Source organism: Antechinus flavipes, chromosome 1, assembly GCF_016432865.1.
Source record: "Antechinus flavipes isolate AdamAnt ecotype Samford, QLD, Australia chromosome 1, AdamAnt_v2, whole genome shotgun sequence".
In the NCBI taxonomy this organism is placed as follows: domain Eukaryota; kingdom Metazoa; phylum Chordata; class Mammalia; order Dasyuromorphia; family Dasyuridae; genus Antechinus; species Antechinus flavipes.
Window position 1 is genome coordinate 257,810,127 of NC_067398.1, and position 72,089 is coordinate 257,882,215.

Genomic DNA, 72,089 nt, shown 5'->3' on the forward strand with positions numbered 1-72,089 from the left:
ATTTAACAGTTTCCTTTTTTGTAAAATGACTGGGTTAGACTTAATGGACTTTAAGGGTCCCTTCTTGCTCTAAATTTATAATCTATATATGTATGTAAAATATATATAATATATATAGCATGTAATATAATATATAAAACCCCATTATTTCGTTTCTCATGATAATTCAATTCAACTCAATAAATATTTTAAAAATGCATACTGTGTGTAAAGTACTATGATAGAACCCAGAAATACAAAGACAAAAGTCAATCAATCAATAATAATAATAAAAAAAACAATATAAGCAAACAGTCTTTGCTCATAAGGGTCTTAAATTTTGTTGGGGGAAGAGCAGAAGGCAGAGGTGTTACTGGCTCATTTTATGGATTGACTAAGAAGAGCATTTTCTTATTTGTCCTTTTTACATTTCTACTTCAGTGGTGAATTCACAATATTTCTCTGATGAAAGAACTTGAAAGACTTCATTTTAACATTCAATTGATCATGGAATAGCCTACAGCTACTATTACTGGCATTGACACCTTTATAGCTGGAATAGCCCAGATAAGTTTTTGTTTTTTTAATTAGGCATAAAGCTCCTGGATTTTCTGAGCATTTCTTATTTCTAGGGTTCAAAGAGGCAAATCTGGCTAAAAATAGCTACTCTCCATTTCATAAGAATTGAACTCTGAGTCAACTAGGAGATATTGTTGCCAAAGTCAGGAAGATATGAGTTCAGATATTTATTAGCTGTGTGATGTTTTGGGGCAAATCTCTTAAGTTCTGTTGTCTTCTGTTTATCCACCTGCAAAAGGGGAATAATAATGAACCTACCTTATGAGGATTAAATAAGATAGTATCTGTAAACTGCTTAGGATGCACACAGTAGGTGCTTAAAAATGCTCATTCTCTTTCCCCTTCAAGTTCATTTGTTATATATTTAATATAGATATTGTTTTATTATTAATGATGCCTTTTAGCATTTATTTATTTGTGTGAATGTGGCAGTTGGGGTTAAGTGATTTGCAGTGTCTTTAATCAAATTTGAACTCAGGTCCTCCTGATTTCAGTGCACCATTTAGCTATCCTTTCAAGTTTAGATAATAACTGAGGAAATTGAAGATTACTGAATTCAATAATAGTGTACCATTACTCTATAAAATAAATAAATGTCTAGGAGAATGTCATAACTCAAGCCAGATTTTACATCACAAGTTACAACTGTCCTTGTGAAATAACATTAAGAAAGCAGTAATAAATAGAATCAGGAAGTGTCCCATTTTCCTTGCCATGACTCATTCTTGTGTTATATCAGGAACAGCCAGCATCACTGGACCATGAGCAGACAGGAACATTTTGCTCAAGGTCTTCTGGCTAACCTTCTTATTTTACAGATAAAGAAAATGGGGATTGGGGAAGGACAATGACTTGCCTACAGTCAACAAGTAACGTCGGAGAATCAAATCCAGATGGCCAGATTCCAGATCTGTTGGTTTTCTATATTATCAAACTGCCCCTTATGCATTTTAAAATTAAAGCCACTGAAAAATTATTCTTCTCAACACATAGACATATAAACCTACATACATACAGATATACAAAAAGATATGTACACACACATCTGGTGACTCACCTGATGGATCTTTAAAAAACATTCGGTTTTCTCACCAAGGTATGTTGCATGGGAAACCTAGCAATCATATTTTTAAAAAAATCTTTAATCTCCTCCCCAATTACATGTAAAAATAATTTTTTACATTTGTCTATTAACATTTTGATGTCCAAATTCTCTTCTTCCCTTATTCCCATTCTGCCTCTGTGAAAAGAGAAGCAATTTGATGTGGGATATATATTTAGTAGCCACATTTTGAAAAGAAAAATAATTTCTTGTAAAATGGAAAAGAAACATAATATAGTCAGTATTATACTTAGAATCAGGAAAACTTAGGGTTTGAATCTTGTTTCAGATGCTAGCTGTGTGACCCTGTGCAAGTCATATTTTTATCTCTTTAATTTTTAATTTCTTCATCTGTAAAATGAGGGGACTGTTTACCCCTAAAGGTGCCTTTGAACTCAAAAGTGATGACTGAATAAAATAAAATGCAGTTGTTGTCTGCCACTTTTTATGAATTATTCACAAGCAGAGGAGATAGTTCCTATTGCCTTGGAGCCACTATCCCTAGATAGCTTCCTTGACCCTGATACAGTAAGTGTTGAACTTGTAGTGAAAAAGAACTGAGTTCAAATACTTTTTTATGCACTTAATACTAATTATGTGATTGGGGACAAGTAACTTTAACCTCTGTATGCCTCAATTTCTCCCTTTATAAAATGGGAATAATAATAGTATCTATGTTTTTTGTGAGGATAAAATGAGTTAATATATGTAAAAAACTTTACAAAATTTCTATTACTATATACATCCTAATTATTATTATTGTTGTTGTTGTTATTATTATAATTAATAGTAGTAAAAGGAAACTAGCATCCAGGGGCCTCCCCCTTTCATTTTTTTTAAAACAAGTATTCTATGATTCCCTGTTTTGATGTGTTCTTTTTATCTTTCCAATATGTACTTTTTCTTTTTGAGGTAATTTGGGTTGTGACTTGCTCAAATTCCCACAGCTAGTAAATATCTGATATTAGATTTGAACTCAGATCTTCCTGACTCCAGGTTTAGTGCTCTATCCACTGCACCACTGCACCACTGCACCACCTAGCTGCCTACTCCCTCAACATATACTTATTATTTTTTCCTACACCTTATACTTGTTCTACATCAATAGTGTAATGACTGAGTCCACATTTTCTTGAGGGACTCCATATGATTAATAATAATAATGCTAATAATAGCTAACATTTATAGCATTTTAAGATTTGCAAAGCATGTTACATATATTTTTAAATTTTATCCTCACAGCAACTCTGGGAGACAGGTGATATTATTATCCCCATTTTACAGATGAAAAAAAAAAGGCTGATGTGTCTGAGGCTGCATTGGAATCCAGGTTTTCCTGACTTTAGATCCAATAGTCTAACTACTATGATACTAGAAAAATCTTGGTAGTGATGGAAAGCATATACTAGAAAGAGAAGATTAAGATTAGGATTAAAGGAATTAGGGTTATTTAGGCTATAGGAGATATTTGGGTGACTCAGTGGATAGAGTACTGAGCCTACTATCAAGAAAACTTGAGTTCAAATCTCACCTCAGACACTTGCTAGCTCCATGGCCTTGGGTAAGTCATTTAGACTTGGAGAAGGAAATAGCAAACCACTTGACTATCTTGGCCAAGAAAACCCCATGGACAGGTATAGTTCAGAGTCACAAAGACTGAATGACAAGGCTATAGGAGGCAGAGTTAGCACTGAAAATTTTTGGTGAATTAATTGAATTTTGGACTAAGACTTCAGTGACTCTCTAGTTTTGTTTCTGAATGATAATCTCCTCTACAACACTTTCTCCCAACCTTTGCTTGCTTGAAGACCTCTCTAGTAGAGAAAGGCCGACTTCCCAAGAAATCCCAGTTTGTACAGGATGCTTTATTTTATAATGATTTAACATCTACTTCTGTAACTTCTACTCTTTGTATTCTATTGTACTTTATGAGACCATGAAGAATAAATTTAATCTCTTTCCTACTTGAAAGTTTTCATATGTTTAAGTATAGACATTTTATTTCCCATTAAATGTTTTTCACTCTCCATGTTCTACAATCAGTCTTTCTATGGCAACTGCACAGCCTTTTATCATCATATTTGCCCTATTTTGGAGGATCTCCAGCTTATCAATATTCTTCTGCAGAGTGGGACCCCAAGTTATACATGAGGAGATTTTTTTGTTTTTGTTTTTTGCTGAGGCAATTGGGGTTAAGTGGGTTAAGCCCAGGGTCACACAGCTAGAAAGTGTTATAAGTGTCTGAGGCCAAATTTGAACTCAGGTCCTTCTGACTTCAGGGCTGGTGCTCTATCTACTGTGCTACCAAGCTGCCCCTGTGAGGCGATTTTTATAAGGAAGATGCTATTTATCACAGGGGTCCTCAAACTTTTTAAATAGGGGACCAGTTCACTGTCCCTCAGACTGTTGGAGAGCCGGACTATAGTAAAAACAAAAACTTTGTTTTGTGGGTCTTTAAATAAAGAAACTTCATAGCCCTGGGTGAAGGGGATAAACATCCTCAGCTGCTGCATTTGGCCCGTGGGCCTTAGTGTGAGGACCCCTGAATATGAAGAAATTAAAAAAAAATCAGTTAAAATTAAAATTGAATGGAGCTCCAATATAATGATGGACTCTGAACTGGTGGAGTATAGAAAAGAAATGAAACACAGGAGTAAGAAAAACAGAGAGATTTTGGAAATGCTGTATTGGAAGATCTTCAAGAAGAGAACCTCCACAATTTGTCCTGCATTTGCTCATTTGCCATGAGGCAGGGGGTTGGACAGATGACCTCTTGGGGTTCCCTCTAGTTATGATACTACAAATGTGCTAGAAACCATATGGAACTGCATGGGCAGCTTCAAGGATAAACATATGGCTGTGTATGTTGATATGAAACTCACTCAACCAGAGCAAATTTTTTCATCACCTTTCTTTTAACCCATGGAATGGTATTCCCTCCCAATACTTGTTCAGGGCAAAAGGGGTCCTGTGGCTTCTGAATCCACATTTTAGGTTTAGCTGCTCCTTGGGTGTCATTGAAAACAGTAGGGCCATGGTGAAATGACATAGCTCTGGGAGTGCCTCCAACACCATAATTAGAATGTGCTACCAAATGCTTGCAGGTTGTTAAGTCTCCAAAATAACAGTCACCCTGATGCCCCTCATTCTGTTGTGAAAGAGGAAACATTTAGCTCCTAAGGAGAGAAATAGAGAGCAAATGATAGAAGCTAAGAATAAGCCTGTGGATTATGTCCTCCAAGAATTTAATTTTATTACACAATATAGTAAAAGGCCATAGAGAAGCACAAATGGTCACAAGCTGAGGAGCAGTGAGTTACAAAGCAGAAATAATACCTGTGAGGTATTGTAAAAGATATTGTTAAAGATATATAGATATATATATCTATATATCCAAAAAAGATGCTCTGTTTATGGGGGGAGACCAAGAAATGGCAGATGTATGCATGGACAGTACATGTCAGGGCCAGACCTGTTCCATTTTCCCTTTTACTTTCACAAGCACTGTGATATTTTAAGGGTATCTTTCTTCTCTATTATCAGTTTGAGCTGCTATCAGCTATGTTCTTCCTTTGTGACTAGTACTCTAGTTCCACTTAATATCAGATTATCTTTTAATAATATTTATTTCATATGTTTAGAAGAATTGTACACGTTTAAACCTATACTGGATTACTTGCTGTTTAGAGAAGAGGAGTAGGGGTAAGGAAGGGAGAAAAATTTGGAACACAAGGTTTTGCAGTGGTAAATATTGAAAACTATCTTTGCATGTATTTTGAAAATAAAAAGCTATTATTAAAATTTTTAAAAAATATGTATTTCAAAGCTATAGCAAAAACAAATATATAAACCTTTCTTTCAACTATCTAAATGGCAACTAGGTGACATAAGAGATGAAATGCTAAGCCTGGAGTCAAGAAAACCTGAGTTCAAATTTGGCCTCAGATACTTACTAGTTATATGATCTTGGGCAAGTCACTTAACCTTGTTTGCCTTAGTAATGAACTGGAGAAGGAAATGGCAAACCATTCCCATGTCTTTGCCAAGAAAACCCCAAGTGGGATCATAAAGTCTCAGACATGACTGGACAATAGCAACAAAATCTAGGTCTGCATTGGAAGAGAAGATTAGATTCAAAATTTAGTCGGATTCCTATATAATATTGGTCTAGCCAAGTTTAAGTCCAAAGCTAGTATCAGTGCTGGCTTTTGTTAGGTTGGAGGTCTGGCACTTAAGGCATTACTGCTGGACTAGCTACAATATCCAGCCTGGATTCCTGGATTCCCTAATGCCTTTGGTTATTGTTCCTGGGCCAGACTGCATTTTCTGCATTACAATGGAGACAAATGAACAAAAAGGGCAAAGACCCAGGCCCATTTATGTGGAGGCAAATGGTCTCTGAGGGAGCAGAAGGAAGCTCTAAGGCCCTTTCCCCTTACAACTTGGTATGAGTAAAGACATTGCAGCCTCCTTCAGATGCTAATGGCAGAAAAGCTAAGGCTGTTGCTGAATCTGAAGAGGTAAACAGTTCTAGCTTAATAACAAAGGAGAAAGGTTCTCCACAACCTTGTCAGGAAAAATGGTCAACCCCAAATGTCCATGTGTTCCAGTTTCCTGGAAGCAGCTACCAGTTTTTGCACATGGAAAGATGCCATCTCAGGTGGTTTGGGCATATGACAGAGCCTCATGACATTTGTAATATCAAGAAAATTTGAGGAAGACCACTTACAGTTTGGGTGTACCCTTTATGGTTAGTTTTTGAGAACATGGTCAAGATTTATACAGGATGACCAGGCAAAGGGTGGATTTCAGGGGAGCCATTATTGGAAATAATACCCCTACTGATGTGATGACTAATCGGTGGTGTTTTGGAAGTACCTAGGAAAAAGAACTAGAGCTCTAATCAGAAAAACAGCATTTGGATTTATGCTTAAAGGATTCACTTAAGCTTGAGTTTTCTCATCTGTAAAATGGTGACAGCAATACTTACACCACTAACTTCATAAGATTATTCCAGATAAAATACTTTGAAAACTTTAAAGTACAATAGAAATATGAACTATTAAGTTTAAGAAAAATTTTTTAAAATTTCTGGATACAGTTAAAATGAGGATTTTCAAGAAGAGAGTATCAATTATGGCCTGGTACATAGCTGTCAAATTAGGGCACTCAGGAGAAACTGAATCATAAAGAGTAAACATGTTGTACTAGGTGCTAGGGGAGAAAATAGTAAATTATAAAAGAGGGGTCTTAAAGAGCAGTTAGAAAAAAGATAAAAGAAAAGCAAATATCTATTTTATAAATTTGCTCAATTGTGGCTCTCTTCAACAAGGAGGTGATTCTGGTCAATTCCAATAGATTTGTGATGGAGAGAGCCTCCTGCATCCAGAGAGAGGACTATGGAAATGGAATGTAGATCACAACATAGTACTTTCACCTTTCTTTGTTGTTTCCTTGCTTTTTTTTTTTTCTTTCTCTCTCTTTTTTTTTTTTTTTTTTTGGGTGCAGCATGGTAAATGGAGAAATGTATATATAGGAATTGCACATGTTTAACCTATATTGGATTACTTGCCATCTAGAGGAGGGAGGGAGGAGGAAGAGAGGGAGAAAAAAATCTGGAACACAAAGTTTTCCCTTTCCTCCCTCCACTTCTTCTCCTAGGTGGCAGGCAGTCTTATACATGTTAAATATGTTATAGTGTATCCTAGATACAATATATGTGTGCAGAACTGAACAGTTCTCTTGTTGCACAGGAAGAATTGGATTCAGAAGGTAAAAATAACTTGGGAAGAAAAACAAAAATGCAAACAGTTTACATTCATTTCCCAGTGGAACACAAAGTTTTTCAACAGTGAATTTGAAAACTATCTTTGCATATATTTTGAAAATAAAAAGCCTTTATTAAGTAAATAAATAAATTTTGCCCAGAATCAGGCCTTGCTTTGATCACACAATTTTTCCCATATATCCCACTCTATGAGAATCAGTGGATGTTAATCAACATTTATGAGGTGCCTGCCAAGTGTCAGGCAATGTGTTAAGTAAGCACAGAGAATACAAGTATGCAAAAAAGATAGTCTCTACCCTCAGGGTGTTTACAATCAAAAAGTGATTACAACACATAAAGAATCTGGAAAAGGGAGGGTGGTGGTCAGTGGAAAGGGAAAGTACCCAGCAAGAGAGGGAGGTTGGAGAAAGGAGTTTTGAAGAAGTCCAGAGGAATGTGGTTGAGTGGGAAAAGAAGAGAGAGCTAATATGGATAGATGTAGGTTGTAGGAGAATCACAATAAGGGTATTTTATAATGGGTTGGTAAAATGGCGGCAAAAGTCCCTTCTAACTCTTAAATTCTGTGATTCCTCACATGATAGACTTTGATAGACTTGAAACAAACAATCTTGAAGATATTTAAGGATGAAAATGTCAGTTAATATGCATTTATTAAGTATTAAGTATTGTATTAAATATTAGAGATAAAGGCAAATAAATAGTTCCTATCTTCCAGGAGTTTACATTCTAATGAGAGATTCAAGACATTAATAACTTAGGATATACAAGTTACATATAAAGGCAATTTGAGAGAAGAAGGGAGGAAGATGGTGGGAAAAACAAGGAAAATCCCTTGGCAGTAGGTGAGATTTGAGCTGAATTTTGAAGGTAGTCGGGTAGAAGTTAGAGAATTCTGATCATGGGGGATAGCCATAGCAGAGACATGGGTAAGGGAGAAGGAGTACAAGCACCATGTTTGAGTAAGTATAAGTAGGTCAGTACTGTTCGATAATAGACTGCATGTGGGGAGGGGTGGGAAGGAAACAGGAAAGAGAACAAAAAGATAAAAAACAAAAAACATAACAGGAGTAAGCACTTTCTTTATCAATGATAATGGAGTCACTACATTTGAACACAGACATTGCAATCCCCAAAGTGCTGAATAGGTAAATAGAAACAGCACCAAAGAAAACAAAATTGGGAAAAAATAGCTGGAATTTACTAAGGACACAGAAGAGAAATTTTTGCTTGGAGCAATAAAATTTTGAAAGTATTAAGAAATAGTTTTTCAATGTATTTAAAAGAAGAAAAGTTTCCAAAGACTTGGGAGTAGGGGAAAGAAATCAGATCTTACTCTTTAAGATTAAGTTAATTTAAGAATTACTAAATATCAACAATTATTGACCCACATTCCTATTTTTCTATCTCATCTAAGTCTTTGTGAGACTAATCTATTCATTCTGATGTTTCTCTCATAAGGATATGAGAAAGGAATAAGCAGACATTTTCAAAATGTGTTTCATAGTACCTTCTTTTGGATCATGTAAGATTGAATTTTGTAGTAAATATAATATGTCATTGTGATTATTGTGATTATTTAAAAATATTTGATTAGGTAGAACAAAATGCTGCCTTAAAATCCTCCTCCAATAATATGTTTCCATATGCCCTTAACAGAATTTAGAAGATTACTTTAAAGATGTAACAACAGAGATAACTGTGTTCATTAATTCTGGTTATTAATATCAAACAAGACATCAGACAGGGATACATATGCTCACCAAAGATGTTTACTATCGCTGTGTCCATCATTGGATGCGAATGGAATAGGGTTTCTTCAAGATGATTGAGGTCCTCCAGATGCTTCTCTTTGTTAATGACAATGTGTTGATTTCAACAAGATGTGGAACACTGCACATTCTTATTAAATGAGAAATATAATGATTCAAAAGAGTTTAATTTAGCTCTTCCTACAAGAAAAAGAATCAAATGTGAAGAATGCTCATAGTTCAGAACTAGGAAATATAGTTTAATGGGAAAGTTGTATAATTGATTCAGTGGTATGGATATAGCTAGGTCTGATTAATGCAGAGAATGAATCTGTCTAAAGATGATCGCATTACTCAGATTCACATTGTGTACTTCCATTAAGCTGGAACCAATTATCTCATTTTATATAGTAATAAATTCAAATAGTGTGAATTTAAATGCATGTGAACACTCCAGGATATTCATTATTCAGGCTAATAAAAACTTGACTGTATCTGGGATAGACATCAAACATGGATAATGAAATAGATCCAGAATTGAACAAGAGGAGAATGGGCTGGACTATCTTTAGGAAATCATTCTATATTTTATTTTGGTTTGGGTTTGGTCTTTAGCACACCAAGTTTCTCCCTGAAATAAAGACCCAGCTTCTTTTTTTTAAGGTGATAATATCATGTAGTGATACACATTCAATCCCCACAGTCCTCTTTCTGAGTGCAGATGGCTCTGTCCATCACAAATCAACTGGAATTGGACTGATCACCTCATTGTTAAAGAGATCATGCCCATTAGAATTGATCATTGCATAATCTTGTTGTTGCTGTGTATGATATTTTCTTGGTTCTACTCACTTCATTTAACACTAGTTCATGTAAGTCTCTCCAAAGCTTTCTAAAATCATCCTGCTAATTGTTTCTTATAGAACAATTATATTTCATAACCTTCATATACCATAAATTAGTCAGCCATTCCTTAACTGATGGGCATCCACTCAATTTCTTGTTCCTTGCCACTACAAAAAGGACTGCTACAAACATTTTTGTAGATGTGGTTCCTTTTCCTTTTTTATGATTTCTTTGGGACACAGATCCAGTAGACACACTGCTGGATCAAAGAATATGCACAGTTTGATAGCCTTTTGGGCATAGTTCCAAATTCCTCTCCAGAATGGTTTGGTCAGTTCATAACTCCATCAACAATTAATGTCCTATTTTCCCACATCTCCTCCAACATTTATCAAGATGTATCTTCTTAATGAAATCTCCGTCCTTCCCCCCTACCCTGGATGATGGTACATGCCTATAAATTATGGGATATCTTGGAATTCAAATTCAAAAATATTAACATTCAAAACTATATACAGGACACTGCCTGTGTGATCTTGGGAACTTAAACTTCCCAGGAATTGGTTTCTTTATCTAAAAATGAGGGGGGTTTATTTAATAGCCTTTGAGGTCTTTTCTAACTATGTATGACACTATAATTGTACAATTATTTGGCTTAATGTGTGTATATGTCTTGTCTTACCAACTACCTGGTAAGTTTCTTGGTGAAAACTCAGGTTTCATAATTCATTTAAATTTAGCAAATATTAGCATATATAGAGCTAGATTATGGGGATGGAATGAACAATATGATGACTCTATGCTTAAGATGCTTACATTGTATTGTAGGCATCCAATCCTATGTATGGTTATATGGAGATCAAAGAGAAAAACAAATAAGTCTGGGAATGTTTGAGGAGAGAATCATCACTTTCAGCTATGGGAATTGGGGAAGGTACATGCAAGAGGTAGTGGTCTTGTTTTAGTCTTACAGCATTTTTATATGGAACTTTAAAGTTTAAAAAACTCTCCTATCAATTCTCTCTGTGTCTCTGTCTCTCTCTATCTCTCTGTCTGTCTTTCTCTCTCTTTGCCTCTGTCCCTCTGTCTCTGTCTATCTCTAGCTCTCTCTGCCTCTCTCTCATTTGATCCTCAGTAACCCTGTGAGGTGTTGGTGGGGGCAAATATTATTAATGACTTTTATAAAATGCGAACTTAAGACTCAGAGAGAGAATGATTTGCTTGCCTCAGGTCATCCAATGAAATACAAGACTTGACTCAAACTCATGTTCTCTGACTCCAAGCCCTAATGCCTTTTTTATTCATTATATCCTGAGGTGTCCACCTCAGAAATGATTATGACATTTTATATGGATATGATACAAGAAATATTTGTTGTTTAATTTGAAACAAAGGTTACTGAGTAACCACTGAAGCCATATATGAAAAATGAACCATTATTCTATTCCTCATGTATAAAATGAGATAGAGAAGGAAATGGCAATCCACTCTAGTACCTTTGCTAAGAAAACCCCACATGGAGTCATAAAAAATTAGACATGAACAGTAGCAACTATTCCCACTAGCCATATATACATACATTAATATATACATACATATATATATATATTCACATACACTTCCCATTTCCTCTTTTTTCCTCATCTTCATCTCCAACTTCTTTCCTTTCTCTCCATTACTTCTCCTACCCTTTTCCCTTCTCCCCTTGTTAGGTCTATATTAGTAATAATTCCTGGAGGAACTGATTATCCTGCTGAGGTTCAGGCAAAAATTATCTATGGATCCTTTCACAAATTAGTTGCAAAATTCAAACCAGACTCATCCATCTTACCCTCTATCACAGAACCATCACTCTGGCTTCTATATCCTTTACCACCTTTAAAAAAAAAAAAGCAAACAAAATTTTTTTTAATCATTCTGTGTTGTTTTCTATCTTTTTTTTTATAGTAGATTTTTTCCTGAAATACTTCTTCCCACACATGCATACACATGCACATACATTGAAATCTTCTTTGTAAAAGACACAATTGATGAAATACTCACATCTAATAGTGTATGCAACATTGTGTACTCAACCTTCTCCCCACAAAACACATATGCTATTTTTCTACTAAAAAAAAAAAAAAAGGAATGAATTTTATCATTTTTTTTCTCTGGAACCAAGATTAGTCATTGAAATTAATTTTAATCTGGTCCCTTTCATTTACACTATTGTAATTATTATGTATTTCATTATCCTAATCCTACTTAGTCCATTCTATATCAGATTAGTCATTTTCCTAGGTATCTCTGAATTCCTTTATGATGTCATATTTTACAGTTTTTTTTACATTCCTACGTCATGATTTGTTCCATTATTTCTCAAATCAACATTTATTTTTTTCTCATTTTTTTTCTTATCACAAAAGTTCTTCTATGAGTGAAACATGAATGCCTTATGTAGGATTTCTCTTTCTGTGTTTGAATTTTTTAATGTATATGCCATATAGTAGTATTGCTGGGTCAAAGGTTGTGAACAAAAGTTGTGTTTATATAATTCTAAATCATCTTCCAGAAGCTCTATTTCAGAACTCCACCAATACTACATTCATGCACTTTTTTCCCCCTGTAGCCCTTCCAACATTGACTATTTCTTAAATTTACCCTTAAAGTTAGTCTGAGTGACTCCTCTATGGTTCAATGCATTTTCAGTGAAAGTTCTGGGACAGAAAAAGAGGTCATATTTTTTTCTTTTTTTCATTAAAAAGTTCCAGTTTGCAGGCATATGTACAGGAGCTTAAAATATTAGCTGACGTACTTTATCATCACAGTTCCAAACACTTTGTCCAAATTTAATCTGTTCAGTGCAAACATTAATATAAAAAAAATGCCCTTCTCAAAGAGGGAATGTTTTTTTTTCTTTTCAATCTTTGGGCTTTGTTCCTTTTATCTTGAAACTCCAGGTAAAGCAGGCTCAGGTGTCCTGCGTTTGAAGTTTACACTGAGAGTTTTCTGGAATCATTTGGAACATATTTGGGAGGTTCAACTTTGATAAGAGCCAGAAACCAGTCCTGCTTGCAAGTTTTGCTTACAAGTATCTTTACACAGCAGGAGCATGACAGGATTTAAAGGATGAGATCTAATAGCAAATGTAAGTTTATCTAGAAAGAAATTCCCCTCTCTTCCTCCCCAATAATCTTACTCCAGAACTATATAACTTTCTAATTGTGTGTGTGTGTGTGTGTGTGTGTGTGTGTGTGTGTATAAATACCATATGTATTTCACTGTGTTTCTTGAGGCTCAGAACATAGCAGAAAATGAATTCAAATGGAGGTCATATCTTTGTGGTAGTAGCCATTCTATAGGATTTATTTTGGAAACAGAATGACATTGCTCTACATTGACATTGGCTTTGGGGAGTTACCCTTATTTTTGTTTTTGGTGGAACATCTTAGCAAGGCCCCACCAATTCTTTCTCAATACAGTGTTTTGTTCCAGAGTAGGCGTGGACCACATGCATTTCCTGTGTGTGTCATCCACATGGAGCAATCTTTGAATAGTTAGCAATTTTTATTTGAATAGTTAGCAATTTTTCAGTTGTCTAAGGAGTTGACTTTAGGGAAAATTCTTAATGGAGCAGATTTTCTTATTGGTCTTTCATAGAGAGAGAAATCATTGACATTTTACTCACTATTTAAAGTCAGTGCTTGTTCTTCAAGCTTGAGATTCATGATAATTTTTTAAAAAGCCCTGGGATTAAAGAAATTAAGATTAATCCTTTCAATGATATTTTAAGCTTAAACAACAACAACAAAACCAACATAAACCCTCCATTACAGTTTTCTCTGCAGTGGAGCAAATTTCATCTGCTTTACTTACTGAAGAGAAGCAATATTTAAAAAAAAAAAAAATCCAGAACATACCTATGGGCACATAAATATGTACATACTGACAGTTTTGATTTGAGTAAAAAATTTGATATAGATTAATATCATTATGAATGGACATGGATGAAAACATCATTGTGCCCTTCCTATAGGATTACTTGTTGACTCCCCTCCAAAAAACCAAAACAAAACATATAATAGAATTTTGCTATTAATCTGGTCCTTACTGCTTCATTTTACAGATGAGGAAACTGAAGCCCAAAGAGGGTAAGTAAGGTGATGGTATTTATAGATATTACTTATAGACTTTCAGCAGCAACAGAAGCCACCATTTCAACATCTTCTCCTTCTGAATCCTGTCTCTTTGGTTATTGTCTCCTAGGCTTTATTCAAAAGGCACTTTTATTTACTGTTGGACATCCCATATGTATGCTATGGCTCTAACTTGAGGTTGCTCTCTGTCCAGGATTCCTCTTCCCCTTCTCAGCCACTATCCAAAGACATAGGTATCCAGGACTGGTTACTGGTCCACTTCCTTGATGAATTCTTCTATGACTTCTCCAATAAGTTTTTTTCCTTATTTTCCTACAGCATGTACTCATTGTTCTACTTTAGACTCATGTACTGTTTCTTGTTGTTCTCTGACTTGTATTCAGATTAATCTTATGTCCCTTCTCAATTGGCGTATTCCTGATATGGAACTGAAAACATAATAGGCACTCAGTGCTTAAATTCATTTTAGAATATAAGCAGGGGTGTTCAGAAGTCAGTTCAAACCAGCTCATATAACCTAATTGCTAAATTTTCATCATGAGAATTTCTGCATCAGAAATGAACAATCATAACAAATTAGGTCTTGATTTATTGTTTTATTGATTGGCAGAGGTGTCAAATTCATAGGCCATGCTACCTATATTTCAAGTGCAACCCAAACCATAATGTAGTTAGGGCATTTTTAACAAAATAAATAAATACACAGTGCAACATAGATAATGACAATCTGTGGTTTTCTAAGTTAATATGTCAGCAGCACAGAACCATTTCTATTTGAGTTGGATACCACTGGTCTCCACCAAGGTAGGCAAACAATTGCTCAAGTGGCCAAATCTAACCTGCAGTTTGTTTTTGTTTGGTACTCTGAGCTAAGAATTTATTATTATTATTATTTTACATTTTAAAATAAAATAAAATCTTACTTTAAAATAAAAAAAATAAAAAAAAAACCACCAAAAAACACAACATTCTTAGCTTACTTGCTTTAGAATAACAGGCACAGGTCAGATTTTGGTCACAGATCATACTTTGCTGACTCCTGCTTTTGACTTAAGAAAATGATGAATAAAATAATAATACAGATCAAATGTTAAAGTGTATTGTGTGTACATTTGGGGGTGGGAAGAGATTTTCTTTCCTTTCTTCCTTTCTCTATCTTTTGTCCTTCTTTCCTTCCTTTCCTTCTTCTTTCCTTCCTTCCTTCCTTCCTTCCTTCCTTCCTTCCTTCCTTCCTTCCTTCCTTCCTTCCTCCTTCCTTCCTTCCTTCCTTCCTTCCTTCCTTCCTTCCTTCCTCTATCTCTCACTGCCTTCCTTCCTTCTTTCCTCCCTTACTCTCTTCTTCTTCTCTTCTTCTTCTTCTTCTTCTTCTTCTTCTTCTTCTTCTTCTTCTTCTTCCTCCTTCTCCTCTTCCTCCTCCTTTTCCTCCCCATCCTCCTCCTCCTCCTCCTCTTCCTTCTCCCCCTCATCCTCCTTCCCCCCATCCTCCTTTTCTTCCTCCTCCTCCTCCTCCTCCTTCTCCTCCTCCTCCTCCTCTTCCTTCTTCTCTTCCTCTTGGTGGTCTTTCAGTCATTCGTTGACCTCACCCTATAATAATAGCTAATATTTATAGAGTGCTTGCTATGTACTTGGTACTTTGCCTAGAACTTTATAAATATTTTCTCATTTGATCCTTACAACAATCCTGGGAGGTATTATTATCCCATTTTACAGATGATGAAGCTGAGCCAAACAGAGGTTAACTGACTTGCCTAGTATCACACAGCTGGTGAGTATCTGAGACCAGATGTGAACTTAAGTTTCCAGGTTTCATGCTCTGTCCACTGTATCATCTTACTGCCAGGCCTTATGGAAGTATTTAGTTTAACCCCTATACTCCACAAAGAGCTAGAAATTCACTACTCCTGCAATTTTTAAAATGAGTTTTTAAAAAGGGCAACTTAGGATTGTAATTATAGTACAAAGTAATTAGAATGATTTTTCACATCTGATAGTTAGATCATTAACTCCTGATTGCCTTTTTTTTTTTTTTAACCATCACCAACTTCTTGGGCATGTAATTATGAATGATCTCCTTGACTGCCATCATCTTGGATTATGGAAAATACCTGTTAGTGTGATAAAGGGCTCATTGCAGAAAATAATGTATATTGATAAATTCTGAAATAAGCTAAGGTAGAGGTGGAAAGAGGAATAGCTACATGGTAATAATACTGTGACAGCTACTGGGGGTGTAATACAGTTAAATTTTTGAAACAGATGAATGTTTATGGAAGCATCCCAGGATGATATTATCAATTTGGTTTTCAGTTGAATACAAATGAGAAATTTTTAGAGTGAGAAATGCAGATATGGTTTAAAAGCATTATGAATTGCAGGTGTGACCCACTTTAAAAAACAATAATATGTGAAAATCTAATTTTTAACTTATTAAGAGTTGACACTTTGAGTTCTTTTTTTTTTTCCCAGTCAACAAACATTTATTAAAGATTACCATGATTTAGATTCCTGCTTACACTCCCACATTAATTGTTGGTTGACAGAATATTGTTTTTTGGTAATGTTCTTTTTAAATTTATTTTATTTTTCCAATTACATATGAAGATAGTTTTTAACATTCATTTTTTTTAAAAATTTGAATTCCAATTTTTTCTCCCTCCTTTCCTTATTATCTGATAATAGGTTATACATATAGAGCAATGATTTTTTTTTCTCACTTTACAGGGCCACTGTAGAAGTAGAATGCTGGAACACTGGTTGATTGTTGCCTTAATCAGAGTTCTGAAAGTCTCTCAAAATTGTCCAATTTGGCAATAATATTATAAGGATTTTCTTTTCTTTTTTCTTATGTGGGAGGAATATAAAAAAAGTTTATTAATTGAAAACCAAATTTCAAAAAAGAAACAATTTAGTCAAATTCTTTACAGATGAACAGAATGAGAGGTGGTGAAATTTATGTCATTTGTCTGAAGATTGAGATCATGAGTGGAATCCATAAGAAAAAAGAAGGTTCTAAACATTCCATTCCCAATGACTTTAAAAAAGACCAGGGCCACTTAATTTCATCCAGCTTCAACTTTCTTATCTGTAAAATGGAGATATTTAGGACTACTGTGACTGAAGGAAGGACATAAAGTACTTTCTAAACCTTAAAGCACTAAAATATTAAATATAATTATTATCATTCCTGCCTTGATGTTTTTGTTACAATTTTCATCCTCACTTAGGCAGGAGTCTCTTATTTAGGAGGTGGGATTTTTGGAGCCTTCTTTTTTTTCCCTTATAGTTTCCACCTCTGATCTCAATCTTCAGGCATTTATTTCTCAAAGAAAAATAAATGGAAGGTTATTTTCACTGGTAACTTCAATGCAAGGCAACTGACATTTAGATAGTTCTTGCTAAAGTCTGACATGAACATGCTTCTTCTAGTTATTTGCTTTTTCCAATTCTAGAAGATGCCTAAAACAATACGATATCTTAATATTTCAAGAGTTTTTGACTTGTAATTGTTGGTCTAGAGATAAAGTCATCAGATATTTCTGTTCCAAATGCTTCATTTTAAATTGGGTGAGAAGAATAAAATCAGAAAAACAAAAGAGAAAAATATGCTTCAAAATGCACTTTCAGCCCATCAGTTCCCTTTCTGGACAATATTTTATATCATGAGATTTTTTGTGGGTTTTTTTGAGTTGTGATAGATCATTGTATTGATTAGAGGTACTAAGTATTTCACAATTGATTACCTTTACATTGCTGTTACTACATTGTTCTGGTTCTGCTCACTTCACTTTGCATCAGTTTGTATAATTTTTCCTATGTTTTTCTGAAGTCTGAGTGTTTTTACATTTATCTATTCATTACATGGTGCACATGTATGCTATCTGCATGCACATACACACACACACATATATACATGTATAGTGTATATACAGATATGTATGTATATATACACACATGTCATTCGTATGTGTATATATACATAAGCATATATTTGCATATTATATCTATCTATATAATTTCTTTCTCATACTTCCCCCAATAAAACAAAATAAAAACCTTCAAAATAAATGAACATAATTTTATAAAGCAAATTTTCACATTGGACATATCTGGAAACATTTGTCTCATTCTACATTTTAAGAATATCATCTATTTGGCAGAAATTGAGTAGTATATTTTTTCTTCAGACCTCCATCCCTAAGTTTATCATACATTATTTAGAGGTCTATAGTCTTTTAAAGCTAGTTCTGTTCATTTTACTCTGAATGAGTTCACAAAGATTTTCATAGTTTCCTTTAAAGCTATCCATTCTTTCATTTCTTATGGCATAATTCTAATCCATTATATTCCTATACCTTAATTTATTTAACCATTTCTTAATAGGTGGGAACATACTTAGTTTCAGTTCGTTGTGACCACAAAAAGAACAGTTAATAGTATTTTGTACACATGGTTCCTTTTCTCCTTTTTCTGATCCCTTTGAGGTCCATAGCAACAATCCCTGTAGGTATCAGACAATAATTTGAAAGCTTTATGACTCAGTGGATGGTCTTGAAGATATTCTGTAATTAAAAAATTCATCTCATTGCAGACAAGCTAGTGATTTTGAATTTAACTTGACTTGTCCCAAAAGAAGATATACATTGTGTCACTATACCTTGGAAACCTTTTCAGATCTCCTAACACAGCTTCTGAGACTGGGAGGCAGCATAATATGGATCATTTTTTTTTTTTTTTTTTGCTTCTTGTACTGATTTTGACCTGACAATCAACACCAAGAAAACAGGTTCTCCACTAGCTAGGACCACACCATCCACACATGGAACCATTGGTTATAGCAGATGAAGAGATTTTGAATGCTGTGGATAAGTTCACTCACTTTGGCATTATATTTTCCAGAGATGTCCACATAGATGATGAGGTTGATGCAGACATAGACAGAACTAGCTCCACATTTGGGAGGCTCTGGGAAAAAATATGATAGAAGAGGTATTAGGCTGCCATTCCAACAGAAGGTCTACAGAGCCATTATGCTGTCCTCATTGTTGTATGCCAGAAAATTGAACTACTTCCATTTGAATTGTCTTAGGTAGATTCTTAAGTTTACTTGACAAGATAAGGAAATGGACATTTAGGTCCTCTCTTGAGTTTATAGCCAAGTATTTGAACTCTACTATAGAGAATACAACCCCAGTGGGTTGACCTCATAGCCCAAGTGCTAAAAGTATTTTAATGTAAAAGATTATTTTATGGTGAACTCACACAAGGCAAGCATTCACATGGAGTTCAGAAGTAATACAAGATAACTTTCAAGGTCACTCTGAAGAACTATAGTTATCTATTGTGAAATAGGGTTCACATTAGCATAGAACTGCCCAGCATCACTCACTCACATCAAAGAAGAAACTATAGCACAAAGGAAACATGAAATCAAGAAATCTAGAAACAACTCCATTCCACGTATTTAGACTATCTTGTGTTTGACCTATCAGAGCTTTGTATTGTTAGTCATAGTCAAACACACTGTATCTGGATCCCAACATCTTGATGCCACTGGTCCTCTTCTAGAATGAAGGACAAACAAAAACAACAGCACAGCCCCTCCCAGAACCTAGGGTTACCTTCACATCATGAATAGGTCTCAGAATAGAATTTGAGTAGAGTTTTTAAAAATACATTACCAGAACAATGATGGTTTTGATTCACCATTATAAATTATTCATGTACAAGTTACTGCTTTTGTTTATGATAGTTTTTGTTGCTGAGTTGTGGAATCTCTCATTACTTTTTTGTACTTGTTATATTTCTTACCATAGGATTAACATAATTTCAAGGAGATGACTATCTAGTTGATAAATCAATCTAAATTATATACAAATAATTATGAGTAACAGCTCATATGTGGAAAATTTTTAAAAATGGATTAAGATTCAGAAAATCCAGCTTTTATTCCCAGTGCTAGCTTTTAATCATTAATATTATTCTGACTCTCAGTTTGCTTATTGGTAAAACTATAAAACTATAATCTATTTAAATGGATGCTGTGAGGTTTAAATGAAATAATGTAGGTAAAAAATAAAATTCTACAAAGATATGAGGCCTAATTATTAGCTTCCAGACCATAAAGTTCATGAAAACAGGAACTTTTCTTATCTAATCTTTGTATCTTTCAGCACCTACCACAATGTTCTATACACAGTAGGCTTGAATAAGTGTTTATGGAATGGCTTTGAATTGAATGTAAAATGGCAAGCAATACAAAAAAGTAATAAAAATCCTCCAGGCATAAACTAGAAATAGTTGAACTTGAGACAGAAATTAGTATAAACACCTTCCTTTTTCTTGGGAGAGCAAGAACAAAGACTGTCCTATACTTTTAACTTTGAACAATAATTGTAGCAGAGAACTCTCACTCAAGCTATTTTTTTTCAAATCATCACACTTTTCTTGGCTTCGGATCTTGTAGTACTTTTATGAGATTATATGCAGCATGTCACAAACAAAACAACAGTCTTTAAAACTTTTGAATATTTTATGAAAATTCTGTCATTTGTGTAGAGCTTTGCTCACCTTAGGACAATATGAAATATTTTATTCAACAACTGTTAACAATGTAAAGCTGTTTATGAAACAAATGTTGCTGATATACAAATAGATAGGTGACAATCCAAAGGTCTCTTGGTGAATGATGAAATGATACACCATCTAAAATTTGCAAGACTCTGGAAAAGTGACATGTATGTATAAAATGTTTTATTTTTGTACATATATACATATGTGTATACATATGTGACCATGCTTTCTATTTGTCATTTTTAAGAAGAGTATTTTTATACATATACATAGACATAATACATTTACAAATGTATTTTAATATAATAATCTCCACCACCTGCCTTTGGGGAAGTATAGATATGCTTTATTCCAGATCATCCTCTGCAAATGGTCCCAATAGCATTTAAACTATCCCCACCCCCACTACACAAGACCAAATAAAGTAAATTATTTGTAAACCTTCAAGTTCTCTAAAAATTCAGAATGTCATATTCACCCCAGTTTGGAAGCTCCCAATATCTTGGTAGAATTACTAAGGCTGTGGGAAAACAGAAAAAAGAAAGAAAAGCTAAACTTTATCATTTGTTGGTTAACCTTTTTGATGATCAAACTCTCCTTACTTGAATAGCTTGACTAACATTCACAGAGAAAAGACACAAAATCCAACAATGAGTTTTGCCAGCATAGACCTTGAAAACACAAGGACACCTCCCATCCATCATAAACTGTTAGCATAGTGTAATGGAAAGAAAAAGCTTTCTATGTGCCAAACATTGTAATAGATGCTAGATATAGGAATATAATCAAGCAATGTAGATCAAGAAAGAATCAAATGTGCTAAGTGAAATGAGCAGAACCAGGAGATCATTGTATACCTCAACAATGACACTGTTTGAGGATGTATTCTGATGGAAGTGGATCTCTTCGATAAAGAGAGCTAATTTAGTTTCAATTGATCAAAGATGGACAGAAGCAGCTACACCCAAAGAAAGAACACTGGGAAATGAATATAAACTGCTTGCATTTTTGTTTTTCTTCCCAGGTTATTTCTACCTTCTGAATTCAATTCTCCCTGTGCAACAAAAAACTGTTTGGTTCTGCACACATATATTGTATCTAGGATATACTGAAACCTATTCAACATGTAAAGGACTGCTTGCCATCTGGGGGAGGGGGTGGAGGAAGGGAGGGGAAAAATCGGAACAGAAGTGAGTGCAAGGGATAATGCTGTAAAAAATTACCTTGGTATGGGTTCTATCAATAAAAAGTTATTTAAAAAAAAAAAAAAAGAAAGGATCAAATGACCTGGGTTTTATTCATGCTTCCATGACTTAATGACTTTTTGACCTTAGACAGGTCACTCAGAAAGTCTCAATTTCCTGATCTGTAAAATGAAGAGGTTCGTCTAGATAACTTTAAAGTACCTTTCAATTTTATATCTATGATCTGATGATCCTTTGAGGCATTGGAATAGGACTTTAAGTGGGCGGAGACAATAGAGTCAGGAATTACTATAGGCATTTTTCTATAATAGCTTATCTGGTCTTTATATCCTATTAAGAGGGTAACAAAAGAATTCCTACTTTACAGAAAAAGAATTCCTCCAGCAACTTGTCCAAACTCATATGGTACTAAGTGGTCCAAGTGAGATTTGTCAAAGGATAATTGATAATCGAGAATTAGAAAGCACCTTAGAGGGTACCTGGTAAGGATCAAACTTTTTTAAAAAAATTCTATAGCATTTTATTTCAATTGTTTCCCCCTTTTAATCTGTAAATTTATGCTGATGGTATTGTCACTTTATTTTATTCTACTATGACCCATCTATGAGTACTGATTATTCCTCCAATTACTTAAGCTGTGCCTCATTTCTTTAGGGAATATTTTGTAATTTTATCTATTCAGGTATTAAATGTTCTTTGGTAAATTGAATCTTCATGTACTTTGCCATTATTTTAAATAGCACATCATATTCTATTTTTCTTTCTAGGAAACACTTTTCACAAATACGCAAAATAGTAGCAAAATGCATTCAGAAGAACAATAGGTCTAGAACTCATGGGAAATAATAAGAAAAAGTATTATTGAAGTGGATCCTAGCATTACCAGGAGGGAGATTTTGGAGATGTTAGGGAGACTGGATATTGAAGTGATTAGGATAGCATCAATAAAATATATTAAAAAGAAGAAAATTGGATAGTACCATTCCACCCCACTATCCCCAAAATAAATTGAGGGATTTGATTTATGCCAAATAAATAAGAGTTCATTTTTCACCTTTGAAATGCCAAAATTACAGAAGTGGTCAATTCTGTAATGGAATTTTAGAGATGGGTACAATTTGACCCATTAAGTTATATAACCCTATTAAAAAGAAATCTAGTGCTGTTGGTAGATGTCAACTGAGTCTGATTTCATTCAAATGAACAACACTTATTATGCAGTCCTTTCACTGGTTGAAGTTTAGTCTATTGAGAAGACATAAATACATTCACTTTTCCTTGTGATTTATTGAGAGAAAGAAAATCATGGATTCATAGAATTCCTTATAGAATTTGAAAGTGACCTAAGAAATCATCTATGGCAGTGCTTTCATTTTATTTTTTTTTTCAAAAAAAAATTTAGTAGTATCCTTTGTGTCTATATAACATTAATTTCAAACTTCACTTATAATAAAGACCAAAACAAAAGAGCAAAAATAAACACATCCACTATGTTGGAAAATATATGGCACATTTCACACCTTTTATCTCTCACCTTTTCAATGAAGGAAAAAATACATTTTTATAACTTCTTGGGGCTAAGCCTTGTCATTATAATAATATAGTATTCAGTTTTGTCTTATTTTCCTTTTCATTTAAATTGTTGTAATCATTGTGTATATTGTTCATATTTCTATGTGCTTCACTCAGCCTCTTTTCATAAGTTTTCCCACATTTCTCAGAATTTCTTCATCATTTCTTATGGCCTAATACTTTTCCATATGCACATAATTTGTTTATCCATTCCCAAATAATTGGCCCCCACTTTTTATATTTCTTAGCTAACAAAAACATTGCAATGAACATTTTGACATATGTGGGGACCACTCCTTGGGATATATGACCAGATATAGATTTCTGGGGGAAAGGATATAGACAATTTTATCCCTTTTTTTGAGTATCTTTATTTTAGAAATATGGAAACAGGTGCAGTAGGTGAAGTGTGTTGATAACTATAGAAAACTTCTGAGTGTTTAGCAAAACTCTGCCTTGTCAAGTTTGCAAATCTAGTTAGTGCTGGAGAGACTGGACTAAAATCAGCTCAGTATTTTTGATGAAGACAGTAATGCCCAGTCACTCAGTTTAAAATTTAAGATTTCAGGAGATTAACTTCTTTTGATGTAAGAAATTAAGAAGGAAGTCATGAGAACTCACTTTCACTGTGCCTTATCCATAGTCCAAGCTCACAAACTGTTTCTGTCTTTATTTTGAATATAGATTGTATAGAGAAGAAAAGGCTACTGAACAAAATTTTCTAAACAAGCCCAACATTTGTTCTTTAAGTAACACATGAGATATAGCTCCTATTCTCAAGGAATTTAGATTCCAAGGAAGGGAAGATGAGACTTTGTAAGTTAATTATAATAAGGGTTTAACAAATCTTATGATATAAATACAATGTAAGTGTATGTAAGTATAATATAAACAAGCTATTAGTTATTATTGTTGTTGGTGATGTTTCATCTACTGACTTCTCTGTGATCACTCCAATTTGGATGTTCCATTCAACAATACAGTAACTCCAGATCTTTCCATTATCTGAGACTGTTCATGTCCTCCCATATGTTTTCCCAGGGGATCTGTTCTAGTGTCCTCCTGTGCCTTCTTTTGACATAAGAAGGTACCAATGGAATATCCAAGCTATCTTTGTTATTTTTCATTTTTACTGTGTGATTATCCCATCCTCTTTTTCTCTTATGTGCTTTCCTAAGGATATTTTTTTATCCTAGTTTTTCAAAGTTCTTTATGTGTTGTATGTTGCATCCTACTCACACCCACTGCCATGTGTTTTAGCTATCACCCTCTGTGTGATATTCAAATTAATTCCTCAGAGGATATAGTCTTCCAAGATTTCCAGTCATATAACGGCACTGGTAAAATATTGGTATTAAAATTATGCTCTGTTGTTTCCCAGTGAAGTTTGGAGTTTTTCTGGATTTCCTAAAAATGAACCAGTTCATTCTTTTCCTTCAATTCAGTTCTGAGCCCAACTCATTGCCTATTTGTAGTATGTATATTTATGTACAAGCATAGATACACTAATGGACACATTCTATAGGTTGATTTATCTGTTGTATCAGCTTTCCATACTGTGGCATGAAGTTTTTGAAGACTGTAACATTACAGTGAAGCCTTTGGCAGATTTTCTTTTTTTTTGGAAAGACTTTGAAGACAGTCCTTGCAAAGAATATATTTACTTTCTGAAGCTAAGTATGGAGGAGTTCACAACTAGTAGATTAGCCACTTGGTGATGAATTCTTTGGACATCACAACCCAGGAGGCAAAGAAAATAATAAATGGTCATGTAAGACCTCCTTCCATTTCTGCAATTATGGTGACAAAGTGAGAAGTATATGGCAGAAGAATCATACAATTTTAGATTACTATAAATATTGATTATTATTGATACTGTAATTGTGAGATATTTACCCAGTGACTAAATGGGATGATGGAACAACATCTTATCTATCAATTGACATAATTGTTAAGAATGAAATTAGAAGATAATAGGAAATTATACCTGAATGAAAGAATAACTTGTACATTCATCTTAAAAGACCAAATATAGATGTTGGAGGTTTCATTGAGTATGCAGATACAATGATAAATACCATTTTATGTGATACAATCACCAAATATGATTTGAATTCCAATCTTGTCTCATATACTTACTAGGCTTGTGACTTTGGGAAAGTCACTTATACTCCATGGGCCTAAGTTTCCTAATCTATAAAATGGGAGGGGGAGATATAAATGACCTCTAACATCCCTTCCAGTTCTAAATCTATGGTTTTATGAGCATTTACAAAAAGACCACCATAAAGATAATTGCGGCTCATATGCTAACATATGTTACAGAGGATGCGGAGATAGAGAAATTCTATGAAGACTATGCAAATTAAATAAAAACTTATGTAAATATTTGGTGGATTCAGTGCAAAATAGATATGTGGAGAGCTTTAACTTGGGTAGAGAAAAAAGGAAGTTACTCAAATGTAGAGGATTCCAAATTGGTTCTGCAAACCTTAGACATAGCGGTTACTCTTCCCATAGTCTGCTTAAGGAAGATAATGAGAACTTGAACTGACAGCAACTCTTTGTATCCTGATTTTTTCACCAGATTCAAGGAGAGTTTGATCCAGATATTTCCTCTTTCTTCTGGTCACCCTCTTGGTTCTTCCCCAATAACTTAAGGCTGAGAAGCTACTATAGAAATGTGAATAGCTAGCAAATTTCAGTCTTTAAACCTCCAGATTGCTTATGAGTTAGATACCTACTGCCAGGGGAATGTAGTCTCTTATCTACAGTCCTCCAATTGTCCATCCATTCATTACTCTGTCCAGCTGAGACATCTCAACAGATGGGTAGGAACTTTGAATGTTTCTGTTTTATTTCTGTTATGTCCTGTATATGTCCTATTTGTACATAGTTGTATTTTGTCTCCCCTGTTAGATAATGAGCTCCTGGAGGGCAAGAACTGTCTATTGTCTTTCTTGATATCCTTACTGTTTAGCTCAGTATGTGGCACATAGTAGGCACTTAGTAAATGTTTATTGATTCTCTGATTGACTTATTCTGAGATCTGTTTATCAGCCCTTATCTCTCTTTTGAGATCTACCCCTGTTTTGTGAGTAGCATGTTGGAGGTCTTTACTTGGTTGTCCCATAGGCATCTCAATCCCATAGTGTTAAAAAAGTAAAACAACTTCCCCTTTTCCTCCACCAGTAGATCCACCCCTTTTTCAAACTTCTCTACTTGTATTGATGGCACTACTATCCTTCTAAATCACCCAGATCAAAATTTGCCATCATATTCAAGTCTTTTCTCTTCCTCAACTGATTCTTTCACAGTATCTCACATTTGATCTTTCTCTTTTCTCCCACTCACATGGCCTTTAGTTTTACCACAGTAGCATCCTATTGGACTCCAATTTTTAGTCTCTTTTTAATCTATCTTCTATTTAGTTGCAAAAATAATCTTCCTAATCTATAGCTGACTCTTTCTCCAATGCAGAAATTTCATAGCTTCCTATTGACTGCAGAATAAAACACAAATTCAGCTTAGTATTATACCAAACAGAATCTAGATCCATCCTACCTTTCTAGGTTTATCTGACATTTTTCCCTTTCTTGCATTCTATCTTCTAGCCAAAGTGGCTAATTTGCTGAATTCTATCTTTCTCCTTTATGACTTTACCCCTATATATTAGTGTCTTGAGGGCAGGAACTGCATTTTGTTTAGTCTTTGTATTTCAACTTCCTAGCAGTGCTTTGTTTAAAGTAATTGCTTGATAAATGCACCTTAGATTGCTTTGGAATGTACCGTGTGTGTGTGTGTGTGTGTGTGTGTGTGTGTGTGTGTGTGTGTGTGTGTGTTTGGTGAAGGAGTGGACTCCATTTCCAACCTACCATTACTTTTTAGTCTAAACTAAGTACACCTTTCCTGCCTCTTACCAAGGTTGCAAAATTCAAGTCATAGCTTTGTAGACAAGGGAAGATTAAAAAAAAGAAAGTTGTTTTTAAAAATATGGTTCAGCATTAAGAAATAAAAGAGACCAAAGGCTTATAGATGAGAGAAACTTCACACCTACATATTATGTGTATCTTCTTTGAAAAGACAGTTGGGAAGTATTAGACACTATGAACATCAAAACACACCAGAAACAAACCAACAACAGCAAAAAGAAATCAATTATATTTAAACAGACAGAAAATAACTAGTTACCACTGTAATAGTTATTTCTGAATCAGCTGTCTGTGTAAAGTCAACCCCTAGACTTGTAAGGGTAAAGATCAAAATCAATACCAAATTAGAAGAATAAAAATGAGAAGATGGTATGGTGTGCAATTGAAGCAAACTCCAGCCTGACCTATTTAAACAAACTTGTTTACTTTGGGTGACAGAATCAGGATGCAAAGTGATCTCGACAGACTGGAACAGTGAGCTAAAGTTAATAAGATACAATTTAATAGGAATGAATAGAAAAATCCTGCATCTGGGTTTGTAAAAACTGACTATACCAGCATGGAGTGGGGAGCCATAGCTAAAAGCTGTTTACATGAAAAAAAAAAAAAAAACTTAAGGTGAGAGCATGGTACAGCAGAGAAAAAAAAAACATTTATGTAGAGATAAAGAACCTGGGTTCACATTTTGGACTAAATATTTATTATCTACATGATCTTTGCAAATCAAATTCTCTCTTAGGTTTCAGCTTCTTAATATGTAAAGTAATAAAATAGCTATCATAAAGTAAAAAAATAGCTTTTTTGTGGTCTGCAAAACAATGTACATGTTACTTCATTTGAATCTCACAAAAATCATGTGAAGTAGATCCTATTAATATTCCTATTTTATAGATGAAGAAATTGGGGCTGAAAGCAATTAAGAAACCTCCTAAGAGTCTCACAGCTGTTAAGTGTCTGAGGCAGGATGGACTAGATCACCTCTCAAATTCCCTCCAGCTTTAAATCTGGGATGCTATTGGATTGCAAATTCATTACAGTGATACAATAAATAATTGGACATGGAATCTAGAAGAACTGTTTTTATGCTTCATCTTGGACCCTTATTGATAGCACTTAATATTCTCTTATCTCATGGGGTTGTTGTGAGGGTCAAATGAGACAGCATGGGTAAAATGATTTGTAAAGCTAAAAAATACGTTTAAAATCTCAGCTTCAAACTTCTGCTTGAAGCAAAAGTTAGTCTTTGAAATATCAGTGTTCTGTTGGTGTTGTGCAGTTGTATCTTCTGGAACATTACAACCTTTGAAGAATCAAAATCGAGTTTCACTCAGAGGGCAGTAGAGAAAGGCATGGGAGATGTGAGCAGAATGTAATACACAATAAATGAAGAATTGAAGTTAAAAAAATATCATCAGAGAAATGGAAGCTAGACTATTATTATATAGATTATATGAATAATATAATATATATATACATATACATATGTGTATATATATATATACCTATACATGTATACATACATAAATCCTGGAAGACTATTGACATTATGCTCCACTTGGAAAATCAGAATGTTCACCTTATAGGAATACATGGACAAGAGAACACAATAGAAAAGTATCACCTATACTGTTAGATGGAATTGATATATCAATAAAATCAAGGATCCATTAGATTATTTGACTGTAAATGTTACCACTTATCATTATGGTCAATTAAAAATGCTAAAGTGATTTTGGGGTTTATACAAAGAAGATGAATATACAAGAGAAACTACTTGACATAATGGAGAGAAAAGTCTGAAATCATGAAGATCTGAGTTCAAATCCTTCCTTTGATCCTTTTCTCTGTGACCTTGAATACATCTTAAAATCTTAGCGCCCAAAACAATTCTCTAATACTAAAAATGTCAGGGAAATGTGGGCCTTTATTGGTAAGAGAGTATTTTCTCACTTGGAAGGGCCCTCTACTAATGAAATCACAAACTCGATCCCTCTCTAGTCTAATCAAACAAGGTCTATTGTGTCTAGATTTGGCTCTCATATTTTAAGATGAACAATGACAAGTGTGACTATGACTATAGGAAAAGGTCAAGATAGAGAGGGTGCTTAAGTCAATGTTACTTGGGGATGAGTTGCAAAAATAGGAAGAAAAAAGTTAGAGAAGTTCTTTTCTTTCTAAGTTGAGAGAGGTCGTCATATAGGCAAAGAATTACACTTTTTCTGTTTGACTTCAGAGAGCAGAGCTAGAAATAATGGGTAGAAACCACAGGGATGTGGGTTTCAGTTCAACATTAATTAGATAGATAAAATTAGGTAGATATAGATACAAATTAGATAGATATAATAAAAAACCTATGTTAGTACGTAGTTAGTTCTCTGTCACTGGAAGTCTCAAAACATAGACCAGATAATCAATTTTGGGAGTAGTTATAGACAAGACAAACTTTTGATAGGTACTAATTATTTTGTTTTTGAGGTTTATCTAACTCTCTTAGTATAGAATTTATTTCACCATCTATAAAAACACTGGCCCTATCTTGATTATTGTTTCCTTATCTTTTCATTTTCTTAATCTTCATCCTTCTTGATTTCTCTAAAGTCTTTGATTATGATGATCACCATCTTGTCCTGGATAATCTTTGCTTTCTAGATTTGTGCAACTCTTTTCCCTCCTGTTTTTCTCCAACCTTCCAGCCTTCTCCTTCAACTTTCATCCATGTCATGTTCCCTAACTTCTTTATACTATATTTCTTGTTAGTCTCATCGGTGTCTAAGGTTTAAATTGTCATTTCTCTATTGATAATTTTCAGATCTACCTGTCTAGTCCTAGTTTCTCTCTTGACCTTCTATCTAGCATCATTAAGTGTCTTTATACTTAAGTTTCTTTCCATTATCATTGAATCAAGTAAAAGTTTTTAATTAGGGAGATTTGAAATGGCCAAATAAAGATTAAGTTTATATACTTAGACAATAGAGGACACATTTTTCAAATAAGAACCTGTCAAGTCACAGAAATAGTATTCAATTTTAAATTGAAATCAAGTTCCATCCACATTTTGCAAGAAAAAAAATCATTGAATCCCATTGGTGAAAAAGAACCTTCTTTGTGTTTTTATCATTCTAGCTGAAATAATTCTGAAGGAGTTTCCATCATTGATTAGAAAGGAGAAAATAACTCAGTTCTCTATAGAAGCTAACCATCTACATCCCATGTATTCTTTGTATCATCAAATGGACATTTTGTTACAAATGATGCTCACTTACATGAAAAAAATATGGTCTTCCAAGATTTGAGTTTAAGAGTCATGCAAATACTCTTCTCCTAGAAAACATTAAATCTTTTCCAGCATTTTAGCATTCTGTCATTGTCTTCAGGGAAATCATTATTCCTGCTATTTCTGGACTTTGCTTTATTTATTCCACAAATACCCAAACTACTTTGGAGACTCTAGTGAGATATTTTTGTCAGGTACAATTTCTATTAGAGAGAAAGGTAGGTATCTGTCCAGCAAAGTGCAAAGATAAACTAGCAGTCTTTGATTCCTACCTTGCTGGGAGAAAATGAAGCTAAAGAAAGGCACTTGTCTGCAAATTGGCTTTTGAGATGATACCTTATTTGTAGAAACAAGGTGATGTACAGACTCCCCCCACCCCCGTTTCTACAATCATTAGGATTTTTTTATAGCTAGTTCAAATCTCACCTCTGATGATTATTACCTATATGATTTTAAGTAAGTCACAATTTTCTGGGTCTGAGTTTTTTTTTTCACTTATAATATAAGGAGATTTAGCTAGTTCTTTTTAAATATCCTCTATATCTCCTAATTTATGACCTTAATGGAAGGAATGAAGAACTACGATATCTCTTCCAAGTGGATCTACAGTATTATAGAGGACATTGGGCCTCTCTAATGCCTTGAGAAGGTAATGTGGTGAAATGGAGGTGGAAACTGGGGACATAAATCTGAATCCAGACTGTAATTTACTGTCTGTATAATCTCTGTAAAGTTATTTAACCTATCTGGCCCCCAATTTCCTCATCTCTAAAATGAAAGGTTGGATTAGAAGACATCTAAAGTGGCTTCTTATTTCAAATCTATCACTCAATGAACATATTTTACTTTGCAATCAAGCAACAAACTTGCCAATGTTTTAAATCAAGATTTAAAAAGTTAGAGGAAAAATTTTCTTTGTGCTAACATCTTAGCAAAAAGGAAATGATAATTTGTTTCCAGAGAGAAGCCACAAATGTTTTCCTTTTTGACTTGCTCAGTCAAACTTTAGAAGAAAACATTTAAGCTTTATTGACATCCATATATTCTTCTCCTTCTGGACTGGACACTATCATCTACAAAGCTACAAATACAGATCCACATCACAACATGAAATAAAAAATTATAACTTGTATTATGTTTTCCATAGTCCTTATCTCATTAATTTGTGGCAATTTTTAAGATGGAGAAGAGCTGATAACAGAGCTGAGTTTGTAACAGATTTCTGTTTTTCATCCATCAGGCAGGTAATTGTGGGAGTTATGGCTTTGTTAAGCAGAAGCGCAGAGCCTTAAGGAACTGATAACAGAGCCTCTCTCCAGAGCAGACAACAGAACAGGGTCCTCTAATTGAATACATCAATAAGCTTTCACATCTCGTATAACTTCAGTGCACTCGACGGGCCCACATTAGACATAATCATATTTTGATCACAAGAAAATAGGACCTAGATGAAATAATATCAATTTTATTTACAGGGTAGGGAAGAGACCATTCAATCAGTGACAGCATTATTTATTTATTTATCTTCTTAAATCTGGCTTTGATCTGTGTCTGAAGTGCTGATTGGGTGACAGATGAATCTAGAAGGCACTCATTTATGATGGTGACTGGACCTTTCAGAACCACAGACATTGAACAGCATCATCTTAAAAGATTAGACACGTGATCAAAACAACAAAAGAACATTAGAAGTGCCCTGACTTCCTCAGTCTTTAGACCTGTGAGTGTCACAGCAGGAGGGTATCCTTAGGCTTTTGATGTCAATCAATAAAGCTGCATTTGTAATCTCCTCTGCTACCAAAACACATTTTGTCCTTGATATTTGAGAAATGTTTCTTGTTTTTCTGACTACTTCCAACTGAAAGTAGGACTTAAGAAAATGGAAAAAAGATTTGACAGTGTCGGGATGGTGGAGATAGCAGTAACTGGGTATTAGGAGTCCTTAGCTTTAATCTTAGCTCTTCCACTAACTAGCTCTCTCTCCTATATGACCTCTTAGGTTGATACTAACTCTGATATTCTATACTTTTGTGATTTTGTGTTTTTACAGGGTTGGGGAGGAAATGAGATTTGATTAAATTATCAGGAAAAATTGTAGTTCTTCAGAAGGTAGTCTGTAAAGAAATGATATGAAAGCTAGTGTACACTTTGGACATTTATAAATAAGAAATATCTACTCTTTTCTTCACATCCCTCAAAACCTTCCCTAAATTTATTATGTTCCTTGTTGGCTAAAAAGATACTTCTTACAGAAGGAGAGACTCAATTAGAATTCTGATAAGAGGTTCTTTCAAGAGACAATAAAAGAATTATGATTGTTTATCCTCAAACATATAGAACAAAGGTTCCCATCCTTAGGTATATATACCCCTAGGAAGCATAAAAGGAATAAGCTTGTCAAGCGCGTATAAGGAATATTTGGGAAATAATTCTATTATGCTGTTGAAATTAATCTTTTTTTACTTAATTTGATATTAATGGGAGACTTGAATTTATTTTCTTTCATATTGAATTGGAAATATGAGAAATTTTAATAAATACCAAGTAGAAAAACAAAATTGAAAACCCCTGATGTAGGATTCCCAGGGAAAAAAGTGGCAATGAAATGGCATTTCATTTGTCTTGTAATTGATTTTTTTTCTACAAGGAAAATTTTTCACAAAAACTCACAAAAGGGGATTGATTACCTGGAGTTAATCACTAAGGACATCAAACACTGTAGAAACAGATCTGAATATAATAGTCAATGATTGTTTAGTTTTTAATAGAATATATCCTTTTTATGGCAAATGCTCATTGATAGTGATAAACTGAGGTCCAAAACTTTGTAGAAGTTGAATCACTTCAAAATATTAAAAAAAAAAAACAATGAAAACAACATACAGTAGAAACAGATCAAGTCAAGTGATGCAGGTATTGCTGATGGAATGCATCAATTAAGAAGACAAAACATAAGATTTGGATGTGCTCTTCTATATTCTAATAGACCAAAACTCTATGACCTCATTGTCTATTTAAAGAGACCTCTTTTTAAAAAATATTTTCTCCATGCCTTTTTTTTTTTTGCTAAAGTTGTCAAACTCCTTTTTTCTCCCTTTTAAATTTTTTCCATTTATTTTTAAAAATTTTATTAAGATATGTAAGCAAAAAAAAAAAAAAGAAAAACAGGAAAGGAATACAAAATAAAATAAAACAAAACAAAAGAGAACATTGTCATATGCACAGCAGAACATCAGGGAAGTTCTAAATATGTAACAATGAATTACCAATTCAAGAAACTATATATATTAGTAGAAGAAATTATATTCATAAGTGTCCATCTTTACTTCTTTGTAAATTGTTCTTTTGTTCTCTTCTGCCCATCTTTTTTACTTTATTCATTTTCCTCCTCTCATCCTCCCCCCCCCACCTCTTTCAAGCAGGCTATAGTTAAGAAAGGATATATTTATGTATACATATATAGAGATACACACACACACACACACACACACACACACACACACACACACACACATACACCCTTTTCCCTGCTGACTCTTTGCTTTAATTCTGCAAGGAGACTTTTTTTTTTAATTTAAATTTAAAATTTTTAAAACTTTTTATTGACAGAACCCATGCCAGGATAATTTTTTTACAGCATTATCCCTTGCACTCACTTCTGTTCCGATTTTTCTCCTCCCTCCCTCTACCCCCTCCCCCAGATGGCAAGCAGTCCTTTATATGTTAAATAGATTACAGTATATCCTAGATACAATACATGTGTGCAGAACCAAACAGTTCTCTTGTTGCACAGGGAGAATTGGATTTGAAGGTATAAATAACCCGAGAAGAAAAACAGAAATGCAAGCAGTTTATATTCATTTCCCAGTGTTCTTTCTTTGAGTGTAGCTGCTTCTGTCCATCCTTGATCAATTGAAACTGAATTCGATCTCTTTATCGAAGAGATCCACTTCCATCAGAATACATCCTCAAACAGTATCATTGTGGGGTATATAATGATCTCCTGGTTCTGCTCATTTCACTTAGCATCAGTTCATGTAAGTCTCGCCAGTCCTCTCTGTATTCATCCTGCTGGTCATTTCTTACAGAACAATAATATTCCATAACATTCATGTACCACAATTTACTCAACCATTCTGCAATTGATGGGCATCCATTCATTTTCCAGCTTCTAGCCACTACAAACAGGGCTGCCACAAACATTTTGGCACATACAGGACCCTTTCCCTTCTTTAATATCTCTTTGGGGTATAAGCCCAGTAGTAACACTGCTGGATCAAAAGGTATGCACAGTTTGCTAACTTTTTGGGCATAATTCCAGATTGCTCTCCAGAATGGCTGGATGTGTTCACAATTCCACCAACAATGTATCAGTGTCCCTGTTTTCCCACATCCTCTCCAACATTCCGCATTGTCTTTCCCTGTCACTCTAGCCAATCTGACAGGTGTGTAGTAGTATCTCAGAGTTGTCTTAATTTGCATTTCTCTGATTAATAATGATTTGGAGCATGTTTTCATATGGCTATAAATAGTTTTAATTTCTTCATCTGAGAATTGTCTGTTCATATCCTTTGACCATTTATCAATTGGAGAATGGCTTGATTTCTTATAAATTAGAGTCAGTTCTCTATATATTTTGGAAATGAGGCCTTTATCAGAACCTTTGATTGTAAAAATGTTTTCCCAGTTTATTGTCTCCCTTCTAATATTGTCTGCATTTGTTTTGTTTGTACAAAAACTTTTCAATTTGATATGATCAAAATTTTCTATTTTGTGATCAATAATGATCTCTAGTTCTTCTTTGGTCATAAATTCCTCCCTCTTCCACAGATCTGAGAAGTAAACTATCCTATGCGCTTCCAATTTATTTATAATCTCATTCTTTATGCCTAGGTCATGAAACCATTTTGACCTTATCTTGGTGTACGGTGTTAAGTGGGGTCAATGCCTAGTTTCTGCCATACTAATTTCCAATTTTCCCAGCAATGTTTGTCAAATACTGCGTTCTTATCCCAAAAACTGGGGTCTTTGGGTTTGTCAGACACTAGATTATTAAAGTTATTGGCTGTTTTGTCCTTTGAACCTAACCTGTTCCATTGATCAACTAGTCTATTTCTTAGCCAATACCAGATGGTTTTAGTAACTGCTGCTTTATAATATAATTTTAGATCTGGTACAGCTAGGCCACCTTTATTTGATTTTTTTTTCATTAATTCTGCAAGGAGACTTCTTAAGAGAATCTCATTCTATTTAAGTTTGTGAAAATGATCAAAGTTCTTCAAGCTCTTAGGGAGTCAGCTGCCTGAGGCACTGAGAAGTTCATTGACTTACCCTGGTCTTCCAGACAGTAAGTGCCAAACTGAAATAAGAAAGAAGTTCTTTATTTAGGTGGATTTGAAACCAGGTCTTTCTGAGGCTTGGTATTCAAAGAACTATTTTTGAAAAAATTATCTCATTTATGTAAAGACAAATGGAGCAAATGAAAATAAATGTACAGTTTTCATTTATTCATTTATTTAATAAAGTTTTATTGAGTTCCTACTATGTCGAAAGCATGGTAAGAAATGCTGTGGGGGAATATATTTAATAAATGCTTGTTGACTTTGCTTATTGACTTGGTATATTTCTTAAAAACCCCATAGAACCTAGTAAATTACTATATATAAGATTGCTTAATAAAAATGTATTAGAGCAAAGAATGGCTATTTATCCATGGTATACATGTTATGAATAGATATTTTTCTTTTCAAGTTCCTGATTTTGGAGGTTGTATAAGAGCTTTACTTACAGAAAGGATGTTTTTTTTTTTTTTTTCATTCCAAACAATGGATGTTCAACTAACTATTCAAAATAGGCCAATTCTAATAATGAATCATGAATTACAATATTGACTTTGAGGCAGATTGAAAAGGGTTGTTTCACTGAAAGTTTCTATTGGATAATTTGCAATGTCATAATCTACAAAGTGACCAAGGATTGATAGAGAGCTACTAAGCTAATAATGTATATAAAGCATTTAGGTGCTTACTATGTGTCAGTTACTGTGCTAAGTACTGAGAAAGCAATTACAAGAAAAAGAAAATATAATTTCTGAACTCAGAGTAAAAAATAATTCTATTAGGGGAAGACAGCACATAAAGACAAAAAGAAAAGACCCCAAAAATAGATTTTATGGGAACTTTAGAAATTATGATTTGAATAGACCCATGAAACTTTCCTCTCTCTAATTCTTGCAAACTCCTCTCTACTTCTCTCTCCCTCCTTGCCTCTCTATCCTTCTAGTTCTCTCCTGCTTCCCTTTCTCCCCTCTCTCCCCCCTTCCTTGTCTTTATTTCTAATTCACATATAATTCTACACATATGTATAAATACATACATACACATATATTTACTTTAGGACCTGTCATTATACTTTGATGCTTATCAGCTCTGGGGTCCTGAGCAAATTATTTAACCCTCCCTGCCTCAGACAACTCCCTGCTTGGTGCTTTACTACAGGGGAGTAAGGTATGGGTAGAGAACTTTCTACCTTAGGAATGTTGCTATTATTGAGTTCTTTCAGTCATGTAGGATTTTTGGGGGCGTTTTCTTGGCAAAGATACTATAGTCGTTTTGTCATTTACTTCCTCAGCTCATTTTCCAGATGAGGAAACTGAGATAAATAGAGTTGAATGACTTGCCCAGGGTTACACAACTACTAATTGTCTAAGACCCGATTTGCACTAAGGGAGATGAGTCTTCATGATTCCAAGTCCAGTGTTCTATTCACTATATCACCTAGCTGCCCCCAAGGAGGTCCTTAGCCTTAAGGAATCACAATACTTTATTCTTTACTAGTACATTGCTGTACCATATTATGTGTGCAGTTTGATGTTCTTCATTTAGTCAGTTCTGTGCATGTCCCAAAGCCAGATTTAACATGGAAACCAGAATCTTGAGGCATATCTGAGGTTCCTTTCAAAATTCTTAGTTTTCTGTTTGGAGTCTTTGTCAAATGAGACTACTCACTTGGGCTCAAATTTCCATTTCTTTCTTTTTTAAAAACAAACATTTATTTATTTTTAATACACATTGCTTTATCGATCATGGTGGGAGAGAAAAATCAGAACAAAAGGGAAAAACTAGAAAGTGAACATAGCATGTATTGATTTACATTCAATCTCCATATTTTTTTTTCCTGGATGTAGATGGCATTTTTTTGTCCAAAGTCTATAGGGATTGCTTTGGATCACTGAATCACCGAGAACTAAGTCTTTCATAGATGATCATAGCACATTCTTGCTGTTATTATATACAATGTATTCCTGATTCTATTTGTTTCTCTCAGCATCCGTTTGTGTAAATCTTTCCAGGCCTTTCTAAAATCAGCTTGTTCATCATTTTTATAGGACAAAAATATTCCATTATCTTCATATACCAATAGCTTATAATCATTATTCTTTGTTACCATAAAAAAGAGCTGCTACAAATATTTTTGCACACATGGGTCCTTTTCCCTCCTTTATGATTTCTTTAGGATACTGCTGGATCAAAGGCTATGCACAGTTTTATAGCCCTTTGGGCATAGTTCCAAATTGCTCTCCAGAATGGTTGGATCCACCAACAATACATTAGTCCCAGTTTTTCCCACATCCCCTCCAACATCAATAATTACCTTTTCCTGTCATCTTAGCCAATCTGAGAGGTATGAATTGGTACCTCAGAGTTGCTTTAATTTGCATTTCTCTAATCAATAGTGATTTAGAGCATTTTTTTCATATTAGATATAGATGGCTTTAATTTTTTCATCTGAAAATTGCCTATTCATATCCTTTGACTATTTATCAATTGAGGTCAAATTCCCATTTCTATTACTTATGACCTAGGTAAATATCATACATGATTCAAATTCAATATTATATTCAGGATTAATTAACTAATTAATCTGACTTCTAGTACAAGGGACTTAAATAGAGTCATATCAGCAGTAATTAGCCTAATTGGGCCTCAGTTTCCTTAGCTGTAAAATAAAGGCTTTAGCCTACCTGGTCTTTGAGATTAGCTGGCCTCTAAGATGATCTTCTACATTCTAGTCTATTATGTTATGACTTTACTCCCATAATTCCTCAGTATGAGAGCAGAAAAGGCCCCCTAAAATCACTTTCCTTATTTACAGAAGAAGAAGCAGAATCCCTGAAATGTCAGTGTTCAAGGCCAGACATCTAGTTTTAATGTTAAGAGGTGAGAGTAGAATTTATGTTTTCTGACTCCTAACCCAGTGCTGGCTATATTCTGTTACAAAGAATTGAGTCCAGAATTGTAATAACCAATTACTAATCTCTTACATACTTAAGTGGGAGAGAAATGAGCTATGGCTTTAAAGTGGGTAAGAAGCTCTCAGAAGGATAATGAACCCTCAAATAATCCCCTCTTTATTTTATATAACTTCTTGCTGTTTAATAATTTTCAGTCATGTCCACCTCTCCATGACTTTATTCTTGGCAAAGATAATTGGAGTGGTTTGCTATTGTTTCTTATAAAACAATAATATTCCATAACATTGATATACCATAATTCATTCAGCCATTCTCCAAATGATGGGCATCCATTCCATTTCTGGTTTTTTGCCACTACAAAAAAGGCTGTCACAAATATTTTTGCACATGTGGGTCCTTTCCCTTTTTTATGATCTCTTTGGGATATAGGTCCAGTAGACACACCACTGGATCAAAGGATATGCACAGTTTGATACCCTTTTAGACATAGTTTCAAATTGCTCTCCAGAATCTGTTCACAGTTCTACCAACAATGTATTAATGTCCCAGTTTTCCCACATCCCCTCCAATACTTTTCATTATCTTTTCCTGTCATATTAGCCATTCTAAGAGGTATGAAGTGATACCTTAGAATTGTCTTAATTTGCATTTCTCTAATCAATAGTGATTTAGAGATTTTTTTCATATGACTTGAAATGATTTTAATTTCTTCATCTGAAAATTGTTTATATCCTTTGACCATCTATCATTTGGAGAATGGCTTGCAATCTTATAAATTTGGGGCAATTCTTTCTATAGTTTAGAAATTAGGCCTTTATCAGAACCCTTAGATATAATTTTCACCCCAGTTTTCTGCTTTCCTCCTACTTTTTTACCCATTTCTTAAAACTACAACATAGGGGTTTATAGAGTATTCAGGGAGGACTAGCATCACTGGCATGAAGGCTTGCTGAGTCCTTTTCAGGGTTGCTTATTCACCTTTGATGTACACCTTCATCCAACTCTCACTTGTAGCTCCAAGAAGATGAAGTAGGTCCAGTGGCCACACCCTGGTAAAACCACCCTGTATTAAGCTAGGTTGCTGGTGAGTTAGGGGGATGTCTATTTGAAGCATGTGAAAACTTCCTCTGGCAGAATGAGTGAATGAGAACAATTTTTTCAATGGCCTTGAAAGTGCCTGAAGCAGGTGTTGTGGAGCGCTTAGAACTTGATCAGAAATTGAAGGTGCCACAATCATCTACTGCATCCCAAGCCACTGCCAGTCTATTGGATTTATCTTGCCACTGGCCTTCAAGGGATTTTGGAAAAGAAAGAATGACATTGATGACTTTGTGTGACTTTGATTCATTTAAATTAAATTAAATTTATAAGCAAAATATCACTGTAATAGCACTGGTCCTCTTCAAAAATGAAGTATAAACAACAACTATCTCCTCCCCCCCAAACCCAAACAAATCACAAAACAAAACAAAAAACAACTCTTCCAACAAACAATGATCTGGGAATCAAGAGCTATGGACCCTAGCTTGCTCTTCCCCATTTGAGTTCTTTTTTCTTTGTCTTTTATTCTCACAATTGGCCTAATTCATTTTGTGGTACAGTGCAAAGAATACTAGTTTTGGAGTCAGACAGAGGATCTGGGTTCAAATCCCATTCCTACTTCCTTGATGTAGATCGCAAACTCTCTAAGCCTCCATCTGTAATGGAGAGAGATTAAACTGAATGGACTCAGTTATCTTCTAGCTCTAGATCTATGAGCTTATGAATTAAATTCAATAAACATATATCATTATATATGTGTATATATAGATATATGAATATATGTATATGTATGTATAAATCTATATCTTTTTCTTTAATGATTGTGTTATAATCTTTATTGTTTTACAAGTGCATACTTCTTAGCTGTTATATAAGCTAGTACTCTGTTAGTTCAGGTTTGATGTTGGGACCAAATGAGATAATAGCTACCCAAAGGAAAGTCAGGGAAGTAGTAAACTGGGGAAAAATTTTTACATCCAAGGATTCTGATAAAGGCCTTATTTATAGAATAGAGAGAGAATTGATTCAAATTTATAAGAATACAAGCCATTCTTCAATTGATAAATGGTCAAAGGATAGGAACAGACAATTTTCAGATGAAGAAATTAAGACCATTTCTAGTCATATGAAAAAATGCTCTAAGTTACTATGATCAGAGAAATGCAAATTAAAACAACTCTGAGGTACCACTAAATACCTCTAAGATTGGCTAAGATGACAGGAATAATAAATGATGAATGTTGGAGGGAATATGGAAAAACCGGGAAAGCAATATATTATTGCTGGAGTTGTGTGATGATCCAACCATTCTGGAGAGCAATATGGAACTATGCCCAAAGAGCTATCAAATTTGTGCACACCCTTTGATCCAGCAGTGTTTCTACTGGGCTTATATCCCAATGAGATCATATAATAGTGAAAAGGACCCAAATGAGTAAAAATGTTTGTGGAAGTCCTTTTTGTAGTGGCAAAGAACTGGAAATTGAGTGGATATCCATCAGTTGGAGAATGGCTGAATAAGAATATTGTTGTTCAAGAAATGATCAGCAGGATGATTTTAGAAAGCCCTGGAGAGACTTACATGAACTGATGCTAAGTGAAGTGAGTAGAACCAAGAGAATATTACACAGCAACAAGAAAATTATGCGATGATCAATTCTGATGGATGTAGCTCTTTTTTTTCCTTCTTTATGTGTGTGTGTTTTTAATTAAAGTTTTTTATGTTCAAAACATATGCATGAATAATTTTTCAATACTGACCCTTGTTAAACGTCGTGTTCCAAATTTCCCTTCTTTCCTCCACCCTTTCCCCTAGATGGCAAATAATTCAATATATGTTAAACATGTTACAATATATATGTTAAATCCAATATATGTATACATATTTATATAATTATCATACCTAACAAGAAAAATCAGATCACAAAAGGAAAAAAATGAGAAAGAAAACAAATGCAAGCAAACAACAACAAAAAAAGTGTTATAGTCCACACTTAGTTCCCACAGTCCTCTCTCTGGGTGTAGTTGACTCTCTTCATCACAAGATCATTGGAACTGGCCTCAATTATCTCTTTTCTTTTCAACTTGAGGTGATTCAGGCCAGTTCCAATAATTTTGTGATAAAGAGAGCCTGAGAGAGGACTGTGGGAAGTGAGTGTGGATCACTACATAGTATTTTCACTCTTTTTGTTGTTGTTTGCTTTTTTTTTTTCTTTCTCATTTTTTCCCTTTTTGGTCTGAATTTTCTTGTGCACCATTATAAATGTGGAAATGTGTATAGAAGAATTGTACATGTTTAACATATATTGGATTGCTTGCCATCTAGGGGAGGATAGAGGGCAAGAAGAAAAAAATAAGAAACACAAGGTTTTGCAAGGGTGAATGTAGAAAACAATGCATATGTTGTGAAAATAAAAAGCTTTTTAAAAAAATATAAAGAAGGTTACTTAGCCTAATTCCGCAAGGATTTACACCAAAGATATAGTGTTGCTGTTTTCATTACCATATGCAAAAGAGTTTGATCAACCAAGCAAGGAATAAGGCCTCATGATATTCAGACTACTAAGTCAACAGGACTTCAGTCCCATTTTGCAGAGATCTCTTATTTTCCCAGGTGTCTGGGAAGCCACATCTGGATGCCATTCAGAGGAAGGAGGCAAGTTGAAGGAATGCAAGCAAAGCATACCTCTTCATGGATCCTGAGACACTTTAGAGCAAGTAGGGCCCTTAAGCTCGATCAGTCAGGAGTCCCTGAAATGGTAAAGTTGAAATCTGAAATAATAGTAGCAAAAAAACAAGTGAGGAGTCCAAAAACTGTCTTTGCTTATCTGAATACAGTACATTGTCTCTTGAACAATTTGGTTGGCAAACAACTGGTAGTTGCCCCCACTCTAGTGCCAATCAAGTTCTTATTTTGTCCACTTTTCCTAGCCCATATTTAAGTGTGAAGAGCTACTCTGATAGATATTAGTTCTATCAGAAGGGAATAACCAAACCCATGAGAACATAGAGGTTTTAGAGTAAAGATATAATGAACATTTATTATCTATTTTATGGAAAACATAGAAATAAACCGTTGGTTAGTGTACTACACTTGGAGGGAGGAAGAAGAACATTCAAGTCAAACCTCTGAAATGTTCTATGATGTAGGGCTGGCTATTTTATCTCTTATAACTTTCATGGATCTGTTTACTAAAATAATAAGCTTAGGTTTAGGTAAGAATGATTTTAGAAGTTTTACATGCTGAGAAAATCACAGTTCCTTTGATTGTGGAAGACATTATTCTAAAGACAAGAGAGGTATAAAGTTGAGATAGCCAAGCATCCAGCCAACACAAATTTATTCAGTACCTGCTATGTGCCAAGTAAAGTCACAGGGATACAAAATATCAATGACACTGCCCCCGTCCAAGGAGTTTACTTTTTATAGGAAAGATAATATGCAGATAGTAAAGTATTATACAAACCAGAGGCAACATGAAGGTTACATTTTTTCTTTTGGAGGAGAGGTACTAAAAGAATTGAAATGAGATTTCGGTATGAGAATCAAGTAGAAAATGGCATTGAAGCTGAGATAAGACAATCTTACTTTGATAGAGTCTACATTCTAACAGGAAAAAAGACACATAAATAATTCTAACACAAGATAATATATAAGTGTATAAGGGAGGTGCAAACAAAGTGTTATGCAAAGCCTAATATTAGGGCAGGCTTGTTAAAAGATGTTTTCTGAGAGTGTTATTGGAGACTCTACAGCTATTCATGCTATCTTGAAACCTTTGAACCTACACAGGCTGAGACTGATGGAAATTTCACTTGCTTGTTGTTTGCTGAGTTCTTCCTTAGAACCTCTGTTAACAGGAGAGGTCTGCTTGCATACTGGAGGGTATTATTTTTCCCCAGTTATTTGCCAATCAAATTGTTGAAGAGACAATGTACTATGTTCAGATAAGCAGAGATAGTTTTTTGACTTCTCACTTGTTTTTTTGCTACTATTATTTCAGATTTCAGCTTTACCATTTCAGGGACTCCTGACTGATCGAGCTTAAAGGCCCTACTTGCTCTAAAGTGTTTTGGGATCCATGAAGAGGTATGCTTTGTAAGCCCTAGAATTTAGATTAAAAGTTGCCAGTAGTAGAAGCTTCCTCCCTTCAAATAATTTTTTTTCAATTATTTTTCTTGACCATCATTTTCTGCTATTCTGAGATGAGTTTGTTTAGAGATCAACAGAAACTATCATATGTTAGAAATCATCTACTTTCCATACAGTCAGTATTACCATTTGCCAAACTAAGCTGGTTCGCTAATGTTCCTCTTGATTGGGCATGGCAGAGAATCAGAGATTTTAGCTTCCCACTAATCCTTGTTTCTCTGGTACAATATGAATTACTTGTTATCCATCATAGAATCTCAAATATAGTAGATGTTTAATAAATCCTCATTGAATTGAATGAATTACACTATCCATACCCAATCAAGCATCTGATTAAGACTAGTGTAGCTCAGTAAGCTCTGAGGCACCTTACCCCAACTCCCATTTTCAAGGGCATGTTGATTCACCCGACTTTAGCTAGGTACATCTCTCCATGGTTCTAGGAAAACTCTTGGAAACTGGTGTCATTTGCTTGAGCCCCCATTGATTGTGATACCATGATTACTATTGAGAATTACCTTAGCCAATCTTAAAAGTAGCTTTAAAATACTTGGCACAAAATATCCCTTCTAAAGTCCATGACATATTCTCTCACAGTACATGTAGAGTTCAGAGGAAAGTGAGCACAAGCTTAGAGAACACATATGACAGAGGGATAATTTACTACTTCTGTTTTCCATAAATAATTTTCTATTTGTGGGATCACTAAAGAAGTTCTTTTTAGACATGGTAGTTTTGCATTCCTCTATTCTTGACTATTCATGTAAACAGTCATTAGCTGATTCAGGATGCAGGACACTGATGGGAATATAAGAAATCCAAAATCTACTGAACCATTTGAATTTTTTAGAGTATAAGCTCTTTTGGGGCAGGGACTGTTTTTGCCTCTTCTAATATCACTAGAGCTTAGCACAGTGCCTGACATACACTAGGTACTTAACAAATATTTATTACCTGTCAAAAGGGTTTATGGGGTAGAGGAGATCTGGCCAAAGCTAACCTGTCCCTCTCCAATCCACCCCATCCCATTCCCAAGAAGTTTTATAAATATTCTAGAATGTTACACTCTCTCTAATGTCTGGAATTCTATTGAATATTTTTGCTGGATGTCCCCCATGCCTGAAATTCTCCTTTTCATCTCTGCCTTCTGGCTTTCTTTAAGTCTCAGCTAAGATCTCATATTCTACAGAAAAAGTTTTACCTAATCCCCCTTAATGCTAATGCTTTCCTCTTTTATCATTATCATGTCACTCTTCATATATCTTGTCTGTATGATGTTGTTTTCATGTTGCTCCTACATAGACTGGAAGTTTCTTGAGAATAAATCTATTTTGACATTTCTTTATATCCCCAGTACTAAGCACAATGTTTGGCACATGTAGGAATTTTAGTCTAAGACCTACAAGTGATTGGTTGATTGAAACACATTCTCAACTTGTTAAGACATCAAGATTAGAGTGGGATTGAATCAGCATTGGAAGAAACTGTGTTATAAGACTGCCTACACAATATGACTTGAGAGTGCACCAGACAGATTCTCTTGCATCCAAATATCAACCAATATCAATCAAAACTGTCTTTGAAATTCTAACATGATCACTATCTTTTTGAGTTCTTGAGGATTTTCTTCCTTTAAGAGCCTCTGAAAATATAAACAAACAGGCAAACCCTGAAGAGTCCCAATTTAAGCCATTGTCAACTAACACTTTAATTTGCAATTAACACCTTAATCAGAGATTTGTTTGCAATTTAGGGCCAGCTGTCACCAAGAATGGGATATGGGAGGCAGACAGCCAGTCAGATAAATTGGGAGGTGGCAGCAAGAGAAATAGAATACTGACTTGACACTTTCACAAAGCATTGGTCCCACATTTGACACACTTAGATGCATACCCTTAGGCATCCTGTTTCCACATGGTTGTAGCTACCTTCAACCTCCACTTTTGCACCAGAAATTGGTAAAAAGAAGTAAGGAATCTTAGAACATTTGTGTTAAAAAATGTACTAGGAAGAAAAGGAGGAAATATGTACAACAAATCATTGAATATTTCCAGTGAAGCTTCTTTTATTCTGTAATGTACCCACACTGTTATATCCTCTGAGATAGAAGTTGTTCCTTTGTGTCCCACCACCATATTTACCTTAGTTCCCATTACATATGATTTCTCAGGCTGTAAAGGTCTAGATAAAAACAAAAGTGCTTCCTCCTGGAATCTGAGGTGCTATGAAAAACTTTATTAAGGAATTAAGAGAAGGAATACTAAACAAACCCAAAAGTATAGGTCTGTTCTATATTTTGTTCTAGCATGAAGGAAGTTATTAACTATGCTTTTGGCGCTTCCTCCAGATTAATATGATTTTGCAGTCTTATGGTTGGTTTAGTAATCCTGATATTAACCTGCTTTAAGCTGTTACCTTAGGTAAAGTTAACATTCCTCCCTACATCAATTATTCCATTGTGGAGGAAGGTAGGAGTAATAGATCTATGTATGGGAGTCAGAAGATGGAGTATCTTATAGGGATATCTTATATGGAAAACAATAAAAACAGTCACTGTTCTTAAAGAGCTTGTCTTCTCCTGGGAACATATGGCACATTCTGAGATCAATAAATGCAAATGTGTGCAAAATAAAAGCAAAGTAATTTCAGGTTTGGGAGGAAGGACTAATAGTTGAGGCTCCTCAGGGAGGACCTCATGGAAGAGGCTACTTGAGCCGAACCCAGAAAGAAAATCAGGGATTCTGGGAAGTAGATGTTAAGAGAAAACACACTTTAGATATGGAAGAGAGCTGTGTAAAGATGAAGTAATGGAAAATAAAATGCCATGGGTGAGGGTCAGCAAAGAGACCAATTTGATTGGAACTTAAAAGCATATGAATTAAAATAATGTGAAATCAATCTGAAAAGAGAGTATGGAGCTAGATTGTGGGGAGATAAGAGTGCTGGACTTGGAGGAAAGAATATCTTAGTTTAAACTCACTCAGATACTTATCAGCTGTGTGATTCTGGGAAAGTCAGTTAATGTCCCTGTACCTTAGCTTTCTTGTCTATAAAACAGGAATAATAATAGCACCTTCCTCTAAGGGATTTTGTGAGGATAAAATGAGACAATATCTGTAATCATCAGAGTCACAGAATTATTATCTCAGCCCTTGTTAGTATTCCCCATTACACTTATAAGCCACAGTTCTATGTTATACTCTGGAAGGTCTCTCTTGTGTGGGGAGGGTCTTTCCAGCTGGCTTCTCTTCTCAGAGTCTTAGCCCTATCTATTTTCCTGTCTAAGAAAAATGTACCCACTGTAGTTTCTTCCTGGAATACTTTATCAGCACTGTGGAGTTTAAAAAATTGTCCAAACTATAATAATTATAACTGAGCCGTGCTCTGGATCAATGGCATTTTACTAAAAGATCTGTGTTCTCCTTCACTAAAGGGGACCTCAGATCTTATTCATGATCAGAGATGCCCCTTGAGCCTTAATTTTGTTGTGCTCCATACCTAGATGATACAGGTAAAGCAGATTTAAAAATAAAGAATCTCATTGGTTGGTAGAACTTACCCTTGATTCTTCAGGAGGAGCTACACAAAAAATCCCATTGGTTGACAAACAGTCTAATGATCAGATCTTGAAAGACCTATCTTGATCTTTCTGGAGGTCCTACTAAGCCAATGAGCATACCCTTGGACTGGACAAATAAACAGATATCAAAACATCTTCATGGACTAATGAGCTGGTAGAAATGCAGGCCACAGCTAGCAACCAGTATCACTCAAGTGCTCATGGTCATCTCCCTATGTTTGGCAATAAGGGGATGTCAAGGGACCGAAGGTCCATAAAAATATGTGGCGGATTTTCCATGTAATTGAGTTACTTCCACCAAACTAAGTTTAGTCATCATAATAAGAAAAAGCAAAGATGAATGTCTTCTAGTTAGCTTCTTAAGATTAAGCATGTGAATTTATAATTTGTGGTTTATAGCTCCAGAGGCTAACATGGAACTTAAGATCATGATAGAATCATATCAAACTAGTTAATCCTAATTGGAATGAAATAGAGATCCAGTTAGTGTTACATTCATTCTTAGATTCTTTCTTGATCTGTTCTAGAGTAGTTCAATGAGAGAGCTAAATTGCATTGCTTCCTCCCTTTACCATAGTTGCTTGGACTTTTAAAAAAATTATCACCTATCACATTCAGTTCATTGTTTATAATAGTAGTTATACACTAAACATATACACACATATATGTATGCATGTATGTATAGGAGATATATATATATATATATATATACACACACATACACATACATATATGTTTATAATTTACAAAGGATTTTCCTTTACAAGTCTTCTCTCAACTTGAAGAGGAAAAGAAATAGAGAGATTTAGAGAATTATATAACTTCTCTAGAATCAAAGCCAGTATTTGAACCCAGGTCTTTTGAACCTTTCTATCAAGCAGGAAAGGACCAGGTATATTTGAAAAAACTAATTAACAGGTGACTGCAAGTTTATGATTTTCTTTTTAACTCAGAGAAACTGATGGTCCCCATTTACTAAAATTTAGATTTAACCATTTAAGTTGGGTTCTAGCTAAATATTAATTTAAATAATTTAAATTGTTGATTTGATCTCAATATCAATTTTTATATTTAATTTTTTGGGAAAAATAAAAGTTTTTTTAAAATTATTTCAGTAATAACATTTTCTCAAAGTACTTTCATCTCTCTTTCATTCCAGTATATCCTGTCTTATAATAAAAAGCTAAACTAACCAACAAACCTACTTTATCTGGCGGTCTATATATCATTCTGCAAATATATAGGCGTCTACCATTTTACATGATCAAAACTGTCATTGTTATTATCCCAGTTTAACTGGATTTTAGGTTTGCTATTTTTACAATACTTTAGTAATTTTCTATGTTATTCTTTTTTTTTTTTTAACTTTCCTGACTCTACACCAGTTTAGTTTCTCTTACTGTTTCTTCTTTCTTGTTTCTTCTGGCATAATAATATTCCACTGCATTTATATGGCACAGTTTCCCTACCCACCCCCAGCTAGTTCCTAATGATTTCCTGCTCTGTTTTCGGGTTTTTGTTATCACAAAAAGTGTCATCATATTTATTTTCTCATATAATTGATCTTTTTTTTCTCTCTGGGTTATATACCTAGTCATGAGATGACTGCTTCAAATGGTCAAAACAGTTCAGTGATTTTTCAAGTCATTTAAATAGCCAGTCATTTATTAAACAATCATATTATCTTGTCAGGTACTATATAAGGGACTTGGTAGGCATTCAAATATAAAAGTCAAATAGGTCCTTTCCCCAAGGAGTACACAATCTCCTGAGAAAACTTTTCAAAATTGTTTTCCAGAATAAACTCAATTATAGAGTATGCAAATTTTTGTACAATGCCTCTCTTCCATCTTTCTAATCTTTACGAATTTAATGGGTATCTGGTAATGTTATGTTCACCTTCATTCTTACTTTAAAATTTTTCCCTTTGGTATATAGACCTCTTGCTCTCCAAATGAATTTTACTATTTTATTTACTTCTGTAAATTGTCCCCTTGGTAGTTTGATAGATACTGAACTAAATATATAAATTAATTTAAGTGGCATGCTCATTTTTGCTATATTACCATGGTTTAGCTATGAATAATGAATGCTTCTCCAATGTCCAATTATTTGTATTCTTTTATTCTGTACTTTGTAGCAATATTTATGTAAGTTCCAAGTGTCTTGTAGATTAACTCTTACATATTTTATGAATTTTGTAATTACTCCTAATGGAATTTTTCTTTCTTTTGTTTCCTCATGAATTTTTTTTAGAAACATAAATAAATGCTCATATATATTGTGCCTTTATTTGATATAATGTTATTTCAATATAGCAATTAATTCACTCAAACAATAACTGATTCACTCAAGTTTTCTCTGTATGTGCCATCATCTCAAATGCAAATTAGGGAAATTTTCCATCTTCTTTGCTTATACCTTTTATTTTCTAATTTTCTTATTGATATTCCTACCAATGTGTGAAACTAGAACTGTGTGAAATTCTAGGAAATGGGGGTGTCTTAGATTTTAAATTTCCAAATGGCAGGGATTATATATTTAATCTGGATCTCAATTTTTATACTTCAGATCTTGCACAATATTTTAGAAAAATACTTAATACTTTTTGATAGATTAAAAAAATTCCTTTTAGAAATATAAAGCATGAAAGACTAGCATTAAGTCAAGAAAGTCAGAATTGGTTGAAAATTATATTCCAATGCAGCCAGAATATAGACTTAGTGTAAATATTTAACATTTTCAGTTTTCTGCAAATGCATGACACTTTTTTAAAGTTTAATTTTTATCACTAACATTTTCTCTATTGCTTTCTTAAGAATAGAAATCAATAAAAAATTTTAGCCCCAATTTGTACTGTTTTCTGATTTCTGAGCTATAAATGTTTACTTCATTCTTCAAGTAGACTCTATCCTATCCAATCAAATTTCAAATGAGATAATATTTGTAAAATAGAACAGTGCCTGGCACATAGCAAATGGTTTCTAAATGCTACTTATCAGCAGCAACAGCAGTATTGTTATATATTGGCACAGTCTATTTTTTAACAATACAGATTATTCAGGGGCAGCTAGATGGTGCAATGGATAGAGCACCTGGAGTTAGAAGGACGAGTACAAATCTGTCTTCAGACATTTAACCTTACTAACTGTGTGACTCTGGGCAAGTCACTTAACTCCTATTGTCTTTCAAAAAAGAAAAATTATTGGACTTAGGACAACTGAGGAGCTAAGGTCTAGGAAATCTAATTATTTTATTAGCTCTAATGGGCAGAGCTTGAGATTTAAACTCTTGTTCTCTGAATCCAAATCCAGGAGTTGGTCTGTTGTATCCCCTTGTTTTACTGTGGAGATAGAATCAGAATTAGAACTCACTTATTATTGGAATTAGTACTAAAAGAAAGACTCTTAGTTCCTGGTTTGTTGACCACTTGTTATAGTATACATTTGATTATAAAAGACCTTGGTGAAGGAGATAGTGTGCATCTTTTTATCTTTGTATATCAGCATCTAATACAATGTTTCACATATGGTCAATTTGAATTTTATTGCATTTGGATATAATTTTGCTTCTTAGATTTTTAGTTCCTCATATTTAATGTATGAGTTTTGGTTAGATAATCACTAAGGTCCCCTTCAATTCGTTCCTGCTTTGATTTTAGGAGTTTTTACTTTTGGAGTTTATAGAGATTCTTTGACTAGTTGAGATTTTTACTAAAAAAGCAGCAGATTCAGTATCAGAAACTCTGAGTTCTAATTAAAATTCTAAAAGGAAGTATTTTAACTGTATCTTAAAAGAAGAAAGGAACTCTATGAATATAAGAGGTCTCCAGTTTGAAATGTCCAATGAGTGATTGGTAATATAGAACTAAAACTCATAGAGATATAGATATGTATGTTTGTGCGTTTCTTCATATACATACATATGTACACAATATAAATATATGTGTATATGCATGAATTACATATATAATGGTAACTAGATGGCTCAGTGGATAGGGCACAGTCAGGAATCAGGAAGACCTGAATTTTAATTTAGTCTCAGATATTTTTTGGCTATTTACCTTAATGTGCTGGAGAAGGAGATGGCAAACCACTCCAGTATTCTTGTAAAGAAAACCTTTGGATGGCATGATCCACACAGTCACAGAGTCAGATATAACAAATATGTGTAAGTATATGATCAACATAGAGATGATAATTAGACCCAAGTAATCTGATGAGTTTACCAAGGAAGATGACTGGTAAACATTCCCATTTAGGGGCCATGGTATGTGTGTATGATGAATCAGCAAAGAAGTCTGAAAAGGAATAAGTGACTGTAGATAGAAGGTCAATAAGAGGAAAGGAATATCATTTGTGATTCTTTTTTTTTTTTTTTTGTTTTGTTTTGTTTTTTGTTTTCTATGCAATTGGGGTTAAGTGACTTGCTCAGGATCACACAGCCAGTAAGTGTTAAAGACAGATTTGAACTCCTGTCCTCTTGGATTAAGGCTGGTGCTTTATTCACTGAGGCCATCTAGCTACCCCAAGGAGTCATTTAAAGTCAGAGAGGAGAGAAAATCCATAAGGATGGTAGTCAACAGTGCTGAATAGCAGATAGGTTGAAAAGTATTGGAAATGAGGAGGGGGAAAAACAAACAGGATAGAAATGAAGATATCACGTGATAACTCTGGAGAGAACAGTTTCAATTGAGTGATAAGAAAGTTAAAAGGCAGATTACAAAGTTAAATGTGAGTGAGAAGAGAATTAGTGGATATAATAAAGTTGACACCTTTCTCCACCCCTGCTGCAGGTGTTATTCCTCCCAAACTACCTAATATTCACTACTTTGTATACATTTAATGTATTTATCAACTTTTTGTTTACATATTACATTTGTACAAATGTACAAAAACATACACAGAATAAAACAATCCTTACTTTCAAAGAATTAATATTCTACTGAAAGAGGCAAGAATTACATTGTATGTGTGTATACATATGCACACATACATATATGTGCACAAATAGTAAATGTCCATACTTATATATACATACCTATACATATATGTGTTTATATGTGTATATGTGTGTATATATACAATATGGTTGTTGCTTTTTCCATTAAAATATAAACTCCTTGCAAATAGGAACTCTTTCATTCTTTGCATTTTTAACCTAGTATGGTACCTATTTCATAGTAGGCACTTAAATTTATTTATTTTTAATTTAAGCAATAGAACAAGCATTTCTATAATATAGTGCAGAAAAAGATGACATTAAAAGACATACACAAAACTGTAAAAATCCTATGAACAACTTGCTGTCATATATAGCATATATATACCTTTCAAGTATATAGTAAAATTATCATAAATTTCTTTTTTTTCCTTCCCTTTCCTCCCTTTCTCTGTCCTAGGGATGGCTACCATTAGATGCATAAAGATTATGTGTAAAATTATTTTATATATACTATTATTTATCAGTTCTTTCTCTGGATGTTAAAAAAATATCTTTCTTCACATGTCCTTTATAATTAATTTGGGTATTTATAATAGTCAAAATAACTTAAACAATACTGGCTGATTCACTGCTTGACAAGCTGTCCTGTAAGGTTCCTTCCATATCCAATCGATTGCTAGGTCTTGTTAATTGTACCATCACATCTCATAATTGTCCCTTTCTCTCCACTCACACAGCAAGTCTCTTTCTATTTCAGGCCCCTATCTCCCTTTTTCTGTGCTATTACAATGGCATCCTAATTATCATCCCTACTTCCATTTTCTCCCTTCTCTAATCTATCATCTATATATTTGTCAAGGTATAGCATTGCCCATATCACTCCTCTGCTTAAAAGGTCTAGCAGTTTCTTATTGCCTGCATTTAAAACCCTTTACTATATAGTTCCAGCCTACCTTTCCAAACTTGTTATCCATTTTTCCTCTTCAGAGAAGCAATGGTCCAGACAAATTGGACTCCTTGCTGTTCCCCACTCATGGAATTCAAATTTCCTATTTCTGTATCTCTGCACAAGCTAACTTCCATGCTTAGAACACACTCCTTTCAAACCTCTGTCTCTGAGACTTTTTCAAAAGTTAACTCAAGCATCTTGATTCCCTCTGCTGTTCATTCTTACACCCTAAGTACTTTGAATTTATTTTGTTTATATTTTCTTATACGCATACATATTGTTTAGGCAGCTAGGTGGACAGTGGATAGAGTACTGGCTTTGGAATTTAAAAAAAACTCATCTTCATAAGTTCAAATTTGGCCTCAGAGATTTCCTAACTATGTGACAATGGACAAGTTAAGAACCTGTTAACTTCAATTCCTCATTTCTAAAATGATATGGAAAAGGGAATGGTCCTTTCCAAAAAAAACCTCAAATGGAATCATGAGTCTGGACAGTGCCAACAACAACAGCATATTGTTTACCCCCCAAAATATAAACATATAAAAATATGTCCTTGTATCCCTAGTAGCATACAGTAATTGCTTGATAAATGCTTATGGATTCATTTATATCGTTTCTGTATCTATTACTTTATGGACACCCCTCTTTGCCTCAACATCTTACTCTGAAAAGGAAGGGGAGGGGTTAGAATTGGATGATCTTTAAGATCTCTTCTAGCTCTAATGTTTTATGATTCAAATAACTTTATAACTTAGTTCATTTTGTCTAATTTAAAAAGTGATTATCTTTGGCTTGACAGTATATTCATCAATTGAAAATGGCTTGATGTTAAACCCCAATATTTGATTTCATAATGGAAAAATCAAACTAATTGCTAACAGTGACAGTAATAATATATTACAAAAATAGTTTAAAAACTAGAAAGGCATAAAAATAATTACTTGTTTTCAGCATTCATAGGAACATGAATAGCATCATATAGCATATGGCAGAGGACTTTGATTTCCAATGCATCTGACATTGATGAGGGAGGACAAAGAATGACAGAAACAAGCAATGCCCTTTAGTCAAGGTATTTTTAAAAAGAATTTTTAAAAGGCCACTGTTATGAGAGACTTAGTCTATCAAATCAATTGCTGAATATTGATGTGTCCTTAGTAGATGTGCTTGAGTCTTTTATCTTTTTTTTTTCCCTAAGCAACCCTGAGTTAATTGAATGTTAATTTGAGCAGGTACTAACTTCTATTTCAAATAGACAAAAAGAAAAAGAAAGAAAAGGAAAAAGGAAGAGAAGAAAAAAAGAGCAGATTTAATTATGCCTCGAGATTATCTTGAAATGTTATAGATTGTGTGATAACCTGTGATTAACAAGGCATTTTACTTTGTCATACTTTGTCATTACTATGACTGGCTTTGTCATTAATTTTCATATTTTGTAATCTAAAGAATAAAAGGGTGCATAGTAAATAAAAGCCTAGCATTCTTACATCGTCTGCCTTATTATTCACTGTCACAGCTGTTCTCGCTCCATAGCATTTAATTCAAGGCTAAGGTGAAATTATAGTATCCATTTTTCCTCATGATGATCATCATTCTCCAAGGATAATGTCCATGAGAACTGAATTTACTACTTTTAAACCTAAAGGCCAAAGACCTTTTGGATTCTGTCTTGTTTAATATCTATTCATGTTCAGATGTCCCATTCTATGAATAGAATTATCCTACTAATTCTCATCAGGATACAAAGCTAAGACCTGTTAAGGCTTTGGTTGCTATGTAAGTTCTAGTGTGCATAATGCTTTGGTATCATACTGTTCTCCATTTTCAAGGAGAAAGATAAAGGAACTTTGGTACTGCACACATATATTGTATCAAGGATATACTGCGACATATTTAATATATATAGGACTGCTTGCCAGCTAGGGGAGGGGATGGAGGGAGAGAGGGGAAAAATCAGAACAGAAGTGAGTGCAAAGGATAATGTTGCAAAAAATTACCCTGGCATGGGTTCTGTCAATACAAAGTTATTATTTTAAAAAAAAGAGGAACTTATTTTCTTGTATATGTATCTATTAAGGAGCTGCAGAATGCATGAGTGTGGTGCAATAAGAAGAGCACTAGATTCAAGATCAGCAAATCTCTGTTTTTCTCTTTGTACTGCTACTTATTAGCTGGCGATCCTTGGGAAAATTATTTAATTTTCCAGGTTCTTAGTCCCCTCTCAGGAAAATGATATTTGGGTTAAATAACCTGAGAAGTCTTTGCTAGTTCTGTTTATCATGCTGATCAACTTTTAGATTATGTCCCAATGTCATCAAACATATAGACAACCATAGTCCTTAATTGTGAGAGTTACTGTTGAAAATGATGACTCTGATGACATAGAAAATACTCATATATCAGCAAAATATTTAGAGAATCTGAGTGTTAGGGAAAGACTAACCCTTAGAAATGATCTAGTCCAAGCTCTTAATTTGACAGAGGAAATTAAGATTTCATCTCCCTGAAGCACATTTTTTAAATTCACAGAGCTTGTTAAGAAGTAAAAGCTAGGACTAACTGGCACCTTGATCTCCTAACCAGGGATATACTGGTAAATGTTTAAAAATTATTTTTAAATGGCACAATAGATAAAGCACTGGCCTCACAGTCTGAGTTCAAACTTGACCTTAGACAACTTAATAGCTGTGTGACCCTAAATAAGTCACTTTACCCAATTGCTTCCTCCACCCTCCAAAAAAGTCTCAAAACAACTGAATAAATACAGTTTAAAGTATAATTTACATTATTTACATTTCCCCATATCTTTCTCAAAACCAGAAAAAAGGATAACTCATACCCTTATTTGTAATGCTTTCCAATATTAGGGAGTAGATGCTTACACAGAAAATTCAACAATCAGCTCTTGTGAGCTGGTTCCAGTAGACTTTGTACTAAAGTACTTTAGTACACTACTATCCAACTCCTTCTTACCTGCTCTATTGCCTTCACTTTATTTCAGTCAGTGAAATCTATATATTAAATATTAAAATTAGAAACATTTCAACTCCAGAATTAAGAAAGGTTTAATAGTGGTCTAGATTAATGGAAAAATTAAATGAACTAGATTCCTCCTTTTCCTAAAGCAAACAGGATTTTGTGTAAACACCCTGTAGTGAGAGAAAATTGGGATAGTGACATGACATTTTGAATATTTGATGACCACATCCATGTTTACTAGATCACCACACCTGTGGTCTCCTGTCTTCTTTGATTTGCCTCCATTAAAAATCCAATTGAGTTTCAGAAATTCTGATTCTTCTATGCTATTTCTATTTTTCTCCTGCCATTTATCCATCAAATCTTAAGGCTAAATGGAAGAGCTTAACTTCATCCATGTTGCATACAAAGTTATCTGCAAATGTGATTTCACTTGCTTAGCTTCCTTTCTAAATGAGATGCAAGTGGTTCCGCTGATTTCCGCTAAAAGTTGGATCTCAGAAGACATGGACACCAGGCCAAGTGACAAGTTAAAAGATAATGAAGATGAATTATGGATGTGCAACTGTTCACATATAATACAAAGAACCCGCTCCAATTTTATGCTAGATCTTTGAGTGGAATATTGGAATGTCTTCCTGCTATTAAATATAGTGAAATGTGAATTAACCATAATGATGGGAAAGTGGGAGGTTCTTTGACTGAAATTTCTGATTAAATGGCTAGAATGGTTTATTCAGGGTCTCCTGAATATAGCACGTTTATTCCTTTTGATTATGTCATTTTCATTTTTTTTTAGTATTAACTCTTAAAAATAAATTCTACAGAAATAGTGAAAAGACACAAAAAAAGGAATAAAAGTTTGAGGGGAAAATGAGGAAGGAGGAATTTGGAGTTGGGGAAAGGGAACAGTTTACTTCATGTGTTCCTGAGAATCTGGAACTAGAGCTGGGGTTCTTAACCATTTTTATGTCAAACTGTTTTGGTAATTTGGTGAAACTAAGGCTCCCTTCTCAAAATGTTTGTTTCCTACATTTATTTTGAAAGGAAATGCTAAATTTCAGTCGGGAGGTGAGTGAAAATAAAACTTCATTGTCCCTAAGGTCTATGGACTCTAGCTAAAGTCTAGAGAGTATAAAACATTTTGGTAAAAGCACATTCCAATGGGTATTTCAGACTAACTCCTAGGGAGAGTGGGGAGAATACAGTTCATTTTATTCCAGTTTGTCAACTTATTAAAAACCCTACAATTATAGGGGTGGCTAGGTAGTGCAGTGGATACAGCACTAGCCCTGAATTCAGGAGAACCTGAGTTCAAATTTGATCTCAAACACTTACATTGAACACTCCCTAGCAGTGTGACCTTGGACAAATCACTTAACTCCAATTGCCTCAGCAAAAAACAAACAAACAAATAAAAAACTAATTGTAACCACATCCTTCTGTCATCCTTCCCCACCTTCCCAGGCACATATACCAAGTGAATGTGCACCCTTTCTAAAATGGCAGAAACACCTCACAGTAACAAGAAGCCATCATGGTTCTAAGCAAGGGCTCTAGTTTAGAAAGGCAACATAGCAGAATGGAAACATACTCCTCCCTGTGGAATTCTGGATTTAAATCCTGTTTCTCACTTACTATCTGTGACCCTAAGTCACACTCTGGACTTGGTTTCCTAACCTAAAAAATAAGAGAGCCTTCCCTTAGTTCTAGTTCTATAATTTCAATGCTCCTAATTCAGAACACTTTTCTCAGCACAACTCCCTCTTGTAGAAGTGTGCTAATGAACTAGGTGGCTTGGAAGATAGAATAATGGGCCTGCAATCAGAAACAGAAATAATTTGGAATTATGCAAAATAAAATTACTCACTTATTCTTATTCCCTGACCAAATGATACAAATACTAAAAATATACTCTAAGTAATCCAAAAAAGAAAGACTGTGGATTGTGACCTCCTTTCTTTCAAAAATTTTCCTCCTCAGTCTGGGCGTTTCTTCCAGGGCAAATCCATACACGCACTTCCAAGCTCCAATGTCCAAGGAGCTGGCCACTGGAGTCTTTTAGAGTAATGTTGGGGATTGTTGGGGCCGGTTCATGCCCCTCATGCAGGAACTGTGGCACATGTAGATGTCATGGATTGTAATACAATCATAGGCGACCTATGGGGATATATAAGGCACGGATACACTCTGTCCCAAGGCGGTGACATCACTGAGGCACGATCCAGATTGGGTGCTGTGGGCGTCTATGTGATCGGGACATCTTTCATTGGGGGGGGTGGGAGGGAAGGTCAGCACTTACCTCAATCATATGTTCTGACTTCTTATGAATAGCCATAATGACTGAGTTGGGCACCAGCAAGGATGGTGAGGGGATCCAGAGTCGGCCGCGGCAGGTCTCGGCCATCTTACAAAATAGCTTGTTCAGTTCAGGGGTGTCCAAGCAAGTGACAGATTTGGTGGTTCTGCAAGGTAGAAATCCAAGCCTGAAGCCAAAATCCCCAGGACAGTCCTTTTGGGATGGAACAGTAGATGATGTTGGCAGATTAGCTGGAGCACAAACATCGGATAGCCATGACTTTCTTCATCATTTTCCAGTCAGCTTACACTGTCTGGTGAGGCAAACTGTGTATCATCTGTGGTCCACAAATCATCTGGCAAATTGTTCTACTATAATTTCCATGGGTTTGAGAAGGTTTTCTAGCTCAGTGGAAGCTCCAGATTTGACAGTGATTCCTCCATGGAAGGCCTAGGAAAGCAGTTTTGTGGCTGGAGAATGGCCCGGGAGAGCCCAGGGATCTGGGCTTCAAACTTTTTTGATTCTGTCATTTTTCTGTCATGAATCCCATATATATAATATTTTAAAAATGCTTTCTGGTACTGCAATTTCTTCTGACATGTCCTTCTCTTATCTTAGAAGAGTTTCTAATAAGCAATTGAATCAAACTTTCTTATAGGATATATAACATTTTGTCCCCATAATTTACCTGCTAAACAAGTACATTTTGTTATCAGTCTTCTTCAAAGTTGGTCATAAAAATCTATCTGGATTCTGATGTCTTTTGTAGTTCATTTACTAATCTGTATTTTTTCTTTCAGTTCTATTTTCTTCATTATGCATCAATTCATACAAATCTTTCTATTTCTGAACTCGTTATAATATTTTTATACTATTAATAATATATTATACCACAACTTCTTCAGCCATTTTCCATTTTATGAACATCCTTTCCCTCTTTAGACTCAATTTTTCTATCACTAAAGGGAAGCTACAAATATTTTTTTGTCGTTATTTTCTTTTTACTTTTCTGTTTTGTTCTATTTATTTATTAATTCTGATTTTAACACATTATGGCATGATTTTAGAAAATTAGGCAGTTGACTCAGTAACATATCTTTTTATCTATTTTAAAATAAAATATTTAATTTTATAAGGTGTTATTTGCTAAAATATTCTTTGTAAACATAATTGATGAATATGTGGCCTTTCTTTTTTGTATTACATGGAGTACATCTTTAGTATTTGTATCATTTGGTCAGAGAATAAGAATAATTGAGTAATTTTTTTTTTTTTTTTGCATAATTCCAAATTGTTTTCCAAAATGTTTTAGGCCAATTCTTGGCTTCCTTAACAGTCTGTTAGGGACACTTTTCAACAACTCCTTCACAAGTTTTAATTTACATTTTCCTTAACAATGATGTTACATTATTTATATGATTATTGATAGATCCTATTTCTTCTGTTGAAAATGGTTTATTTGTGTTCTTTGCAGACTTGTCAGTTGAGGAGTGACTATTAATATAGTTGTATCAATCCCCTATGCTGTATGTCATTCTCAGGGATTTTTCATGCATCACATACCAGAGTATTAATAATAAACATTTACAAAAAGACAATCTTGAAAATTATATACTATTTCTGTCTTTTGTTTTGGTTTGTGGTGGATAATGCAAGGCTATATTTTTTCTATTAGTTTAAGAAAACAAAGTGGTAGAGAAATTTTATGAAAGAGTTTTCAAATTAAATCATTCACTCTGACATTTTGTTGACAATTGTTGTCAATGCAAAAATGAGAGAAAACAAAGATGGAGAAAAATATATAGGAAAGGATAATTCTGAAAGATGGAGCTATGCTAAAGACTTGTATATTACATGGAAAACTCAAAACTTTATTTCATAAACACTTTCTTTGAGAAAAGAATCTGAAGGTGCTGGATTTGGCAAGTAGCAAATAACAGCTTACAGAAATAAATGTTTTATTTTAGCAGATAAGAAGACATGTTATTGAGTCAGCTGTCTAATTTTCTATAATCATGCCATTAATGTGGTAGAGTTAAAATCTGAATTAGTAAATAAATAAAACAAAACAGAAAAGCAAGAAGAAGAAAAAGCAAGAAACATAAAATGTTCAATTGAAAGAACAATTGAAATTTATTTAAAGGAGCATTTAACAAGTCAAAAGTGAGAAATGGACAACAGAAATGACATTAATATGACAATGATTTGGTACAGAAATCTAACTAATGTAAACTAATTGTCACAACATGGAAACTAAAAGAAAACATCTTACTAAATATCTGGTTTACTTGGAAAGTGGAGAGAAATGTCAATCAAAAGCAATACTAGGTAAGAAAATAAACTCATTAAAAAATCTTATGGGTACTACTATCTACCTCTCAGATTGGCCAAGATGACAGGAAAAGATAATGATAAATGTTGGAGGGGATGTAGGGCAAGTGGAACACTAATGCATTGTTGGTAAAGTTGTGAAATGATCTAAACATTCTGTAAAGTAATTTGGAACTATGCCCAAAGGGTTATAAAACTGTGCTACCCTTTGATACAGCAGTGTTTCTACTGAGCTTGTATCCTGAAGAGAACTTAAAGCAGGGAAAGGGACTCACATGTGCAAAAATGTTGTAGCAGCCCTTTTTTGTAGTGGCAAGGTACTAGAAATTGAATGGATGTCTATCAGTGGGGAAATGGCTGAATAAGTTATGGAAGATAAATGGAATGGAATATTATTGTTATATAAAAATGTTAAGCAGGCTGATTTCAGAAAAGGCAAGGAAGATTTGCATCAACTGATGTAAGTGAAGTGAACAGAAACAAGAGAGTACTGTACCTAACAATAACAAGATTATGTGATTATCAACTGTGGTGGACTTGGCTCTTTAAGATAATAGGGTGATTCAAAGCAATTCCTAGTAGATTAGTGATGGAAAGAGCCATCCATATCGAGAGAGAGAGAGAATTTTGGAGATTGAATGTGTATTAAATCATAGTATTTTCACCTTTGCCATTTGTTTTCTTCTTGTTATTTTTCCTTATTTATTTTTTCCTTTTTTGATTTGATTTTTCATGTGCAGCCTGACAAATATGGAAATATGTTTAGAAGAACAGTACATGTTTAACCTCTATCAAATAACTTGCTGTCTTGGGAGAGGGGAGGGGAAGAAGGAGAAAAATTTTGAACATATAGTTTTGCAAAGGTGAATGTTGAAAACTAACTTTGCATGTATTTGGAAAAATAAAATATTAAAAAGAAAAAAACTTATGAAGAAAGATTCTGGATGACTATGTATTCATAGTCTCTATTGTCTCCAGTGCTTTACAAAATTTGGCAACATATTTATTCCTTTTTTTTCCGTGAGATAATTGGAGTTAAGTGACTTGCTTAGGGTTACATTGCAAGGAAGTGTTAAGTGACTGAGGCCATATTTGAACTCAGATCCTCCTGACTTTAGATTTGGTACTTTATACACTGCACCATCTAGCTGCCCCAATGTATTTAACTAATCAAAAGTATCATAAGAATGGAAGGGGAGGACTACAAGCAAACAAAAATAGGGAAAAAATTAAAACATTGTTATAGCAAATTGTTATTTCCATCAAAGGTAGAGAAATACCACACTTGGATCTTTGTATAATTTTCCCAAATATATTTACAGAGAAGATAATTCAACAGAAGAGAATTGAACCAATGAAAGCTGCCAAATTGGATGAAATTTTTATGTACAGGAGATTTATATTGATAACGACACCATTGTGGGAGAATTCAGGGATCAATATGTTATTGCTTTTTTTTTTCATCCTTTATTATTGAAAAGACTATGACATGGGACAGGGGTGGGGAAGAGGGGATGGAAGATGTATGATACTATGACAGTGAAATGAATTGAATTTAAATGAGGAAGACTAGTAACTCTTTGACCCTCTACTAAGGTTTAAGATGAGTTAGGATAGTGGTCTATCCCAGCTGTGACAGCTATTGAATACTGTAGTTTGAAGATGGAAGTTTCAAATAAACATATTTATTAAATGCTTACTATATTCTGAGCATTGGAGAATATAAAGAATGGTAAAAAAACAGTTTCTGCCCCCAAAAAGTTCACACTCTAATAGAGTAGACAACTTGTAAACGGCTATGCACAAACAAGATATGTACAGGATTAATACAAGAAAATCTCAGAGATAAGGCATTATTATTGAGGGGGATCAGGAAAGATTTTTTTGCAGAAGATGGGATTTTAGTTGAGATTTGAAGGAAGTCAGAAAAGTGGGGGGAGATGGGAGTGGGAAGTGAGATGAAGATGGATGGGGATGGGAGAGAGGATACTGAGGCCAGTTAAATTATAGATTTGGGAAATGACATATCACATGTGAACAGGCCAATGTCACTGGTTCACAGTAGTGTAGTTGAAATAAAAAACCTGGAAATATAGAAAGGGAACAAATGATGAAAGACTTTAAAATTAAACAAAAGATTTTGTATTTGATATAGTTGCTGCTTTATATTTTACAAGTTTATCTCCTAGTTAAAAATACAATCATATACTTGTGTCATATATTTGATTTCTCAACTAAAAACACAAATTCAAACTGAAGTGTTATATAATTTTTCTTTCTTTTCTTTAAAAGAGAACACACACACACACACACACACACACACACACACACACACAAGCATACACAGTTAATGAGATCCAAAGCAAGGTGTCAAAAGACATTGACAATCAGAGCTCCTTTTGATTATCATCAATATCTTCATTTTGTTAATATTCACCCAGTTTTATAGTCTATACGGAAAGATCACTGAAAGGCTTTATGTTAAAAAATAGAATTTTCTTGAAAAAGTAAATGATTTGAAGAATCAATTCTTCTCTTGTCTCACCTTCTTCCTAAAACCTTTTCTTTTCCAGGATTCAGAAAAAGAAGTCCTCTGATCTCCTGAATTTTTCCAGCATACTTTATGAGGCACATCCCTCAGTACATAGGGCCTCCTTACCCTGGAACATCCATCTGTCCTTGCAGCTTCTTCACTTGCAACATCCCTCTGCTGTGCCAGACACTTTCTTCCACTGGCGAAATTCCTCTTGGGGCCTCTGCTTAGGGGAGAGGCTCAGGTTGGACAAACTTCATTCCCCTCCCAGATCTGATTCTGGCCTTCTGGATTTTGACATTATATCCCCGTGAAGATATATTCCCTCCTTTCCTTTTGCTTTTATCTGTATACCCAGTGCTTAGTACAGTGCTTGGCACATAGTAAATCCTTCATAAATGCTAGTACTTTTGCATTATTGTCTCTACATTTCCTCATAACAGGCACATATAGACATTCATCAAGCTAGGTTTCCTGTCACTGGTAGCATCACTCTTAAAGACTAAAACCCTTGAAGTCACTTTTTTTGGGCCAATTATTTAATATATTTTCCCTCAGTTGCATGTTAAAATAAATTTTAAACGTTTTTTATATTTTGGATTTAAATTTCTATTCCTTTATTCAGTCCCCACTCCCTATCCGAGATAGTAAGCAATAAGATATAAGCTATACATGTGCAATCACATAAAACATTTTCATATTAGTCATTTTTCACAAGAAGAATAAAAGAAAGAAAGTGAAAAATGGCATGCTTCTGTCTGTATTCAAACAATATCATTTTTTTCCTCTGGAGGCAGATAATATGCTTCATCATTAGTCCTTTGGGATTGACTTGGATCATTGTATTGCTGAGAATAACTAAGTCATTCACAGTTCTTCATCGTACAATATTGCTGTTACTATATACAATATTCTCCTGATTCTATTTATTTCAGTTTGCAGCAGTTCATATAAGTCTTTCCAGATTTTACTAAGAACATCTTATTCATCAATTCTTATAGCACAATAATATTTCATCACAGTCATATGCCATACCTTGTTGAGTCATTTCCCAATTGATGGACATACCTTCAATTTACTTGGAGTCATGTTTGATCTTTCCTACTCTCCCCTCTTTAATTTTCCATCAAGTCTTGTCAATTTTTTTCTTTGAAGTGGATCTTGCTTCATCTTTTTCTATCTCTTCCCACTTCTGTTCTAGCTCATGTTCATATTCATTACCCTATGTCTAGATTTATTTTCTCTCCCTGTAGAAAGTCCATATTCCTTTGCCTCACTTTCAAGACTCTCTATCATCTGTTCCTAATCCACACATGCAGCCTTATTTATGCTTATTCAACAATATGTATGCTGTACTATAGCCTGTCTCATTTTTGCATTGTCACAAGCATCATAGCATTCCTTTTCTGAGGAATTATTTTTCTTGAAATGCCTTCATCCATCTCTTTTTTGCTATCGAAATTTTAGCTATCCATTAAAGTTCTATCTGATATAAACACTGAAAAGAGTCTGAAAAGATTGACTGGGAACAGTTAGTGAAGTATCTAAAATGACTAAGTGAGAAATTTCCATTTTTTAAAAAGAAAATAAGAAACCACTAAAGCAATTCTTACTTAGGGGAATGGCACAATTTGGATCCAGAAAAAAAGAGTTATTTTTAATTTGTTGGTTCTATGCTGGTTCTTCTATCCTTTGAACCTTCTCAATCTTTTTAATCAAATTTTTATATTATAGCATTGCTTTATATTGATAATCTTTTTTGAATCCTGTTATTTTTGAGCTTTCCATTGTGATGTGGGGACGTTTCATTTTTTCTGTGTTAAATTTCCTGATAGTCATGGGCATAAGGGGAAAAAAAGCAAAGCACTGAATTTAAAATCCAAGGACCTGGTTATGCATTTTGCCCCTGCATTTTATTAAGCCTCAGTTTTATCACTGATAATAAATAGGAGGGAGTCAGTCTCAATCATCCTTAACATTCTTTGTTTTTCTCCACAACATTTTCCCATGACCATTTTTTATTTAATATTTTTTTTTTATTTTCCAGTTACATTTAAAACAATTTTTTACATTTTTTTAAACTTTGAGCTCTAGATTCTCTTCCTTATCTTCAGCCCTAGACCCCACTGAAAAAGTACATGTGAAATTATGAAAAATATTTCAATAAAAGTCATGTTGTGAAAAGAAAACACAGATCTCTTCCCTAAAAGTAGCAAAAGGAAAAAAAAAACTACAAGAAAAATAGAGGGGGAGAGGGAGAATGTTTCAATCTGTATTCACACACAATTAGTTCCTTCTCTGGGTATGGACAGAATTTTTCAGTGTGGATCATTGTATTGCTAAGAAAAGCAGTCATTCATAGCTGATTATCTCATAACTCATTATTTTGTATACAGTACATTTTACTTTGCTTGCATTCATGGAAGACTTTTTCAGGTTTTTCTGAGAGCATCCTGCTCATTATTACCCATAGAACAATAATATTCCATCAGAATCAAATACTACTTATTCAGCCATTTCCCAGTTGATGGATATCCTCTCAATTTTCAATTTTTTCCCCTGACAGAACTGCTGTACATATTTTTGCATATATATATCTTTTTCCTTTTTTCAAAAAAAAATCTTTTGAGATTCATGACCAGTAGTGAAATATCACTATTTAAGTCAAAGGATATGCAGGATTTTATAGTCCTTCGAGCATAGTTCATATCTTTTGTTCACTTAACAATTGTGCCACAGCTCTTTTTTTCTTTTAAATTTGACTCAGTTACCTTTATGTTTGAAAAATGAGATCTTATCAGAGAAACTTGCTTCAAAATTCTTTTTATAATTATTATTGTTAACTGTATTCCCCTATATATTCTATACTCTCTCCTTTTACCCTATCTCTCCTCAAAAATGTTTTGCTACTGACTACCTACTTCCCCGATACGCTTTCTCTTTTATCACTCTCCCTCCCTTTCTATATCCTATATCCCTTCTATTTTCCTACCGAATTACTTGGATGTCAATTCTGATGAGAATAAGGTCTATTCACTCACCCTCCTCTCCCTGTTTTCTTGTACTGTAAAAGCCTTTTCTTACTTCTTTTTATGGAAAATAATTCACACCATTTCAATTTTTCCCTTTCCTGTTCTCCTAGTACATTCCTTTCTTAATCCTTAATTTCATTTTTTAAAGATATTATAGCTTCATATTCAAATCACAACTGTGCCCTCTGTTTATATTTATTTCTTCTAACTACCCTAAAAGTAAGAAAGTTATTATGAAGTAGACATATCCTCCCACACAGGAATGTAAACAGAAAAACCTTATTAAATCCCTTATCATATCATTTTCCTAATTACCTCTTTATATTTCTCTCCAGTCTTGTATTTGAAAATCAAATTTTCTATTCAACTCTGGTTGGCATTTTCATCACAAATGCTTGAAAATCCTCTATTTCATTGAATTTCCACTTTTTCCTCTGAATGATTATACTCAATTTGACTGGGTAGGTGATTCTTTGTTGTAATCCTAGCTCCATTGCTTTCCAAGTCTTCTGGGTTTTTTTTAATGTGGAAGCTGCTAAATCTTGTGTTATCCTGACTGTAGTTCCACTATACTTGAAGTAGTTTTTTTTTTCTTTTTTCTGGATTCTTTCTTGACCTGGGAGTTCTGTAATTTGGCTATAATATTTCTGGGAGTTTTCATTTTGGGATATCTCTCAGGAGATAATCAGCAGATTCTTTCATTTTCTGTTTTACTCTAGACCATCAGGACAGATTTCTTGATAATTACTTGAAAGATGATATCTAGGTTTTATTTTTTTTAATTAGGATTTTCAGTTAGACTAATAATTTTAAAATTATTTCTCCTATACCTAGTTTCTGGGTCAGTTGTTTTTCCAATGAGACATTTTACATTTCTTTCTATTTTTTTCATTTTTGGGGTTTTGAGTTCTCATAAAGTCATTAGTTTCCATTTGCTCAATTCTAATTTTTAAGGAATTATTTTCCTTGGTGAGCTTTTTATACTTCCTTTTCCATTTGACCACTTTTACTTTTTAAGGCATTCTTTTTTACAGTTTTTTTTTTGTAATTCCTTTTGCAACACAATTCTTTTTCCAATTCTCTCTCTCTCTCTCTCTCTCTCTCTCTCTCTCTCTCTCTCTCTCTCTCTTTTATTTGATTCTCAAAATCCCTTTTGAGCTCTTCTATAACCTGAGACCAATTCTTTTTTTTTTTTTTTTTTTTTTTTTTTTTTTTTTTTTTTTGGAGACTTTGGGATGTAGGAGCTTTGACTTTGTTATTTTCTTCTGAGTGTGTTTTGATCTTCCTTTTCACCATGGTAACTTTCTATGGTCAGAAACTTTTTCTGTTGTCTGCTTATTTTCTTTAGCCTATTACTTGGCTTTTAAGTCTTTGTTAAGCAAAGGTTCTGTTTCTAGGATGAAAGTTACATTGTCCCAAGCTTCAGGGGTTTTGTGCAACTGCTTTCAGAGATCCTTCTAGAGATCTGACATTAAGAGCTCTTTTCTGCCCTGGAATTGTGAGGACTCCACTGCTCCACTGTGGCTGTAAGTTCTAGTGAGCTAAAGCAACACAGTTCTTCCACAGGGATAATAAAGAGACCTCCATGGGCTCAGGCTTCCAGAAGCTGCCACCCTTGCCCATGCCTAATTTTGCTTTGCTGGTTTCTCAAGGCCCACTCTTCCTACTGAAAAACCTTTCCTGCTGACCTTCCAAGTCCTCTTTGTGCCTCTGGGCTGAGAGGTGTAGAAGATGCTGCTGTTTCAGAGGTCCTTAGGCCTGCTTCTTCTTTTCAGAAAGAACTGGGGCTGAGCTGGGGCTGCCAGCACTGGGACTGCACACTGCACCCTGGTGCCATAGACATTTCCTGCTGGCCTTCCAAGTCCTTTTAGGTGTCTCTGGGCTGACAGGTCTGGAAGTCACCAGTACTGCCACTGATTCAGAGGCCCAAGGCCAGTTCTATCTTTGCTGGCCTGGGGCCTGAGCCAGGGCTATCTATTAGAATCCCACCCTAGTGCGACACACCTTTCCTGCTGGCCTTCTAATTTGTGTTTAACTGGAAAATGTTCTATTCTATCTTTTTGGGCATTTTGATATGAAAATTTTGTTTAGAGTCATTATGTAAAGGGATTTGGAAGAGTTCTGGGGGAAAAGTTATCAAGTTCCTGCTTTTACTCTGCCATCTTGGCTCCATCATGCCTTCCTTCCCCCCCTCTCCCAATAGAATTTTTGCCATCTTTGTTACTTTACAATTATTCCATGTGATATGTTTCTGTATCATGTGACTTCCTTTTCTCTCACATCCTTATGTCAAAATTTCCCCTGACTCCTCAACATAACTTTCTGAAGTGTTTCTTTCACTTGAACTGCAAATAATTGCTTTTAATTTTGTCTTATGTAAGGAACTGATCATTGACCTTCTTGCCTGAGCCTTCTTGCCATTGATCTTCTCTCTAATACCTTCGCCAAACAACAGGTATGATGATACTACTTACCTGTTCAATAAATTCCATTGGTTTCTTAGTTCTAAGATCAAGCTACTTTAGCAATGAAAACTTTTCACAAACTGATTTCTACCTATCTTTAGAGATTTATTACATTTTATTTTCCTTCAGATACTTTATGGTTCAATCACATTGACCTTGGGTTCCTTCATGCATAACATCCTATCTCCTATTTCTATAATCCCCCCTCCCCTAGCCTGGTTTTGTTCCTATTGAGTTGTTTCCAGACACACACAACCCCATTTGAGGTTTTCTTGGCTAGGATACTGGAATGGCTTTTTCATTTCCTTTTCCAGCTCATTTTATAGATGAGGAAACTGAAGAAAACAAGGTAAATGAACTTGCCCAGGGGTCTACAGCTAATAAGTGTTTCAAGCCAGATTTGAACTCAGGAAGATGACCTCTCCTAATTCTAAGCACTGTTCTTGGTGTATCATGGTGCCATCTAAGTAACCTATGCTGGTATCCATGTCTATAATGCTTTTCTTGGTCTTCCCTTCGTTTGCTAGTACTTCTTCCCTGAATTTATCATGTATTTATTTTTCATATATTTTTATGTGCTTCTATGTGTATATAGTTTCTCCCCAGACAATGTAAGGATGGGGCAAGAATTATTACACAATTATCTTTGAATTTTTAATTATTAGCTTAGAATCTAGCACATAATAAGGACTTAACAAATGGTTGTTGATTTATTGGATAATATATGGGAAATTATAAAGTGGTTTTACTAAGATAATGGATTCTCCTAATACCAAAAATGGTGCTACATAGTGGTGAGTCATTAGACACAACCATATCTGAAGATTAAACACTTAAAGTGAACCAAAGGGAAATGGAGATCCATAACAGACTTAAGAAGGCTGAGATGTATGGCCAACAATAACTTGTATGTGAAAATCAAGGAGAATGAAAGATATCATCTAAGAAATATGTACTGAGAGGAGGAATTTGGCAAATCATTTCGCAAAAATTGAGTAGGAAAGATACTAAAGGACAATCACAAAGACTAAATTAGTAACACAGAATGTTCCAAGACATAGAAAAAAGCCTCTTAACAGTTCGGCAGACTATGTGAGAAAATTTGTATAATGACATAGACAAAAGATATGCAGGATGAGAGAGGATGATCTGAAACAAAAGAAGGAACATTCATTTTGGTTAAATCCCATGTCCATAGAAACATTAAAACAATCTGATTAAATATGAAGGTGGTTACATGATTCCTAGCTTTATGTGCTTTACTTCCAAATTTCATCACTTCCCAGAATAGAAAGTTTTCTAAACCATGAGCCTGAAGTATTCAACTGATCTGATCTTTGTGTTAATTCTTTTCCAGGAAAAACAGTTTATCACCTGTTTTCTATAGAGTAAAACATGTATTCAGTACAATCATATGCAAACCAGGAGCAGGATACTTCATTTTGTGAAGTCTGCCTCAGATGATTTATCTTTTTCTCAGAAATTAATGATGTTCTTAATTCTTAGTCAATACTACCATGCTATATGGTAGAATTTTTTTTTAATCAAAACATAGGAATATCTACAAATATTTGTCCCTATAGTTATGATTATCTGTCAATAAATTTTATTTTATTTTCTGCAGTTTAAAAACTCTTTCTTCTTTATGTATTCTGTTAAATTGAAATAAAATTGACTCAGTTTTTGTCAAAGTGGGTGCCATAATTTGAGGATCACTGCAAAAACTTCCATGATACCAAAGATATCTCCCTTACCCCTCCCTGTGTCATAGGGTCTAAAATTCCATCACATGAGACTTTTCCTTTGGGTCAAATATTGTCTTCTCCCACATATCTTCTTTGAAAAAAAAATCCTCATTAAGATAGCAAGAGAAGGAAGAAGGAAATAAAGTAAATTATACTTTAGCTTGAATGTCTTTATTAAAATATACTTTTTCTTTATGAATGAGACTCTGACCATCATGAAAGAACAATGGAAAAAGGAGAATGAAAGAGAATGTTGGAATATGAAAAAAGATGCATGAAAGGGAAGGAAAGAATTGAAATGATAAAGATTTAAGTGCTGACATTTCTTTTGAGAATCATTTCAGCATTTAACAGTAAAATAGTACCAAATTTGGCACCACAGGACCTGAGTTCAAATCTGGGATTTGCCACATATTATTATGGGCAAGGCCTTTAATTTCTTTTTGTTTTCTTTCTAATTTTTAACAGTATCTTATTTTTCCATATATGTAAAATAGTTTTCATCATCCATTTTTGTAAGACTTTGGGTTCCAAAATTTCTCCTTTTCTTCCTTCCTTATCCCCTTTCCAAGACAGTAAGCAATCTGATAAAGGTTAAATATACATACAATCCTTTTGTTTTTATTTTTATTTATTTATTTTGCTGAGACAAATGGGGTTGCCAAGTGACTTGCCAAGGGTCACACAGCTAGGTAATGTTAAATATCTGAGGCCAGATTTCAGCTCAGGTCCTCCTGACTTTGGGGCTGGAACTCTTATCTACTATGCCACCTAGCTGTCCCTGTACAATTCTTTTAAATATTAGTCATGGATCAGACCATGTCAGATGTCAGACTATGGTCAGACATTGGTCAGACAATAATTAATATCAAAATTTGATCAGGTCAAAATCATACCAAAAGAGAAAAAAATGAGAAAAACAAAAATATAAAATTGATGCTTCTATCCATGTTGTCTCCATAGTTCTCTCTCTGAATGTGATTGACATTTTCCATCTCAAGTCTATTGGAATTCCCTTGAATCAACATATTGTTGAGAAGTGTCTCA

The 72,089-nt window shown here is 34.3% G+C and overlaps 1 long non-coding RNA gene and 1 pseudogene across 1 annotated transcript; one reads left to right on the plus strand and one right to left on the minus strand.

The window, feature by feature from the left end:
- The first annotated feature begins 13,052 nt into the window (after positions 1–13,052).
- On the plus strand, positions 13,053–22,226 carry LOC127554411 (uncharacterized). Its single transcript, XR_007951981.1, has 4 exons — positions 13,053–13,172; positions 14,151–14,175; positions 15,892–15,946; positions 21,776–22,226. It is a non-coding gene; the product is annotated as an uncharacterized LOC127554411 (long non-coding RNA).
- Positions 22,227–58,540: 36,314 nt separating this feature from the next.
- On the minus strand, positions 58,541–59,466 carry LOC127545200 (cellular tumor antigen p53-like; annotated as a pseudogene).
- Between the last annotated feature and the right edge of the window lie 12,623 nt (positions 59,467–72,089).